Source organism: Mirounga leonina, unplaced genomic scaffold (genome assembly GCF_011800145.1).
Source record: "Mirounga leonina isolate KUSES-001 unplaced genomic scaffold, KU_Mleo_1.0 Mir_53, whole genome shotgun sequence".
NCBI lineage: Eukaryota > Metazoa > Chordata > Mammalia > Carnivora > Phocidae > Mirounga > Mirounga leonina.
The window spans coordinates 25,198,452-25,270,540 of record NW_023270807.1 but is presented as its reverse complement, the minus strand read 5'-3'; the positions used below and the strand labels follow the sequence as shown (position 1 = coordinate 25,270,540).

General features: G+C 38.0%; 1 protein-coding gene across 1 annotated transcript; it reads left to right on the top strand.

Moving 5' to 3' along the window:
• Positions 1–32,675: 32,675 nt before the first annotated feature.
• Positions 32,676–62,335, top strand: LGSN (lengsin, lens protein with glutamine synthetase domain). Its single transcript, XM_034991884.1, has 5 exons — positions 32,676–32,719; positions 47,899–48,028; positions 48,743–48,940; positions 54,982–55,148; positions 60,775–62,335. Exons 1-5 carry the CDS (start codon positions 32,690–32,692, stop codon positions 61,972–61,974), a joined length of 1,725 nt encoding a protein of 574 aa, XP_034847775.1. The 5' UTR covers positions 32,676–32,689; the 3' UTR covers positions 61,975–62,335.
• The last annotated feature ends 9,754 nt before the right edge of the window (positions 62,336–72,089 follow it).

The window sequence follows — 72,089 nt, the reverse complement described above, 5'->3', positions numbered from 1 at the left end:
AGGGAGCCCGATGCGGGACTCGATCCCGGGACTCCAGGATCATGACCTGAGCTGAAGGCAGTCGCTTAACCGACTGAGCCACCCAGGCGCCCACTTTTTTCACTTTTTGATAGAGCCTCTGCTATGCTCCTACTCTTTCTGCCCCTTCTCCATTCCTAGAACCCTGAAGAAGTTAACTGCTTATAAGCAAATGTTCTTGTCTCTCTGTTAACAGTGCACTTGCCCAGTAGACTTGACGCCCAGGACTCCTACTCCTGCCAAACAGATTTTCTCACTTTTCAGGCTTGAAGCTGAGGCCCTCCTTAGTAAAATCAACCCAAATATTTTTGTCATTATTGATTTGTTTCAAGGATTTGATTTGATTAAACCTTTATTTAACATCTTCTCTATGCCAGGCTCTCTGCAAGATGCTGGGAGTTAGAAGAAGTTAACAAGACAAGGATAATTTTTAGAATGAATATGAAATCTATATCAAAATTACGTAGAAATATATTAACAGAATTACGTCTACGTTGAGAGCAAGAAAATCCTGAAAATAAGTAAGTAATCACAACTTTTATGTTAGAGAATGAAACCAGCATTGTTGTTTTTATACATTTTTAAACATTAATATCATTGATTCCTTAAAAGAAGGCATACACTGGAGAGAGACCATGCTGCCCTGTGTGCCTACAATGTCTAAGGTCCTTTTCTGAGAAGTTTCTATGTTCACAGCCTCATTTCGTGAAGAAAACAAAACAAAACAAAACAACCAGCCAGCTCATCAGACCATCATGCTTTTGTGTCACTTGACTCCTGCTACAATGGGTCAGGTAACTTCGTTGAAAGGATTAACCTGTGAAGCAATATGGAGAGCGAAACCCCTGGCCATTAGCCAACGGAATGGCCTGTTACCAAACTGCCCGAGAAGGGTGGTCAGTATTAGGTGGTGACTAGCTCTCTTTCGACAAAAACTTAAGAGAGCAGAAGCCAAGAGACTCACTTGAGGCATCAGGAGTCATAGGACTGTAAAAGCCTTAAGACAGGTACCCTGAGGCAAGAAAGGCCAAGTGGAGAAACTATGGGTAGACAGAAATAGTAGAAGCAGAGATTAAGATCAACCCAATCACAAGTTGGGATAAAGTCCTTGTCACAGGAAGCAACAAAAATTTACTACTGAACAGAAATCTGCAGGTTTTCCTGTTGGTTGTAAGGGCTGCTGTTAGTCCTCCAAGGATATTGTATGTCCCGAATGAACTATGGTTCCGGCTGCCTGGTTGAGTAGTTGCTGAGGTCCAACTTTTCTGTCCTTCCTCCCCTTGTGTATCTTTAAGCCAACACCAGTTAAGATAACTTGAAAATGTCATGGTTTTTGAAACCCAAATAAGATTGACCACTAAGAGCATCTATATGTTGCAAATAAATCATATAAAACAAATATGTCTGACGGTATTTAGCCATGCTATTTGTCTGTTGAACTGAAGCTATCCATTTATTTCAGATTACCTCTAATCCAAAGGAAAATAAAAGTAGTGCATATTCTCCAACTCACATTGTTAGAATTCAAATAACTGAAAGTGAATTAAGAAAGTGAAATGATGGGGCGCCTGGGTAGCTCAGTCGTTAAGTGTCTGCCTTCGGCTCAGGTCATGGTCCCAGGGTCCTGGGATCGAGCCCCACGTTGGGGGGGGTGTCCCTGCTCAGCAGGGGGCCTGCTTCTCCCTCTCCCATTCCCCCTGCTTGTGTTCCCTCTCTCGCTGTCTCTCTCTGTCAAATAAATAAATAAAATCTTAAAAAGAAAAAGAAAGTGAAAGGTAGTATCTGAACTCATTCAATTCTGATTTTCAATAAAACACATTCAATTTTTCTGTATTATGGTCCCTACTTAATAAAAAAGTATAAGTGACATCGAATGGCAAATTTGGCAATAAATCAGGTAGCTTACGGAGGTAACAGTTAAACCAAATTTATGGAATCTTCTTCGTCCTTTTTTCAACTATTCTAAATCTAGTATTTTTTAAACTTTAGATTTTTCTGCTTCTCTTTTAAAAGAACCCACCTACAGCAAACACACTTGGGAGCTCAATAAATAATATGTAGCAAAGTCTAAAGAGGGTTATTCACAAAGAGGGGGACCAACCCCCCCGCTTTAGAATTATTCTTTATCTTTATGCAGTTTCTGAGACCCTTAGGGTCTTTCCCCTTCCTTTTCCCACAGTCTCCCTACTTAGCATTCACAGAAGTTACCTCTCCTTCAGGCTAGATTAATTTCAACATAAAAAAAATTTCTCTCACTTTTTTTTTGGCAGGGTGGGGGAGATAGGAAAAAGAGTTAAACTTGGAAGCGTGTCCTTATCACTAATGTACTTTATTTCCAGGGAGCACTGGCCAAATTATTTTTTTGTTGCCAAAAATAATTTTAAAATAATTGCATTTTATGATCTTGACAATTTATTTCTGCATGCGCCATCTTTGAGGATTCTTGTATTGAAATAATAGTACTGACATGATCTTTTCCATTAATAAAGGCAGATTCACAAAATATTGGTGTTTATTCACTGGTTTACATACTTACCATTGCAGTGCACCGTGTAGCAGTTTCAGAGTACATGGTAGCAACCAAGAGTGCTGTACACAAATAAGACTGGAGGGAACCACAAAGAATCATTGTTCCAAACATAAGCCATGCTTTCATGAAGGTTAAACCACACAGTTCATTCAAATTTTCCTATTCCTTTCTCTCCCCCTATTATATCAGATTGTGTTTATTTTGCAATGGGGTCAAGGGGACAAGCAGAAGAAGACAATGGGTTGTTTTGCCGGAATAAGCCTGGCAGGCTCTAAATTGAGTGTGTGTTACATTTGCTTATTTGAAAATGAGTACAGAGAAATACAAGAAGATAAGAAATGAATCAGCCAATATCCTTCCCTCTCTATCTGAAAATGTAAAGCAGGATAAGGTTCTTTTCTATTTTGCTACTAACAAAATGTGAGAGTAGTACTAGCAAATAGAGACTTTTTAATTTTCTTTTTTATTTTTTGTGATTTTTTTTTTTTCTTATGGATCTATTATTTATTCTAGCTCTTCCACTTACTGTGCGACTCTAGGCAATTTACTTAATCTCTGTGATTCAGTTTCCCCCTTTGCAAAGTGGGGACAATAATATTAAATTTAGTTACTCATAGGGTGGTTCTGGAAATGGGGTTAACACTGGTGAGGGTTAGCTCTTTCCCGTCCTTGACTCCTCCTTCTCTTCTTTTTCTTCATTCTATTTGTATTTCATCCTTACAGAGTAAGCAAGAGTTACCACTTCCTGTGCATTTTGCTTTAATATGTGCTTCCCAAGATGACTTTTGAGGGAATGTACATGGTGCATTAATGCACCAAGGATAAGAACATCTACTCTGCTTTCAACTCATTGCCTTGAGCTGCTCAATGACCTGATGGCTTTTTTGTCTGTTAGAACCACGTTAGACTGACCATATATTCTCTCTTGTTTTTTTCTGAACCTGTTATTCCCTGACCATTATTTATACTATTTATGTCTAGCTCTAGACCTGTATTACTTTGTAGGGGCTGCCATAACAAAATACCAGACTGGGCGGCTGGCACTGGAAATGTATTTTCTCAGAGTTTGGGAGGCTAGAAGTCTGAGATCCAGGTGTCAGGAGGGTTGGTTTCTTCAGAAGCCCCTGTCCTTGGCTTGTAGATGGCTGTCTGCTCCCTGTGTGTTCACATGGTCTTCCTCTTGGACATGTCTGTGCCCTAATTTCCACATCTTATAAGGACACTAGTCACCCTAAATGACCTCATTTTAAGTTAATTACCACTTTAAAGATTCCACCTCCAAATATAGTCACATTCTGAGGTACCGGGCTAGGGTTTCACCATATGAATTTTGGGGGGATATAATTGAGCTCACAATAGGACATTACCTTGCTTACTAAGAAGCTCATATTGTAATTTTCTGACCAACTTCCTAACTTGTGAAATTTCTTAAATTTTCCCTTGGGGCACCTGGGTGGCTCAGTTGTTAAGCATTTGACTCTTGGTTATGGCTCAGGTCATGATCTCATGGGTGGTGGGATTGAGCCCCTTGAGGAGCTGCATGCTCAGTGGGGGGTCTACTTGAATATTCTTTCCCTCTGCCCCGCCCCCTGCTCACACGTGCACATGTGCACATGTGCTCTCTCTCAAAATAAATAATAAATCTTAAAAAAAACTTTTATAACTCAACACCCAGAATAGTCATTTTCAAATTATACTCTGTACTCCTATTTCTAAAATTATTGATTAAAATTAATCACAGTGCTGATCTTTATGGCATCTCCTCCATTAGTTTTATTTCTCTATTGTTATGTTCTAATTTTTGGCACTAAGGCATTTCTTTATCCGTGATAAAATATTTCCTGTGATTAGGCTCCAATAGTGATTTACCTTTAAGATCATCTTGGATTGAAAGGTCTCAATGTTCCTATTGATCTATTAATTTACCCTTTTAATGAATCTTCATAGACAAGTATGATAGCTTTTACAGAAACCACATTACCCTTCTTTCAATAGATTATAGTTGACCCTTGAAGAACACGGGCTTGAACTGTGCAGGTCCACTTATACATGAATGTTTTACAGTAAATCCAGTACAATACTGTAAATGTATTTTCTCTTCCTTATGATTTTCTTAATAACATTTTCTTTTTTCTAGCTTACTTTATTGTAAGGATATAGTATATAATACATATAAAATATGTGTTAATTGACTAGGTTATTGATAAGGCTTCCTATCAATAGTAGGCTATTAGTTAAGTTTTGGGGGAATTAAAAGCTCTATGTGCATTTTTTGTTGTGTGGGGTGTTGGCACCCCTAATCCTCATGTTGTTCAAGGGTCAAATATACTCTCCTTCAATACTTATTGAGTCAGGGAAAAGAATTTGGATTCTTTTGTTGAACTTCAGGGTTGTGTTTATCATAAGGGATCATAGAGCACCAAACCCCTTGAAATTGAATTATTAAGTATAGAGAATTTTTAAGAATGACATGTAGGCTAACTGGGTATGGTTAGAAACAGAGAAATCAATATCTCATAAAAAGTGGATGTGAATATCAGGAAATGAGTTTGAAAATATGTAAGGATGTTGCCAAAATAAGGTCAAGAAATAAGATGAGGAGAGTCAGTCAAAACAAATAAATAAAAGCAAAATACAAAACCCTCAGGAAGTCGCTGATATTCATTCTCAATGGCTAAATTGAAGTCAATATGTTTGCAACCTAAGCTACAAAAAGGAAAGGTTACCTATGATATGTCTTCTCCCACTTAATTTTGGCTTATAGATTAAGCTTCATGCATCTAGTCTTCCATATTTACAAAGAATCTGTCAGAGTCTTTTTAAAAGTTTCCATCAAATTTCCAACTAAGGAGATAGGAGTCTATAATTCCAAGGTGTCTTTTAATAAGTTATAAGTCCTTAAACATCTGGCTATTTGTAAAATTGATTAGAAATTTTTTGTATTTCTGTAATTTCACCTTTTAATTCTTTCAAAACTGTTGAATGAATACTATCTGGTCCCAACATAGAAACACCTTATTCATTCATTCATTCATTCATTCATTCATTCATTCATTCATTCATTCATAGTATAATGGAGATAATAAAGTATTTAGTAGTTAGGAGAGAAGCTGGTATATGGAAGGGGATTGTAATGGATAACCAGAGAAAATTGCGATAAAGAGTTCAAAAGGGTGGCTCAAGAAATAGTTACGCAGATCCTGACTTTCAGGACAGGTGGTATATTGTGCCCTAAGTGGGTTATTTACCCTTTCAGAACTTTATTTGTAAAGTGGGAATGGTAAAAACAATTATTTCATAGATTTGGAGGATTAAATAAGACAATTTAGGTGAAAAAAGTTATGAAACTATTAAGTACTATACAGATATTAGGAGTTATTTTAATGTATAATTGCAATATTTATTCTAGTTCTTTTGACTTGTCTGTGTCAAACTTAGTTCAGTAAAGGTTAGCAGAATTAATATAATCTGTCATGTGTCTCATTTTTTTCACAAGGGCATAATTTGCACTATAATCATCAAATAGTGGGGGTTATCTGAATAAAAAAAAAAGACCTGTTTAAAATGTCTATCTCTAAGTTTTAGTCTAGTCTGTTCTGGTATGTACTTATCCCTGGTGAATATGCAGTTGTCACTCTGGGCACATGCATGCATGTACGTGTGTGTGTGTTAAGCAAGGTATATATTCCTTTTTGTCTGGGTGTGAACTTAGGAGTTGATTTATTCCTCTTCTGCCTTGGGAAAGATGGGAAATCCATCTTTGTTTAATTAAAAATTTTTTTAATTCAAGTACAGTTGACACACAGTGTTATATTAGTTTCAGGCATACAACAGTGATTCAACTTCTCTCTACGTTTTTTATGCTCACTGCAAGTGTAGCTACCGCCTGTCACTATACAACGCTATTTCCCTATGATGTGCCTTTATTTCCATGACTTATTCATTCCATAACTGGAGGCCTGCATCTCCCTCTCCCCTTCACCCATTTTGCCCATTCCTTACCTCTACCCCTCTGGCAACCATCAGTTTGTTCTCTGTATTTATAGGTTTAATTCTGCTAAGAAATCCATCTTTTTAAAGGTACTTAAAATTTTCATTCTAAAGCAAACATAAGCAGGCAAAGTTAAGCTTTCTTTCAGACTTGAAATACATATGCCTGTAACTAGTTCATTAATTAGAATGTGGGTCTTATACCAACTCATGAAGATCATTGGCTCAAATAATCTCTTCTGTTTGTTCAAGACTAATGATGGTGATGATGTTGATTTTTACCCACCCCAGCACTGTAGAAACCTAACAGTATGTGACTATTGTAATTCCTATATATAGCCATATACTATAGAGTTTTATCTTAGTTTGGGTTTCCCAGGAAGCAGAGCTTGAGACAAAGACTTGTTTTCAAACACTTTATTGAGGAATATGAGCCTAAGGAGCAAAGATGAGTGACAGGTGAGATAGAGCAGGAAATGAGAGGGATGCAAAAATGAGAATGTATTGTCCACTAGATATCTCTACAGACAACTACAGACCCAATTCATGTTTTCCTTTTCTTCTTGAAAATTAAGAGAAACAGTAATGATTGAAAAAGAGTGGTATTTAGGGAATTGCCTTAATTTTTAAGTTACCAGACAGTTTAACATATGTGCTGGTAGGCCCACCATGAGAGGGAAAACATGATATAATATTTCAAAGCTGTCATGTAGAGAGAAAAAGAACATCTTTGGCATTAAAGAAGCAATATTATCCTTTACTGACTTTTTATTAACATTCAATTTAATGGCAGAGAGAGAGATTTCTGTTTTCCTTAGATGACCCGATGCTTTCGGATATAATGTCATATTCTGGGGCCAATGTCTGGGCTCCTTTGCTTGTTTGTCTAGGTTTGGACAAGATGGACTGGTAATATCAACTAGTCACCTGCATTTTAATATGATTTCTTACTGTACTTATAGTTATCATGGCCATATATTGACGCAACTTAAAATTTTTCCAGATGACCATGTTGCTTTGCAAACCTATGGCGACTAGGTAAGTTTTAGTAACCTTTGTTTTTTAGGAATAACAATTTCAAATAGCATCAAAAGTTGTATTGAAAAGGCTTTCTCCTGGGTGAATTTTACTGAGAAAATCCTAATTTGTTTGATATTACTTATCTGAAGAAGTTATTTCCCAGAAGAGTGGGGTCTAGAGAAGAGGGCAAAGTTTGTCTTGGTATCAACGTCTTCTTTCAGTACCAAAGTCAAATATCTAATGATGTGATTTACGGGTAGTGGTTACATTTTAAACAGAAGAAAGTATTTTCCTAGCCAGAAGAATATAGTGTATTGTGACCACCTACTTATTACCATAATCTCTGACTCAAACTACTTCCCTATGACACTGGCACACAGGTTTCCAGTGAGTTTAAACTAATTTACATCCACCTGTTTATTTTCCACTATAAACTTTTTTCTTAACTTGTAAGATGTTTTACCCTCTCATATAACTGTATGACATATTTCCATCTTCCACAGCTACTAAAGGACACACATTTAAAGAAGGCTAACTTACTTGCTTTATTATAATTATTACATGCATTTTAAATGATAAAAGTGATCTTACAGAAAATTTAGGAATAGAAAAAAGACTTAAAAATCATCTATAAGCCTGCAACACTGATAAAATCACTGTTACTCTTGTGGCTATTTCCTTCCAGTTATTTTCCCTATATATATATATGTGTATATACACACATATATATATAGGGATATATATATATAGGGAAATCAGATATATATATGGAAAATATAGTTTACATTGAATAATTAAAAGCATATTGTTCACATAAGTGTTAAGCCTTCTCTTTTCCTGATAAGGAAATTTATACCTGCTCTGCTAGTGTGAGTAAAACATATTACTTTTTAAAGGGAATGTTGATAACAGAAGTGACATAAGACTTGACATACTCATACTCTTTGGTTTAGCACTACCATGCCTAGAAAAATTTTGAGGGACATAAGAGATATTATTATCTTCATGAATATTAAGAATATTTGCCAGTGCTTTATAATACTGAAAGTTGAGCATGAACATAGTGGTCCAAAAAATACGAGATTGGTTAAATAAATTGTAGTATAACAACACAATGGAATAACTTTTAGCTATTAAAATTGTGTTGTAGAAGTGAGTATATTAATTAGGGAAAATGTTTATGGTCTATAGCTAAGGGAAGATTTAGAATAAAAAACCAGTGTATTCTATACCATTCCATAAAAAACCTATATGTATCCATATGTATATAGATATAACTATAAAGGGAGACGATGAAAGTAATAGTGGTTGCCTTTGGTTTATGAGATTATCATTAAAACAATTTGGGTTCAGTTGCAAGTAACAAAAGATATTCTAGAAAGGAAATGAATGTGAGAATTATGTGCTTACAAAATCATTGGAAGAGCTAGAGAAGCAGGCTCTTGACTGAGCTTCCAGAAATGACTCCTAGATTTGCTAAGTTGGCTGCTTTCTCTGCCATGATCTTGAAACGGCTGCCATGATCTGGAAACGGCTGCCATGATCATCAGCTCTAGGACTAGATAAACTCCGCTGAGATCCATGCCAACAAAATGGTGTAGCCACCAAGGCAGGGAACGGACACTGTTACCTCTGTTAGCAATCTGGCAGAAAAACTAAGCCGGCAGGACTGTGCCTGACAGCAAAAAGTAGAAGTGTAGACACAACCTCTTTCCATCTTCCAAGTCTGTGTGGGTGTGTCTGCTTGGTGGAAGCTAGGACATACATGGACACCGAGCTCCATGTGTCTTTCAGTCTTCAGCTCTCCGTCCTCCAAAAATGCCATGGGGCATTGGAATAGAGTTGTGAACCAATATGCTGTAGGGGACCTAAAAACTAATTTCAATGTCATCCTTTTTAATGTGATATTTTCTAAGGTTATCAGCATTGAGCATATATTTATGATTGGAAAGAAAGAATAAGATTTTATCTTAGGAAGTCTCACTATTATTACACAGGCTTAATACCCATCACTTTTAATAGCTACTTGCTTGGTTCTCAACTGAAAAAAAAAAAAAATTTTCCCGTGCTTTCCCTCTGCAAAGTGAGGTCCAATTCTAAACAGTATCTGTGTTGATGTAAAGTTACTGAAAGTATTTAAACCTGCATGAGATGTAAAACAAAAACCACATATGGAAAAGGCAAAAACTCGTGACCTGTAGAATGAGGATCAAGAGCACATGTATTTAGGAAAAAGGAAGAAAACAACAATTTTTCATCTTGATGCAACAGTGACACACGATATTACCTTGTTGGCCAACTTACAACATGACAAATAAAAATGCTTCCCTATAACTTTCCTATGAAGATTGAAAAAATCTATTTAGAAAGTGAATCTTCTTGAGTCAATCATGTAAGATTCTACCTGTCAAACACAGCAGATTTAGGTTGGTGATGCTTATGATGTCTCTACCAAAAGAGAGCAGCTTGAACGTAAAAATAGTTTTGTGCTCTAGGGAGGAATGCTATTTCTTTGCTTGTGATATGCATCTGCAGACTCATCTCTATCCAGAATACCAAGTCGGTTTGATTTTATTGCTTTTTAATCTCTATTTTTGAGGTGTCAGCTGGGTGCCTACAAATGTGCAATGTGGCACAGAAATTCAACAGTAGGAATAGGGTGTCTGGTTCTTGGAAAGCTTTTTTTTAGAGCAATGAGTTGAGATACCCACACTTAAAAAGTGAGAAAAACTGCAGATTACAAAAATTCATAGTAGATCTTCAGATAGAAAATAATTTCATGGTGATGGCTCTTTCATTTTCATTTCATCTTCCAAGCCTGGCAAATTAAAAAAGAAAATACAGCTTCCTGGGTCTTGTTCTGAGAATTTGATGCAGTAAAATGAGTGTGTGACTGAGGACTCTGTATTTTTAGAAAGCTTTTGAGGAGCTTTGGATGATCATCTAGATATTGACCACTGGACAAGAGGAGGCAAAGAGGAACTGCTGTAATCTGCTTTGACACAAACACATCACACAAATAATCTCTTAATATCAGCCATTGAGAAAACCTAAAAAGGCAATTTTATTGGCAATATAGAGAAAGAAATGTCATCAACCGCCCATCCATGTTTCCTCTGATTTTCCACCCATATGCAAACATTCACACCCAAGGGGGCTGTGACTGACTCTGGGTGCTATGCAGAGGCCCTTCTTTCTCTGTGATCTGATGGTACTGGATGTCCACTGAGGCTTGTGTCTGGAGGAAAGGAATGGATGTGTCAATAACACTAGTTTCTCCTCATGCTCAGAGCTCAGGACCATGGTGCTTCCTTTACTTAGTTCTGTTGACCAGAGCATGTCTGTGTGTGATCGATCCATCTTCCTCAGGGCTGCTACATCGTTAAGTAGGAGCTCAGTTTTTATTGGGGCATTTATTCTATGAGGCACTCAAAGAAGCACATATTTTTTTTAGTTGAGCAGTGGGGGGCAATCAATCTTTCTCCTGTTAATCGTAACCATTTCTCATTCTCTAACAGCATCACTTCCACGGCCTTTACTTGGAACAACCCCGATCCAATTAGAGGTGAGAAGGCCAATGGGGCAAAAACCCCAGCAGAGCTACAAAAAGAGATAAAATCGGATCCTTTAATTATCTTAAAATTCTTCCCTGGCTCCTCAGTGCCCTTAGAGTAAAGCACAAACTACTTAAACGTGGCTTACAAAGGCTATCGAGACCATGTCTGCACCAAAGACAGCAGGACACATTAAACATTCCATCTGCTCCCCTACATTTCTCGTTCGGTGCAGTTGGGGCAGGGGACATGTAAGTCGTGCTAGCCAGAGAGCTGTGATTATATGTGATCGGTGTCTCTTTCAGGCTGAAATATATAAAAGACTCGCAGGTATCTCTTTCCCTGTTGGGGTGATGAAGAAAGCCTGCTGTTCCCAGTATTGCAGCTACAAGACGACAGGTGGCCATCATCCTAGACCCCAAAGTGACGGTGCGCTGGACTGCACCACTTCCAGCTTGCCTCCAGCTTACGCTGGCTATAGATCTTGAATGAGACGTGACTGTTACTGTGTCAAATCCCAATTTGATATTTTGGTATTTACTTGTTACTTGAGTATAACCTAGATAATCCTGACGAACACATAGAACTTGCTTACCCTTCTCATTTCAGGTTTTGTCATCTTCCTTACGCTCGAAGATGCAGCCAGACTGAATGTCAAGTTCCTTGAACCTGCCTACCTCTGATCCTCTGATGCTATTCCCTTTCTCGATTGCTTTTCCGGTTCTTCTGCATTTGTCTAACTTTTCATCCTCCTTTCCTCTATCAGGACATCACTTTCTCTGGGAAACTTCTTTTGATCTGTCAAGTCTGCGTCAGATGCCCTTTCTATAGGGACTTGAATTTCCCCTCTGCTTATGACACCATGAAGTAATTCCCTGCTTAGCTATTCTTCTGTTCCATATCTAACCGTATATGTTTTGACCACTATTATATTCCCCACATGAAGAAGAATACCAGCCACAGGGTAAGCTCTCAGTAAATATCTGTTGAACGAATGACTGAATGAACAAACTCACCCGGCTGGGGCTGACTTTGGAGGGCTAGGGCAAAAGGCAGAGTGAGGGAGAAAACAATTGTAAGCCTGCTGTACATTTGCCTTCAGGGCACGCAGATGAGGGTTATCCATCTCCGCTCTCCTGCCTTCTTGGCTGCTGGGACCAGTGCACCCTTCCTGAGGTTGCTCTCTCCCCGTTGGCTTGCCATAATTTATCAAAGATATGTTAGTGTCGATTGCCAAAGATTAAAAAAATCCAGCTGGCTCCTGAGTACTAAGTGGCAAATGTTTACTATAAGCCAGATGAAGACAGGCTGTTCCCTTGCTATATTTTGCTCCTGTGCAAGAAGAAAATTAATCTAAAATTTGATTGCTATAATGTCAAGGAGGATCAGTGCATATCTGTCTGCTTCTTTTTGAAGTAACCTTTGCACTCCAAGTAATTTTCTCAAAATGGGAGCGGTATGTTCCAGATTAGAAAAGCTGAAAGAAGGCACCCCACATAGCATATTTTTCTTTTGTTTCTGTTTTCTTCTGGACTCGGCAATCCAGGAACACCACTTCTCTCTGCTGAGTGATGTTGGGATAAAAATAGTGGCCATTTGTGAACGTATTCCATTGTTAAAATGCACCCCGTATGTTTTAATGAAAGTTATTCACCCAGAGATCTTGTTCCGGCTAGCAAACTGATTCAATCACTGAAAGTAGATGACTTGAGGAAAAAAAATCAAATAAAATACCAATTTCCCATTTTCCTCTTCATTTTAAGCCTATTCGCGAGTGTTCTTTTCTCATATTTAAAATTCTACTGGGCTCAAGTAAGAGGCTGTCAGATAATTAGAAAAGAAATTAAAGAGAAATGCAATGGTTGAATGTTTTTTAGAAGCTCAGAAAAGCCTGAGTGTATCCATTGCCATTTGCTTGAGTCTATTAGGGAGTTAAAGTGCAGAATATTGAATCCAAGCATTGTGATTTTTCTAGACGTCAGCATTTGTAGCCAGAGGGCTTGCTCTTCATCAGGACAATCTTCACCCTTCATAAGCTTGGGCCTGAATAAATAGAAAGTATTGATTAAGAGAAGTGAGGATGGGGAATATTTTTGATGTTTCTTAGGTTTCAAATAGTACTCTTGGGTGTTTGTTATTTGCATTACTCTCTGCTGAGAGCCCCAAGGGAGTTTCTCCAGAAATGCTCTGTGGTAATAAGCCCTATGGGTAAGTAAAATGGAAAGAGAAAGCTTTTTCCCTGCCTTTGAGGAGTATACACATGGTTAGAGAGACAATACACAGAATACCAGATAATTTCTCCCATACGCACTTACTCATCATAATGGACCTCTACTGACATTTTAAGAAGCAGCACGTATGTGTGCAAGTCACATGACTTATTCCATCTACAGATCATGCTGAATGTTTGGTGAAATCACTGTAGGAACTCCCCGGGCCAATCTCTCCAAGTTTTATCTGGGTATGAGTTAGTTCATCATGAAATAGCATACTTGAGCTGAGCTTCCCTTCCTCAGTAAGATGTAAAGAGGCACCTTTGCCCTTTATAAAGACAAATATGAGCAACACCAATTTGAAGGAATGCCTCTGAATTTCCTACAACTGTAGTTGAAGATAGTGCTCAGTGTTACTTCAGATGTGGCCCACCTGGGACAGGCTGATAGCTGTCACTCGACTCTCCCTTAACACAAATAGAGGGGCTGCTAATCGTAAGTTCAAGTGACCGTTCCTTAAACAAGCATTCATTCTGCATTGCTCTGTGCAAGGCTTGCTTCTCATTCCAGAGGACATCGCAGTAAATTAAAACAGATACAAATTTTTGCCTTTGTGAAGTTTACATTCCAATAGGGGAGACAGACAATAAAATAAATGAGTTTAAAAAATCAGATAATGATACTAGTTTTGGAGAAAAATAATGAAAAGAAAGGGAATAAAGACTGTAAGATGGCAACATGGCGGCGGGGGGGGGGTGTTATTTTTAAATGGGGTAACCAAGAAAGGCTTACTGAGAAGGTGACATTTTAATAAATATTTGAAGGAGCTAAAGCAGCTAGCCAAGAATGTACCTGAAGAACAGCAAGTGAAGAGTCTGGTGTTTCCCAGGAAAAGGAACAATACTGTATTGTTGGAGCAGAGGGAGCAAGGGCGAGAGAAATTCTAGTAAATGGTGAAGTTGGAGAGATGGTGAACTTCTGTTGCTAAAGGTGTTGACACACAAGTTCATGCCGTTTTAAGGAGAGTCTTATCAAAGACTCCCTATCTGATGACTACTTGGACCAGATAACTTTTATGGGTCCTAATGAGATCCTATGATTCTTGGTTGCCACAAACATGCACTTTATTCTTACGGGGTAGGTTTCTTCAAATTCCAAACCAGTGGGGGAGAAAGGATAAAAAAAGTCAAACTTGGTTTCCCTTTTATTGAAATATAAACTCATTGAAGGCAAAGAGTGTTACAATTTTGTTCACTGCTTTGTGCCCAGGAGCTAAAAGTGTGCAAAATGAATATTTGCAGCAAAATAAATATTTGTTTAAGGAATAATCACATCAGCTTATAATCAGTCCGTATCCCCTCTATTCTTGCTAAAGATAAGTTAACTGAAAATCATCAACTTGTTCAGAGCTAAAAAGAATGATCTGTGGTTGTAATATGCATAGACTTTTCTTTTATAATCATGAAAATATTTTAAAGAATGAAGACAATCTGTCACATTACAATTTTGGCACTTAAAATCCTGCGCTTTCAGAAGCAGATATCTCTTCTTTCAGCTCTCTGCATGCTCCAATTTCTCACTTCTTCATTCAAATCTCACTTTATTCAAATGTCATTTTCCATGACCACCTTATCTAAACATGCCTCCCCTCCCTTTACTACTTTCTATTTCTTTTACTTTTTAATTTTCTTCATCATATAGGTTATGAGTTGAATTGTGTCCCCACCAAAATGTACATTGAAGCACTAACTCCTAGCACCTCAGATTGTGAGCTTATTTGTAAATAGGGTCTTTGTAGATGTAGCCAAACTAAAATGAGATTATTAGTGTGGGTCTTAGTCTGATATGACTGGTGTCCTTTTAAAAAGGGGCAATTTGGACATAGACATAGACATGTATAGAAAGAGGTGTATGTGAAGAAACAGGAGATCACCATGTGAAAAAAGAGGATGGAGGTGATGTATCTACAATCCAAGAAAAGCCGAGGATTACTGGAACACCACCAGAAGCTAGGAAAGGCAAGGAAGTGTCCCTACAGGTTTCAGAGAGAACATGGCCTTGCAGAGAACTTGATTTTGGATTTCTAGCCTCCAGAACTGTGAGACAATGAATGTCGGTTGTTTTAACTCACCTAGTTTGTGGCACTTTGTTGTAGCAGGTCTAGGAAATGAATATACCACTCGACATATACCATTTATTTGTTTAACCTCTGTCTGGCCCTGCCAGATTCCAAGTTCCATGAGGAAAGAGACATGATGTATTTTGTTTACTTTGTACCCCAAGTACTTAGGACAATCCCTGGCACTCAATAAATATTTGCCAAGTGTAAAGATAAAATATTTTATTTTTTTTCCTATTCTTTTCTTTGCTGCTATTTGTTCTTTCTTACCTAAAGATAAATCCAAGTCCAGGATTGGAGAGGTAGGAAAAAATTTCAGTAACTGTAAAAAAGTATAGAGGAAAATTTTACTTTATATTCTATTATGGTTCCATAAAAAAAAAAACCACTCTGTGGTAGAAACTAATTCTCTGGTAGGGAGAGTCTTAAATATTTCTGAACATGTCCAGGAAGGCCCTGTGGCCAGGATGGAGACATTGCCTGTCCAGGAGACTCTGTTGGGTACTTAGGATTAGGATATCCTGTGTGTTGTCAGCCTCTTGCCTGTTGATTGTGCAACTCAAAGAAAGTGACAATTTCTGGCAGGATTGCTCCATTTCCTTCCCCTTTGCTGTTACTGACCTCTGCTGTTATAAAGCAGCACCTCTGCTCACCTCTTAGGGCTGCTCTCTGATTTCCCACCAGGAAAACGTTCAGTAACAAATCTCATCGTTCTGGAAAATAAAAATACCCCCTAGGCCTCGAAGGCCACAGTGACTTCCACCATTTATCTCCCAAAATGGCTTCTTAGGTTTGGAAACTCGGTCTGTGAGAACCCCACACAGGGTCACATGTCTTCAGCCTTCAGCGTTACCGAGAGAGTCAGATGTGCTCAAAAGAGAAAAGGAAACTTGATACAGCTTCCGCCTTCCCTTGGCCACTAGATGGGCCTCCTGTAGTAACTTGCAGCGAGCTCTAGTTACTGAGCTCACACCGTGGCTTTTTTTTTTTAATGTAAAATAAAGTATCCGTGCTTCCATTAATCCCCACTCTTATCTAATTCAACCACCGCATCTGACCAACTCATGTGAAGGAAAAAAAAAAGCTATCCCTTCGTTTAGATGAACAATCTTACATGCCTCACGAATAACACATTAAGATTAATGATTTCAGGGGTGCCCGGGTGGCTCAGATGGTTAGGCATCTGCCTTCGGCTCAGGTCATGATCCCAGGGTCCTGGGATCGAGTCCTGCATCGGGCTCCCTGCTCCTTGGGAGCCTGCTTCTCTCTCTCTCTCTGTCTCTCATGAATAAATAAATAAATAAAATCTTAAAAAAATATATGAAAGATTAATGATTTCAGTGAAGTCCTTCTGATAAGGCAGCAGCATGATATTCTAAAATAGAAAGAATAAAAACAAAGAATATGTTCGTGCATAAATATCCCTTTTAATACACGAGTTTTGGAAAGTCCTGTATCTCATGAATCATTAGCCTATTTTATCTTGGTGATATACAATCATTTCAAAAACAAGACCGTGTAGATGTTGCCACCTACCGTTTGCCTGGAAACGTACTAGTATAATTCACTTTATATAACCATACTCTTCCTTCTAACTGCATTTCTTTTTCTCCAAAGGCCATTTTTATCTCTATTCCTTCTTCTTTTAAAATGCTTTATTTAATGACTTACTCTTAAGTACTCTATAAAATTATCACAAGAAATTCTCCCACTGACACATTGGGAAATCCTGAGGAAGTGACCTGATTTTCCTTAAATCTTCCCCAGTATATTGAAATAATTTTTAGGTTTGAAAAGATATACAGTATGTGCAATCGAAACCCCATATTAAAAATACATTAGTCTTGGGGCGCCTGGGTGGCTCAGTCGTTAAGTGTCTGCCTTCGGCTCAGGTCGTGGTCCCAGGGTCCTGGGATCGAGTCCCACATCAGGCTCCCTGCTCAGTGGGGAGTCTGCTTCTCCCTCTCCCACTCCCCCTGCTTGTGTTCCCTCTCTCGCTGTGTCTCTCTCTGTCAAATAAATAAATAAAAAATCTTTAAAAAAATAAAAATACATTAGTCTTCAATCTAATTCAAAGAAGATTACTGGATTGCTCTTAGTTTTAAGATTCAAATTTAGGATATTTGTAAGGCAAACATCTACTTTTTTTCCCTGTAAATATATTTAGATGTCACTGATTGTCGAGTTCTTTTTATTAGGATAAAATACCAATTATTCTACTAACCAATGTTTACTTCGTAGTTCCATGAGGTGAGTGTAGCACTATTTTAAGTACGGTGTTGATTCAAACTAGAAATAAAGTAAAAATTTTTAAATCTTTACCACACTATTTGGGCTAATTTGGATGCACTGAGATCATCTATGGCTTGCAGACAAATAACTGTTCTAGACCCAATAATAATCATAATTAAAATCTGTGAACTGTTTTACAGTATATACATTTTTGGTATGTTTTAGTAAATTTGGTTCTAGTAACAATACTGTGAAGTAATTAGTACAGTAATTGTTTCCATATTACAGATAAAGAAAGTAAGACCGAAAGAAATCAAGGTACTTGTTGAATACTACATGGCCAAAATAACTCTAAATCAAATTCTCTTAACTCCTAAGCTTATTCATTTGTTATTGCTTATGAATTAGTTTAGTTAATTTACATGGTAGGTACTCAAAGTCTTTGTCAACTTCTGCCTGTTGAGTGATTAATTTTAAAGTGTTTTCAAAAATCATGCCATTCACCTCCAAATCTTTGGACAGGTCTCTAATAACTGAAATTTACTGAAATGTATTCTTATCCTATGAAGCTGACCTGGACAAGTGGGTCCCAAAATGCTGCTTTCCCTAAGTATGTGCTTAATACTTGGTTTAGTAAAGAGCAGATCCTTTAAAATGGTATAAAATACAACATTTCATTGCTTGTACTATTTCTTTTTTTTTAGGATTTCATTTATTTATTTGAGAGAGAGAGAGAGAGCATAGTGGGGGTGGGGGGGAGGATCCCAGGACTCTGGGACCATGACCTGAGGTGAAGGCAGATGCTTAACTGACTGAGTCACCCAGGCGCCCCTACTTATACTATTTCTATTACTGTTAACAACTTACAAAAAACTTAGAGGCTTAAAATAACACAAATGTATGATATCACCTCTTCTGTAGGTCAGACATCTTGCCAAGATGTGAGTGAATTTTGGGCTCGAGGTATCAATCAAGACATTAGCCAGACTGAGTTTTTGTGTGGAGACTCTAGGGAACAATCCACTTCCAAATTTATTCAGCCTGTGGACAGAATTCAGTCCCTTTTCATTGTTAAAACTGAAGTCCCCATTTCTTTTCTGGCTGTTGACTGGGCTGGGGGTGGGGGGGCAATCTTAGCTCCCAGAGGGCACTGACCTTCCTTGCCATAGAGTCCCCTCCATCTTCAAAGCCAGTAATGAAAAAACTTTGCCTTGTTGAACCCCTCTCATGCTTTGACTTTCTCTAACTTCCCTGTCTCTGATTTCTGGACACAGATAGATTGAAAGGATTCATGTGATTCGGCGAGGCATTCCTGGATGACTTTACCTGAAGGTCAGCTGATTTGGGAACTTAATTACATCCCCAAGTCCCTTCACAGCAACACGTCGATTAATGTTTGACTGAATAACTGGGAGAAGGTGTTGGCACACCACGGGCTGGGAATTTGGGGGGCCTTTTCAGAATTTTGCTGACCATGCTTGTCATCTGTTCAGCTACCAGCATTTTCTAATTTGGCCTCTAATCTCTACTCTCTGCCTTAATACTCCCATAAATTCACATTACAAGGTAGGACCCTCAATGAATCTTTCTAAAGCACAGTTCTGATTAAATTTAATATCTTGCTTAAATTGGTAATAAAACAACCAACACTTTGAAGGTCTTTCATGGCATGTAAGTAAGGTCATTGAAAATCAAGATCTGTGCCACCATTCAGTCTACCTTCCTTCACGCACCATTAACTCGAGAATTCACCCGTTTGTCCTGTGTATGGCAAGCTCAGTGCTCTGGCTTCTCCCTCTTTTCCTTACCCTCATCTTTACAAATCTCAGATGTTGTTTCAAGGCTGCATTCCAATACCTACTGTTCCAAAAAGCTTTGCCTTAACCTCTTCTCCTTTGCATGCTTTTGTTTTATTATTATATTTTATTTTCTACATAGTTAGTGGTCCACTTTGGGTTAAGGTAAGTAATAAATGCCTTGTTGCGTCCACTGAATGGCGAATTCTTCTAGGCCAGATCCGGATTTGGTTCATCTTTGTCTCTCCACAACACCGGATAGTACCTTGTAGAGGTTTTATGTTGCAATATGTTTGTTGAGCCATTAACTAAAAATCAAAATAGAAACCAGAATGGGTCAAGAATTCATAGATCTTCATCGTAAAAGCTTAATTATATTTCCACATCTTTGGCAGTTTGGGCTGATGGCCTGTTCTTTCTTTTGTGGTTACTATATTTCAATGTCATTGACTCCAGAGCTGTGGTCTTTAAGTTAAACTATATCCTTCAAATGCTTACCTAATATTGAATGATCAACTCATTTATGTTTCCTTCTATTATAAATAAATGTTTTTGATTTACTAGAGAAAAATGTTTTTCCGCTTAAACTTAAGAAAACTTCCAAGAGATAGAGACAGATCTTATTTTCTCATTCACACAGAGTTAACCGTTATCTAATATTAGTAATATTTCTCTAAAAGTCATTCCTTGACTAGTGGGCTCTGTTGTATGAGTCATGTGTGACTCAGCGATTATTCTGGATTTTTAAATGACTTACCACTTATTTAAGTGCGTTTCAGAAACGTTCTTAGTCATTCTGAGATGCAGCTTGCACATTTCCAGTTATGATTAATTAAAAATAAGAACAGAACAGATATTTACTTGGTAACTTTCTGAATTTTCAAAGGACTTTGGCGTAATTATCTAATTTTATTTCATAAAGCATGTATCTCATCAGCTGTGAAAAATGGTACCTTATTTTAGAGATCCCTTGTAGAACATACTGGAATAAGTCATTTTGGAAAAAAAGAATTAGTTTATGAATGAAAAAAGTGAATGAACTTATGGAAAATGATTTATAAGATAAACTGAAGCAGAAAAAATAGACTCTAAAATTGCATATTTGAACAATAATCAAAACTTTACAGCTTAACTAAAAAAAACCCCACCTTATTAAAACATGTTAAAGAGGAGAGAAAGAGCAAAGAGAGATGAGCCTAGGTTTCATCTCTCAACTGCTGATGTAATAATTCTTTAAAGGGATGTCTTTATTTTTGTGGGATAATGGTATCTGTTCCAAAAGTTCGTTTGCAAGTTTCTTGATTAGGATCTGGAATATAGTTTCTCATAGAAGCAAAGTTACGAATGACAGTTGGGTTCCCTATAAGCCAGCGCTTCAGAGGACAATAGTGGGTTTTGATGAACACACAGGACTTCGAATCAGAATACTGATAGTAGTGCGTACTTCCAGTCCTCTATCTTTCTAATATAATCACATTGTTAAGTTTACAGTATTATGTGTTTTTGTATTATCATGGATATAAGTGTTATTGATTGCTTAGTCAAATATTATGCTATGATTATTTCTCTTTTACTACAACTCTTTCTTTTCATTGGGGTGAATTACAGTTTATTTTTGTTCATTTGTGTATCTCTCTATGAACTAATTATTAACTTAACCCTACACTCAATCAATAGTCTGAATCTCTTCTTAATACATTCAGACCCACCAGATATTCTTACAAGGCTCATCCTTTTGAAGAATGTCTCCCGGATCTTCAGATGTGCTTCCATCTGGAACGGTTTCCCTTTGGGTCTTGGGTACAACTCTGTTCCCCTGCCCATGGTTGGGATCCTCTGTTTCTGAACTACATAGTTTCTTACTTTTTGGTTTACTTTCGTTGTGGTGGAGCACATTCTCTTCTGGTCTCTTGAGAAAGAAGGATGATAATGAAAAATGCCATGTTTTTGAATGTCTTAGTATCTCAGCACACGTTCTCCCTAGTTTGGGTAGGTGATTTTTAGATTGCTTTCCCTCAGAATTTCAAAAGCACCATTCCATTTTCTTCTACATTAGTCCTTTTTTGTAACTCTATTTGTTTTCTACTGCTGTACTCTAAATTACCACAGATTTAGAGACTAAAACAATGTTATAATTATCTCATGGTTCTGTAAGTCAGAGGTCAAAATGGGTTTGGCTGGACTCTCTGCTTTTAGGGAGACACAGGCCAACACCAATATGTCAGCCAGGCTGGGCCCTCAAAAGAAGGCTTTGGAGAAGAATCTATTTCCAAGCTCTTTTAGACTTTTTTGGCCAAATTTGGCTTTCATTTGTAGGATTCAAGCTCCCATTTTCTTGCTAGAGCTCAGCTGGGGGCTGCTCGCATTGCTTGTCAAGTGGCCTCTTCTAACTTCAAGTGAGCGATGAATGGTGCCCTGAATTTTTCTGGTGCTTTCCATTCTGATTTCCCCTTCTGCTGCCAGCCAGAGAAAATGCCCTGCTTTTAAGGGTTGATGGGATTAGATTACCCACTTAGATAATCTCCATTATCTTAAAAATCTGTGATTTGGGATTTTAATTGCATTAACAAAATCCCTTCACAGCAGCCCCTAGATTAGTATTCAATTGAAAAACAAGATGATGGAAATCTTGGGGGCCCATCTTTAGAATTCTGCCTACCACAATAACTCTGTACTTTGGAGTGAACTAATTCTATAGTTACATAAATGAGTACGTATCAGTTGGGGAACTTAGTAACAGAAATCAACTCTGATAGATTGAAACAGAAAACGAACTTGTAAAGACATCAGACAGCTTTCAGAGTCATCAAGGGAGCTGATACTGGCCCCAGAAAATGGAGAGAAACAGACTATGGCTAAAAGAATGGCACCGAACTGACCCTGCAAACATACTTGCACCACTGAGCACTAGGTGACGTAGCTTGTCCCTGAATCACTCACGGGACACCAAACCCTTCCACTTCTGCCTCTGGAAACTGGATCTTTCAGCCACTGTTACCATGTCCAAAAACAAGTCTTCCCTGTCCCTTCTCCTTTGTCCAATAGCTTTGGACTGAGAATCCTAGTAGCTCTGCCTGATTGGCTGAGCGGAGGACAAATCCCTGTCCCTAGATGAGGTGCATGCAGGTTAACTGTAGGGTTAGAAATGTGAGAATCTGATAATTTCAGCCTCTGTAGTGAGAATTATTCTATTGCTTCCACCAAGACTCTCAACATAGGTCTTTTTTGCCCCCCAAACACAGGAAGTGTTTTAGATTTTGGGCAGTAAACAAAATGAAACAAAACAGCACCAATATCCATAAGGGGCTATGAGTGAACAATGCTCATTATGAATCTAATTGAATTGATCAAGCAAGTAAGAAATCGAATATTTGTACTTTTAGCATTCACTGATAATAACATTTAAAATGTCTCAGTTTTCATCATTTTTTTAAAAAATTAAATTCCTATATGGGGTCTCGCATCATGTTCTGAGATATCTGAGCTACTTCCTTTCTCTTTTGGGTTCTTAAAAAATGATTAGGAGACAGTGAGGGCCTGGATTGCTGACAGCCGCTCTGGAGGGATCTGAAGGGCATCACCACCCCTCCCCCCTCAGCTCACTCACAGTGAGATCACCGGGCCCTCAATGCCGTCTTGTTTATTTTTTTGAGATAATTTTAAACTTACAAAAAACTTCAAAAATAGTACAGAGTTCCAGTATGCTCTTCTCCAAGCTTCCTCTTAGGTTTGTATCTTACATAACCACAGAACATTTACCAAAACTAAGAAATTAATCTTGGCACAATACTATTAACTAGAGAATTTATTTGTATTTCACCAATTTTTCCAATAATGTCCTTTATTTGTTTCAGATCCCATCTTGCTTTTAGGAATGCCATCATTTTTATTTCGATTTTATTTTATTGTTCTACAATAAAATAACTCTACACAGAGAAACTTTACAATTCTTACCTGGGTTAGTCAGGCTAGGTGCTTAGTTGGAATTGATATATTAGGTCAGTTTTCTATTATAACAATTACAGCACGGAAGTGAAGGGGTTACATAAAACTTGGGATATACCACAGGGAGCATACACATAAGTGTAAGGGACCATGGGTGGGTCTCCTTTTCTTTAGTATATTACATAATCACAGAATATTAGAATTGGAAAGAATCTGAGAGGTCATCTTACCCCAATCCTCATTTTGCAAAGGGACCAAGATCAAGAAAATTAGGTGATGTGCCTTTAAGGAACAAGGCTTCATCCGGAACTCGGGTCTTTAATCTGCTGGCTTTTCCACTATAGCAGCAGTTCTCAGTGTGGTCCAGGGGCCCCCAGGAACACCCAGACCCTTTGAGGAGACTAGGAAGTCAAAATTATTTCCATTATCAGATGTTATTTGTCTTTTTCACTCTCATTCTCTCACGATGTACAGTGGAGTTGCCCAGAGGCTGCATGGAGTGCCGTACCGCAACAGAATGAATGCAACAGCAGAGATGAGATTCTAGTGATTTTTGACGTCTAGATATTAAAAAGATCTGCAAAAATGTAAAATGGTGTCAAGCTTCCATTACTTTTTTATGCTTTGGAGAATAAATTGTTTATGTTAATGTATACTAGGTTCATTACTATTCTATTTTGAAATATGGTAAATACTGATTGACATATTTACATAAATGAAAGGTTATGGAATTCCCAATCATTTTAAGCACTGTTCCAGCCCTTGGAAGGATGTCATTAGTAAGAGAAGAAAACATGGATAATACCAACTATCAAATTTATTAAATCAATGGTGTTATAAAAATGTATTCTGTGACACTCCCCTTCTTTTTCTAAATAGAACTCTGGCTGTTTTGGAGTAATTTTTAACTCATTATATGTGATTGCAAGCTCCGTATGGGCCTTGGAACTCAGATTTCATGCTCCTATATTCATGATTGACTCCATTTAACTTTATAGAGTTTGGCTAAATATATGAACAATAATGGAAAATGCTGTATTAAAATGATTTTGAACTACTTTTTTATTTTATCAGCTCTACATAATTGTCATGTACTTTTTTCAGGGCGTGGCATTGTTTTGTACTTATTGCTTAATTGAATTTATAGAAGGGTCAGGTGATAGGAGAAATTCCCCCAATTCACCAGAGCAAATGAAAAGGACAGCAACAACAAAAATTCTCCCATTCCCTGCCTATGTGTGTGTGTGTGTTTAAAGATTGATTTACTTATTTGAGAGGGAGAGAGAGAGATAGAGGAAGAAGGAGAGAGAGGGAGTGTGAACCAGGGAAGGGGCAGAGGGAGAGGGAGGGAGAAAATCCTCTAGCAGATTCCCTGCTGAGCGCAGAAGTGGATGCAACATGGGGCTCAATCCCAGGACTCTAAGATCGTGACCTGAGCCGAAATCAAGAGTTGGCTGCCTAACCGACTGAGCCACCCAGGCGCCCCCCTACAATGTGTGTTTCTGTTCATTCATGAAATCAGTGATCCTCTAGTCAGCTCTACACAAACTAATTTTTTAATTGAGATTTAAATCTCAATCCTGTAAACAGTGACTGTTTCCTTAGAAAATGAACAGAATTGGGGAGAGGAGGGGGCTGGGTATGTGGAAGGGATTACCAGAAGATGTTGTGATCAGGAGTTCCAGAACTATTGAGAGAGCCCAAATATTACTCTTCACAATGTTTGGCCACATTCTCTTCAACTAAGGGTGTCAATGGCAAGTTCTCTGCTTGTCTGTCACAACTGGGTACATAGGAAAGAGGAGCAAGCCCATGCACCTTCTAGAACCACCACAAATCTGGAGAAAGATAAAGTGGGAGTACCTTTCTGTCACTGTTGTTAAGGACTCCTGACCCTAAACTATGATTTTGTGATTGAGGGAGGTGGTTCGAAAGACTATTCTCTTCTCTGTACACATTTATTATTCTCACAAATCAGTTAGGCCCTTAGTCACACTGGGCATGTTTTATCCTATTTCTTTAGCAGTCAGTGCTGGGAAGGCAAGAACTTTGGGTCTCATACATTGTTTTGCAACATATAATACACATAAACATGAAATAAAACCAGAATTATTGTGGTTTCATTTTCTCCCACTGTTTCTTCTACAATGAAAGAATAGGCTTAATCTTGTACTTAATTTGCATCCTTTGCTCCTCCAGTCCTGTTAAATAATTCATCAGAAGGCAGTAACTTAGTGGTAAACAACCCACTGTTTCCTCTTGGTGGTGCTTAGTAAACTTTAGCCGCTGCAATCTGTTCTCATAAAATGAATCCCATCATTCCTTTAATCATTTAGCCACTCTTCTCTGGATCCACTCAATTAGATTACCTCTTTTGGGCAAGAGAAGTACTCGAGTTGAACAGTCTTCCCATATGTTGTCTCAGAAGAGGGGTCGGGGAAAGACTTGAATCGTACATTCATGGCTCAATGGCCATAGTCATTTGCCTGATATAGTCCCTGAATATAGTAGGTATTGAACAAGTGCTTGTGAATGAGAAATGTTGAATATGGACTTAGGTTGATTCATTGTTTCTTCCCATCTATCTCTTCAAACCCTTTACTAACATTTGGTTTCTTGAACACTGATTTTATAACAGTAAGACTTTTAATGTATCTCATGCTCATATCACAGATTTGGTTAGATACCATTTATCCAGGCACAACAAGTGATTATGGTAGCTGCCTACAGAGTTAACTGTGATGCAGCTATTCACCATGTAGGTGCTGGCCTGCATCAAATAAGGGGATGAATATGTGTACTAGTAAAATCCTGAGAATTTTCCAACATAACACGAAATATATACACACGAATATGTATAAGTGAAATAGGGGATACCAGCGGAGTCTCCTTTAACCTCTATGGCTCCTGACAGGCTTGCATAAATGCAAAGGGACAAGGGTTATTCAAGTTTCCTCACTTTATATATATGCATCTATTTATGCTTTCTTGGGTGCTGTGTTCTTTTAAGCTTGAATACCTTCCCATCTTGCCGGTGTGGTTGAGAGTGTGGATTTTTGCGGTCAGGCTATTAGAGTTCAGATCCTGCCCGTGGCACTTAAGCTATGGGGCTTCAGCAAGATACCTGAGATTTCTGTGCCTCAGTTACTCCATCTGTAGAATGGGGGTAATAAGAGTACCTCATTAATTTTGGGGAGATCAAATGAGTTAGTATCTGTAAAGCACTTAGATGTTCGCCTGTACACACAGAGAACTATATAAGTGTATCTTATTTTGTCTATTATAATATTGTAGCAGTGTTAAAAATTTGTAAAATTCCAGGGCGCCTGGGTGGCTCAGTCGTTAAGCGTCTGCCTTCGGCTCAGGTCATGATCTCAGGGTCCTGGGATCGAGCCCCACATCGGGCTCCCTGCTCGGCGGGAAGCCTGCTTCTCCCTCTCCCACTCCCCCTGCTTGTGTTCCCTCTCTCGCTGTGCCTCTCTGTCAAATAAATAAATAAAATCTTTAAAAAAAATAAAAATAAAAATTTGTAAAATTCCTAAAGGTTTTGTCATAATTACAAGCTTTTACAACTGGAGTAGAGGAAGGATGTGTACAACCCAGCTTCATCTGGGTCACAGTTCCAAAGTAAAAAGATTGATTCAACAGTCTTACACAATTCATAGCACTCACCATAGCACATACCCTCCCCAGTGTCGGAGGGGGAGATGAACCATGAGAGACGATGGACTCTGAGAAATAACTGAGGGTTCTAGAGGGGAGGGGGGTGGAGGGATGGGTTAGCCTGGTGAGGGTATTAAAGAGGGCACGTATTGAATGGAGCACTTGGTGTTATACGCAAACAATGAATCATGGAACACCACATCAAAAACTAATGATGGCATGTATGGGGACTAACATAACATAAAAAAAAAAGAGACTGAAACACACTATCTAGGCAAAAGGGCTTTCACTGAAGAAGCTCAATTAGTGGGCCAAAGAAAAAAGTATTTTTGGAAGTTTTTTTTTTTCCTTTGCTTCTTTTTCTAAAGTATGTTTGCTTAATTAAAGACATATTACTTTAAAGTTTATGATGCCATCGGAAATTTGTTTGTGATAGAACATAAAATATAGCCATGGACATGAGATATATACCATTTAGATTATCCCTGCCATCCTTTGTAACAGCCAGCACACAACAGAAATCAAATTTTTCAAATGAGTGTGGGCCCTGTTAGAGTCTAATATCTTTATTGTTTAAAATATTTTGTATATAGATTATAATTCTATTTTATAGAAAAAATTATTCGTAAGTCATCTAGATTCAAAGAGAAGGTACAACTTATCCTTAACTCTGTCTACTATTGAGGAGGCAATCTGGTGGGAATGTTGTGTTCAGTAGGTGAATTGTTCTTCATCGAGCGCCCCTAAAATGAGTCTCAACAAACCTGAAATAATATACATTATTTTCTAAAGTAGCAACCTGGTCAGAGAACACTCAAGTGTTTGGCATATAAATTGTATGAAGGGCTTTGACTTTACCTAAAACATAACCATAATCATGACAAATTGTCACTTCTGGGTGAAGATGTCTGACAATAGATGTTTTCAGTCCTTTTATCTAATAGAAAGAAAGCACTCATGATAACTTCAGTGGCTCCAGTGAATGCCTGGAGCATAGAGGTTATCACTTGAGACTAAGTCATCATAAAAATTTGATTTAGAACGGCATAAGAGACAATTTGGGTTTTTTTTGACAATATATATTTAATTCTCATAATAGAAGTGTGATATTTTTTCCCTAAATAATAAATTCAGTGTTTCTCATCCTCATCATTTATTCAACAAAAATGTATTGATCTCTTATTATGAAATAGGCAGTGTTTCAGGTACTTGCGTTACAAATCTAACTTTAGGATCGAAACCTCTAGGAATTCACAGCTTAGGTGGGAGATATAAAGACAGGTAAAATACTCCATGATATGGAAAACACTATATAAAGTTATGTGAAAAGATAAAGTGACTAACTGTATATAAAGAAATTACATAGGACCTCTTAACCAAAAAAAAAAAAAAAAAAAAAAAGAAGAAGAGAAAGAAAAATCAAGTAAACGCAATTGAAAGAACTGCTTTTTGAAGAGAAAATACTAGCAATTCATCCCCCCACAAACACACTAATTTTCAGTTTATTAAGGATATGTATGCCCATGGTTTAAAGAGTCAAGCAGTTCCTCATCCCACTTCTGTTCCCTTCCCAAGACATCTAGTCTCAATTTCTTTAGCTGGATCTTTCTGTTTTAACTCAGTATCTCTAAAAATTTTGCTTATATTACTATTTACTCATCTTTAAGTTTTTGGCATTAACTATGGACTGCTCACATTGGATAAACAAGGATTTAGCTCTCTTTCCCTGCGCCTCCCTAAATACACATGCACACTTTCAATTCCCACAGTTGTCCTAATAAAAATCGTAATGTTACTAGGATCAATATTTGGTATTTACAGGGGCTCCTGGGTGGCTCAGTCAGTTAAGCGGCTGCCTTCAGCTCAGGTCATGATCCCGGGGTCCTGGGATCGAGCCCTGCCTTGGGCTTCCTGCTCAACAGGGAGCCTGCTTCTCCCTCTCCCTCTGCCTGCCACTCCCTTGCTTAAGCTCTCTCTCTCTCTGTTGAATAAATAAATAAAATCTTTAAAAAAAAATTTAGTATTTACATTACCATGATTATGTAAAGCCATCCACAGTTGAGCCATGTGGTATTATTACATGATTATTTTTCCTGGCCCGTATCATTTTTCTTTTCTGTGAGGTTAATAATTGTCTTTTTTTTTTTCCAGTTCCTTATGTGTAAGTATTTTATGTATACATTAGAAATTCAGTTTCAATTTTTCCCCAAACATTCAGACACAGAGGTATTTTATTAATTTATTATTTTTGAAAATTATTTTTTGAGCCTTCACTGTAAAAATATCTGACAGGAATTTACTCTTGATATTCAGATGTCGTTCTGAGATTTTACCTTACCAATTTCCCGGGGATTCCCTATACTCTCCCCCATGTTGGATCTGCTGTTACTTGGATCTCTGGTTTTCTTCTGTATTGGTTTCCTATTTTGGAAAATCATATCCATCATTAGTTTTCCAAGAAAGGGTATATGAGTGGTATGTGAAATATGTCTTTATTTTGTTCATTTGCTCTATAGTTTTGACTCAGTATAGAATTATGAGTTAGGTATTTTTCCACAGAATTTTGAAATCTTTTCTCCATTGTTTTCCAGCTTCCAGTGTTGTTATTAAGAAGTCTGGGTTCTTTTGGATTCCTCATACATAGTATGTGTTAGAGTTCTGAAATTTTATGATAATGAGTCTTGATGTGTATGAATTTTAATCCATTTAGCTAATTATTCAGTGTACCCTTTCATTCTGGAAACTCATGTCCTTTAATTCTGGGAAATGACTATTTTTGAAGATACCTTCCCCTCTATTTTTCTCTCTTTTCTTTTTCTGAAACTCTTATTATTCATATGTCAAACCTTCTAGATTGGTCGTCTTTTTCTTTTTTAGTCCCTTTGATCTTATTCTTTCATTTCTTTGCTTTTTTCTCTTATTTCTGGGACATTCTACAATGACACTGCATTGTTTCTTGACTTTTCTCACTGATTATTTTGGATTAGCTTTCGGTGGTTTGTTAAAGGTTTGCTACAATTTGTCCATGTGCTTTCTACTACTCAAATCTTTTTTCTGTTGTCCCCATTTCCTTTCTTTTTCACTTATGCCCTTTAGTTAGATTTTTTTTTTCTTTTTTCTTTTTTGAACAAGCAAAAGTAAATTCACGTATTATATCTGACATCTGTCTCCAAAAGGCCTCATCCACTTTTAAAGAAAAGTTTATAAAGACAAAAGAGATCTTTTATCTTAAACAATTAAGTAAAAAATTGGTTGGTTAGTCATGAAAGTCAGCTGAAATAAAGTACTCTAAAAAGAAGTACTCATTTAAAGATATTCTTTTAGTAAGTCATGTAATTATACACTTATCAGCCAATCTATTGATTTTGGATCAATACTTTGTTTTGAGTACACATTCATTGATTGAATCTCATATTGTCTCTCTTGCATAAACCGTTATCATCATGCATCAAATAAGAATAATGTAAGATTATTTATTTATTTATTTTGTGATGTAAGACCTTAAGACAAACCAAAAGACAATTCTATACTTTAATAAATTATCTTAATTTAGACTGGTGGAAGAAGTCATGGAGGGGACTTGTTAAAGTAGCTAATCTTGAGGTTTAGAGTAAGGAGAGTCTAAAGACAATTTGGGGGGTTGGAGATGATGTACAAGTCTAGTGAGTACAACAGAATTGGAAAGATGCTCAATGAATAAGTTGTCACTGGAAATTAGAATATCTGAATTGAGATCTCTCTGACTTATGGTGTGCAGTTCAGGCCACTATTGTACAGATAAAACTACTCTGCATGTGACATGAAAACTCTGGTAAAAGAATAATAAAGGAGTTCTAACAACTTAGTAAGACTTAACTATTGATCTGACTTATTTTTCAGAAATATACTGACTCCCTGTTTTATGATATGACAAGATTTTCATTTTATCTTACTTATTAGAATTAGAAGTAATTATGAATTCGGAAGGTTAAAGCAAGTGGGTGTGGTTATGTATATAAACAGTATGCAGGTTGTTGTATTTTATATAAATAACATTGATTATCTGAAAACTTCAGCTATAATTTTTTTACTTTGTCTTGATTTATTAAAGTTTACAAAGAAAATCAAGCATTTGGATTTGGATGAAATTATGAAAAATTAACCAAAAGTAATGAGGTAAACAGGTCCAATTTGATTTTTTAAGGTTTTTTTTTTAAAGATTTTTTATTTATTTATTTGACAGAGACACAGCGAGAGAGGGAACACAGCAGGGGGAGTGGGAGAGGGAGAAGCAGGCTTCGTGTGGAGCAGGGAGCCCGAAGTGGGGCTTGATCCCAGGACCCTGGGATCATGACCTGAGCCGAAGGCAGACGCTTAACGACTGAGCCACCCAGGCACTCCTGATTTTTTAAGTTTTAAGAGAGAAACCAAAAGCTTTTTAGATACTAAGTTTTGTAATTAAGAACAGAGAACAAAATTTGTCAGCAATATAGCAACTATTATAAACAGTGTGTTTGAGTTCTATATTATGGTTTGATTAGTAGACACAGAGGCTAAACTGAGAAGATACTGAAATGTATAAGGTAGAAAAGAGACACAAAGATGGAGACAGGTGGAAAGATGAGCAAAGAAACAAAGGGAATAGTAGAGTTGATTACAACAAACATAAAATAATAACTATGCAATTGTGGAAATAGAACAAGATGGGTTCTTTCTGGCTGATGGGCTGGGGTGCTGACCTGGGCTTCCTCAGGCCAAAGTCCAGGATGGAAGTGATCAGCTATGGAGATTGTACACTCATACATGGAAAATACTTAGAGAGGATTTGATTTGATTTGATTTAGAAAAATCCTCTACCCTCCCCCACCAACTTGAAGTGACAGCTGAAGGCAGCAGAAGCATAATTTCAAACTCTTTTTGAGAAAGCATTCCCTGTTTCCTCCAACTGAGTTGGAGTTGTTCCTGGGACCACATGGGGCAACATGTAGACGGTTCTATGTTCCTTGTGGCCAGCTGGGAAGGGCTGGGGTTTGTTGGAGACCGACGTTTGTAGAATTAGAAAGGTTAAAGAGAGATGGTTGTGGTTATATAATGAAGGGAATTAATTTAGAAGGGACCCTAGAAAAGAAGGAAAAAAGAAAAATGGGAATTACAAATGAATGGGTTTTTGCCATTGGTACAAATCTGGGTCATGTACAGCTGTCCTTTTCCATTTGTGTTTTGCTGTGGACCGTGATTGCTTAGTTGTCTAATCCATGTGTCATCATCTGAGTCTAACAATAGATTTTATTCTAGAATACAATTGTTATATAACAAAATTCAGTATGTTGGATAAAAAGTCAATCAACACAGTTTTAAGCATTGTAGTGTCCTTTGTTTGTAGAGATTCAGGCATAAATGAGCATTTGTCATTTGACTCTTCTGGTGCATTTCCAGCATCCTGTGCTTTGGGCATGACACATCAGAGTCTGATGTTTATCTTTTATTACCTGCCAGGTCCCTCTGGAAAGAGCCTCCATGGAATTCATCATCTGCAGTGTTTGTTTCAGGTATACATATAAATACATGTTGAATGCATTTGTTGGGGGATACTGTGGTTTCCAAAGTCGACTTAAATAAAAAAGTGTGAGATGAATGATGAAGGGGACCTTCTGCAGGAGGTATGAAGTTAATAGTTAAAATGTTATTTACCAAAATACTGACAGCAAAGCTTTTTATTATTCTCTGTCAACTATTTGTGTGCCAGTATGAATAAGGGCAACATGATTATACTTGCTTTATGTCTGCTTTGGAGAAGTTTGTGAAGAAACTGTCTCCTCTACTAAGCATTGAGTTTATAAATATAATAAAAGTGAAATTCAGAATTTGCATTAGAACAGCTCACTTAGTTTGAAAGATCATTGAAAATAACTTCATTAGGCACTGGGTTTCAGAAGCATAAGGATGCTATAAAATTCTTTAATGCCTATTTTGGTTGTTATTAAGAGCACAATCTTTGTTTTTCTTGAAGCTTTTGTCTCATTGTAATAAAAATGGTTTGAGGTTAAGTGGCTAAAAGTGAGAACCCATTTTCAAATTATAATTGAAATGCCTGGCATTTTAAATAGTGATAGCCTCTCAACTGCTCTTGAATATATTAAAATACTCAGTTGGCAACACGTAGCATTTCTTCCTAGTTTTTAATGTGTATGTACCCAGCTTCTACTCTTGTATTTCTGACAGACCATTCTGCAAGACTGAAATGTAGACTGGGAGGCATGCTGTGGTCGAGTCTGGGAGGATGTGGGTTTTCTTTAGATGAAATTAAGAAAATAAAATACAAGAAGCAAAACTACTATGTGCAAAGCACAGTGGCAGACAACGCCCTTTGTTTGAAATAGTGGCAGAGAGAGAAGAGACCTGATCCCCACTCCTCCATCTAGTGGAGAAGACATCTAGACGATTAAGGAAGAATGGGGTCACTGCTACGTATAATTAGCATGGGCAGTGCACTTTGGGATGGAGACAACAAATGTACTTTCCACAAGAAACTGGGTAACAGTATGTGAAGAAGGGACTCACTGGGGAGTAGCTGTGGCTCGTCCAGCAGTGTCTTGTCGTTGTCAAAGGCATCAAATGACGGACTTGTTTGTTTAATCGAATGAATTTATCTGCAAGTAAATTTGTAGCTGCAAATGATGGCTTAGAGAAAGTAATTAGTATGCACATTATTGCCATTTTGAGATATTGGTGTCTAATTATTCAACTTCTTCTTGGTCTAGGTTTTACTACTCGTGAGCCAATGGCAAAACTGTGTTTCCTATCCCCACCTCCTGTAGTTTTAGCCAAGGATTCCAGGTGACCCAGCTTTTGTGAAAATCCTTAAGAGTCACAGTCTCCCAAGACCAGTCTAGACCGATGTTGATTGGAGAGTAGAAAAACTAGCAGTGTGATTTTAAAGTACACAATTTTCACAGCAAGAGACAAACCCTGTCTGTCTCTTGGGGAAAAATTCCTTGATAACTGGGATAGAACATTATATTTAATAGATATAATAAAAGTGAGCCTTGGTGTCCACTTGACCCAACTCTCCATTGAATAGCCCCTGTGCTGCCCTGTGTAGGGTCATATTCTCAGGAAGAGAAAGAATATAGGAGGAGGGAGGAAGATGGTGTGTGACATTCCATTTCCAGTTAACTAATATCTGGAACAGGACAATGATTTTGTTCCATACCAGATGCTCTGGTGCCGTGAGCAGCATGAGGTTAACTGCAAAAAACACAGCAGCTGAACAAAGGCTCGATGAATCAAAAGGGCAGATTGTATGTGTGAAGAAAATCTCCCAGGATGATTACTTCCCCAACATGAACAAATTCCTCGGTAGAATCTTCAGCGAAAATGAACAGTTACTAATCTTAGATTTGGTATTTCCCTAAAGAATATTTTACTGAGATTCTCTATTGAAAACAATGTCATAAAGTCCTGTATTCAGCCAAATTCTTAGCAGTAGTGAACAGAAAATAGATCAAAAACACATTCTTATTCCCAAAAGTAGACCGTATGTGTGTATGAAGTTGCAAATTGAGGGAAATGGCAGCATCATAATAATTAAAATCTATTTATCAAAAGCCTTGTGTGTGGTCCTGAGCTGGGTGATACTGCCAAGCGAGTTGGGGAAGATCTGTTCTCTGCCCTGTAGATGATGCTTATGCCTCAATATCGGTGAGGTAGACACAAAGAAAAATACCTACACAGGTAGACACAAAGGGGTGATGCTTCCATATTGCAGGAAGAATGCATCCCATGTGGGTGAGACCAGAGGTTCATTCTGCTCTGTAGCCTGTATCATCTGTGTGTGTGTGTGTGTGTGTTCGTGTGTGTTTGTGTGTGTGTTGAGTCATTAAGTGCAGCTCTGGGGGAGGTTATGACTGACTTTCTAGAAGTAGGACTCAAGGCTAGAGATTTCCCTACTGCAACTTACCCAAATTTCCCCTGCTTTATGCTTGTCTGTGCAACTCTATAAAGACTTCCTGATTCTATTTTTATATTTTATACATGTTTGGTCTCTTAAAATTCAGTTTTGTTTTCAGATTTCAAGGTTTTTAGTTCATTTTATATTTGTTTTTATTTACCTCGAATCTATATCCCTTGAAGTGCCTCTCTAAATGTTAAAAATTAGGACTGTGTTTCACATGCAGTGGTTAAGAGTATACTCCTCGAAACCGGAATGCCCGTGTTTTAATCTTGGCTCGACTACTTACTGAGTGAGATGTGACAAATTATTGGATTTCTTTGTGCTTCATTTGGACGTTAATAGTACCGACTGCAAGAGATTTTGTGGAGAGATTAAATGAATTAATATGTGGTCAGTGCTTAGAATAGGGCTCAGAACGTAGTGAATAACAGGAGTTATTCATCATATATACTTTATTATGTTGTAGATGACCAGTAATCTCTCCCCTAAGTTTTCATTTTTATAGCCTTGTAGAGTTCTGCACTTCTTCTTTCACACAGTAGAATTTTATTTGCCTTTCTGTGTGATAATAATAACAATTCTATGTGGTATACATTTATATAAATAAACACATATTGATTCACTTCTAGCCCATTAATGTTTTCCTATGGACAGTGACTAGAACTATATTTAGTATTCTAGCCATAAGCACATCATATTTTTTTTAAAGATGGAACACCTTCTGCTGTCACATTTAAAATATTCTTTTTGATGAGCCCCAATATTTTTATCTGCAGCAGCCTATTAGCTGATATCTTCACTGACAGTTTTATAATGTTCTTGGATCTTATTTCACACTGTATTATAGAAATCGTTGCCATAAATATATATTATATACTATATGTATATTTAAATTTTTCCATAATTCTTCTCTCACCTTTGAAACATATCTGTTGCATTTCTGCCCATCACAAAACCTTCAAAAATTACTTGGATCCTATTTACACTGATATTTTTGAGACAAAATCTTCATTTTTTGGGAAAATATGGAGATTTCTTTTTTAGTAAAAAAGAAAGCCGGTGCTAGCACCAAGTTCAGGTAATTGGCCAAATTCTTTTTTTTTTTTTTAAAGATTTTATTTATTTATTTGAGAGAGAGAGAGAGCATGAGAGGGGGAGGGTCAGAGGGAGAAGCAGACTCCCTGCCGAGCAGGAAGCCCGATGCGGGACTCGATCCCGGGACTCCAGGATCATGATCTGAGCCGAAGGCGGTCACTTAACCAACTGAGCCACCCAGGCGCCTTAATTGGCCAAATTCTTAATCCTTTATTATTTTAGCTTCGTTTGTTATTTAGCTTCATATTGTGAAAATAACATGGTGTTAGACGTTTATAAAGCATTTTTTCCCTCTCTGAAACTATTGGCTATGCACACTTTTCTCATATACAATGTCCTGTTGCAGATTTTGCATTGCCTTACCCCCAGAGGCGAGATTTGTTTCAGGCTTGTTGCTGCTGTTGCCTATTTTGCCATCTTGTTGGGAATGGAAGTGAGATCCAGAGCTCTTTGCATTATTTACATTGTGACATTTCTTTCACATAGAAGCTCTTTATAATGATGGCTCCTCTATAATTCTTGGGTAGAGGTGGGTAAATAGGTGGAACAAGGTTCCATCTAACCTACTAACTTGGATCTAGGTTATTTTATTGCAAAAGTGGTGAGCATATGTGGTGGAAGAAATGGAAACTCTCTAGGTCATTCCTGACATTTGACTATCTAATCCTTCTACCCCTTCCACAGATGTGCTCGAGGATGAGAAGCTTGACCCATATACAAATAGCCCATCCCATTTTTAGCCATGATATTAAGTAAAACTCTGCTTCTCTGTAACTTCCAAGAAATTTATCTGTGTTTACCTTCTGTGCTTAGTTTTACCTCAAAAGATAGGGATGCTACTGAACTCTATGTTGAATTGTGAAGTTAAAAAAAAACACTTGAATTTCCTGCTGCCTTTTATATAAAACTGCTCAATATTTAGTTTTTAAGCAACATTTTTAGTTTTCAATGTTTTATTGCCTGTACATTTTGTAAATAGGATGAAAAAATGAAAGAAGAGTTTGCAACTACACATTTGGATTCTGCTACTTGCTAGGTGTGAAGTCAGAGGAGTTACTGCAACTTTCAGAGACTTAGCTGTTTCCTCAGGAAGATGGTTCCATAGTACTTTCCTCATTCATATGATATACCCATACCACTTTTTATCATGGACTATATTTATGTTCAATGGAAAAACAAGTAGCTCATCTTTATCTCTCACAGAGCATCCAGACCTATATGCCTGGCCTCTTTTAGATATTCACTAAGTACTTGTTGAGTAAATGAATGAATTTCATACAGAGGATGGCCCCAGTAGGTCACCTGTCAACAAGGGGTATGAATGTACTGTATCTATTCTCTTCAATTTCTCTTTTTGGTATATTTCAAAGTATGTCTAGTCCCAATCAATATTGACATGTTAAATCATTACTAGGAACAATTATTAAAGAACTTATATTAGAAAAAGAACCATTATAAGAGTTACTTGGAGTAGTAGAAACAACTCTTTCTGAAAATATTTGCTTGTCAAAAATCTAAAGGTTAGAGGGAAACAGAGGACTCTTACTATTTTTTAAGTTTTCGATTTTACTTTATGAGCTTCTGACCTTCGAATTTTTGCAATGAAGAGTATTACATTTGTAATAAAGAGTAAATTATAACAAAAATCTCTGGAAATTCCATGTATTCAGATGGAATCTCCTAAAATGCAATACAGTTTAAGGATTAAAATTCTTTATAAATATGCAGATGAAGGTCTAGTATTAGGGATAAGTAGATCTGTGGTTAATGTCTCCCTAAGAGTGTCTTATTTTCTTTAAGTTGGGAAATGGTGGTCATTTGGGTCCATGTCCTTAATGATCTCAGGGACTCTAATTTAGTGTAAGACTAAGGTGACTTTGCAGAAACAGCTTGGTTGAAGGAGTGAATCACTTACTAGGCCATAAAGAAGTGTTCTAAGTTTTCAAATAAGCTTCCAAGTGATTCTTATTTATCTGGCTGGTGAACTAGAGAACTAAAAAGGAGAATACTTTGGACTGGTCTTGAGTAAGACAGGGAACAGGTCAGAATAGAAGAAAACATATTTAATTACTAAGACAATAGAAAGGAAATATTTTGTAGTTTTGGTTCTTTTTAATTTTAGTTTATATTGTTCCTTAAAGTTTAGAAAATTCATTTGAAATATCACATGTTTTAGTTATGCTATGAGGAAGATAGGAAATAAGATTTTGTTTATGTCTTAAAGGGAGTAATTATAACCTTGAAGATAAGGTGTGGCTTTGAGGATAAATACAGTGAAAAAATCTTGAAAGAAAGGTGGAATTAGTGGGGTAAAGGGACAGAGTCACTGTGGAGCAACTTGTCACCAGCAGTGCTTCTTTTTCTCTTACCTCTTCTTCAGAAAACGGAGGGAGTCCATGTAATATTTTATCTAGGAAAAGTGTTTTAATTACATCAACCTACTGAGTTATCATCAAATCCTATTGGACATTCAATGATATTTCATTTTGAATCATTCATGAAGGAGAGATCTGAGTCAAAATTTCCTTCTGGCCTTATATTTCAACATGGTAGGCTTTGGTTGTCATTCATTTATTAGAAAATATTTACTCAATTCCTATTTTATTCTAGTCAATATGTTCAGCTCAATGATACATCTAATATGCTACCTTCTAGGGGTCTCCAATCCCTTAACTAGGTTCCCCTTGTCAGTCTTTCCTATTCCATCTGTCTTGGATTCCATATCTCATTATTTTAGTCTTTCTTGCAAATATCCTCAACTTATTTTTGTTGTTGTCTTCCTAAGTTTGTATCCTCACCAAACCTCAATCCTGTGCTTTTCACTTCTCTGAAAGAGCTTTGCTGCTTGAAAAATAGTTTACCTGTGCAGATTGATGCCACTGTAACTTAAAAATCTCCAGTTTCTGTGAGGCACTGAACACTTTTGTTCCTTGAGTTGTTTTTTTTCACCTTCTCTGCTAGGATGACGGCAAACCATTTCCATTCTCCTTAAAGCTTTAGTCTTCCAGATGTATACTGTCTGAGCATCTCCCACCTAGCAGAGAAAATTGGAAGCTCCGTAACCGGCTGCCTTTCTTATCCAGAAGAGATAAGAAAGATCAAGGATTTAAAATTAGTTTCATTTTCAGATTCTGCCACCTACTGGGTCAACTTAATTGTCCTGAGGCTCAGTTCTGTCATCTGAAATTCCTCTGTCCTTTCCTCCCCCGAATTTTCCTTTCCTCCTTACTTTTTCTCTTCTTTCCTCCTTCTAACATTCTAGCTTCTTCTCTTCCTCTTATGAAGGAGGATATATTAAAGTTAATCCCTTCATTTCAACTCTAGTTTCCGTCTTTTCTACCCTTTCAGGGACCTTGCTTTGTCCCTTTTCTTCTCTCTTCAACACCTCTATTAACTCCTTTCACAAAGCATTTAAATATGTGTAAGTCTGTTCTTCCTAAAAGCAACATAAACTTTTCTTAGTCAGACCCCTATGCACTTTCCCAGTGGTCATTGCGTTTATGTCCTTCTTCTTCTTACTTTTGAATTGTATCTCCTGACTGTCTCCCTTTGATGGTAGAGAACATTTCTGGCATGCTTACTGTATGTAGACCCTGGACGAAGCACCTCTCATTCCTCCTCAACTCACAGCAATCTGGCTGCTGCTGACATCCTCCCACCGAACCTGCTTTACCGATGCCTGGAGGGACCTGGGTCGCAAATACAATGGTCTGGTCTTAATAGCAACCTTGTTTATAGTTTCAGTAGTAGGCCTATTGGTGCTCCCTTCTTTTAATACAGCTTTTATTTCTCGTTATCAATGAAGCCACTCTGTCCAACTTTTTCTTTCACCTTCTGGTCATTTTTACTCTGACTGCTTTTTTGGGGATTCCATTCCTATGTCTACTTAGTCAATACTGTTGTTTCTCAGTTCTATCTCAGTCCTCTTATTTTCTCAGTCTCTGCTCTTTCTCTTAATGATTCCCACCACTTTCAGGGCTGTGCTTTTTTCCTTCCATTTTATCTTTTGGATTCTGACCTATAGGGCCAATGCTTGCTGGATGCCTTCAGATGATACAGTTATCGTAGATTCCATGTATTCAGAACAGAACCCAGCAACGCCACTCTCAGGTCTCCTCCTCATTCTGGGTTCCCTAGTCAGAAACCTGCCTGGCACCTTTGACCCTCTGTCTCTTGCACCTCCTATATCAAGTCCGTCACCGAACTGCCAAATCTACCTCCCAAATATATCTGTAGTATACTCATTTTCTCCCCCACAGCGGTTACTGTAGTCAGATCAACATCATCTCTACCCCAGATTGCCCAAGTGGATATTGGGGCTATAAGTAGTTCCTTGTTTTATAGCTGCAATGATCCTGAATTCTAGAAGGACACCCAAATATAGTCTTGGCACCTAAGGAACCACAATACTTAGGTTAAACTAATCATTGCCTTTTGGTGTGGAGAAAAAAGTATACAAATGAAGAGTTAATGATACCGAGAATTATTTTACAAAGCACTAAGTAAGATCTCTAAGAGGAGGCTAAACATTTACCAGTTGTGATGAAGAAGACAATAATTATGAGTTATTTTAAACAGATTTAAAATTTAGTAAGAGATCTACTTTCACTGGGAATTTGAGAAAATTAGCCATCTTTGAATGAAGTGGCTAGAGCAAATTGTCCAGGGGGTTAATTTTGAGCTGTGACCAGAACAGCAGATAACTGTTTCCCTGGGACAAACTAGATAATCGGTAAGAGCCTAGCAAAGAAGAAAACAGTGTGGGTCAGAGGAATGATAAAACTAGTTTTGCATGGATGGAGATAAAGTTTGTGCACAAAAGTGGCTAGCTGTGGAGTCTGCAGGGATTGGTGAGACCGGCCTTGGCAGGGTCTCAGAGAATACTAATTTGAATTTTTCCTGAAGGTGATGCAAAATTGTGGAAGTATCCCAAGCAGAGAAATTATAAGACCAAAATTGTGATTTAAAGAAGCACCGTGGGCAGTAGTCTGGAGGATGGGGAGAAGTAGAGAACGGAGGGAAGAGAGTTTCATGTAACCATTCTGGTAATCCGGGTGACTCAGATAGGAAATGGCAGCCCTCGTTTTTAAGTGGTGAATTCATTGAACAGAATTACCACAACGTATTTAACTCTTCCCACTTCAATGTGTGTTGCTTTCAAGTTTTTGTTATAACAAAGGTGGCACTGGACACGCATACAGCTTCATATATTTTGTATGATAGTCTTAGAACAAATTGCCAGAAGTAGAACTAGTAGCTAACAGGTATGGATATTTTTAGATTAGTCGATGTAAGTTTGTGCTGTGTTCTTTGACGTATCTCTTCTGTAAATACTTTGAATACATTTTCCTCCCTTTTTTCTTTGAAGAGCACACATTAAGGAAACTGAAGGCATATTCATATTCTTTTACATTTGGTAATCATTGATCTTTTTTACCATTATTTCTAACAGAGGTTAAAACTTGATGAGATTTTTTTTGGCTTGCTTTCTTTGTCATGCACCCCTATCATTAATGAAATCAGAGTGTTTGGGAAATGCATTAATGATTATACCTCACACTACAGCCAGTATACAGAGGTCAGAACAAAGGTTTTTAAAGTATCGATAGTAAAAAGGTAGCTGTTAGTGAAAATTAAAATCAAATGAATAAAATCAGTGATATTTAGAATCTAAATAACACCAGTTAATGCATTGAAGGGAAACTTATTAGGTCAAATTAGGGTCTAAATTTAATGGTTGGCAGGATCCCTTTAGGTGAAACCTCTTTTAGTTAATTTGATCAAGGCACTGAGTTGAAATGCAAAATGACAAACATATTAAACCATAAAACAACTTTCAAAAGAAACAATGTGATGAGAAAAACATGATAATGAAAATTCTTGTGATATGAAACATTCTTTAAGGCCAGTCCCATGTATGAGCAAATGAGTCATCTAATGGAATGATAGCAGAAACATTTCTGAAGCAGGAAAAGCTTCTCTGTTGGAAATGTCAAATCAAGTCAGGATCAACCTGTTGTAGTAGAATTTGGGATTGTCTAAATTAAGCATGAATTAGATTTGCATATTTATGCCATGCGATCAAAATGAAATTGCATATCTGTACTTATGCTTGTGGTTCTTCCAACCTGGTTTACTTCACCTCTATCTTCAGCTTAAGTGTCCCTTCTTCTTTTTAAGCTTGGTCTAGTTTCCCTGGCTGTCTAAAGACAGTTTATAAAATACTCTGCCTGTTTAATAATAGCAGTACCACAGAGTCTGAGCATGAGTATATCGGTCACAGTACCTTCTCTGAGAACCCTCAGACTGCTTGATATACCCTAACCTCTCTGAGAGGTTCTCCTAGTTTATTGTTCAGAATCTAGAGCTGTTCAGATAAGGGATTAGTGCCTGACTTAGTAAGAGCCATCTCCGTTGAGTTAGGGAGGGGCCCATGTGGTAACCTAGAATGAGGTATCTTCCCAACAGAGATCCCCAGTAATGCATGGTGCATAGGTAATAATAATCAGGATTAACATCTGTTTAGTACTTACTATATGTCAGGCACTGCTTGTCCAACATAATGGTGCAACCAGGAGATTTGTAAATTGGAAATATATTATTGAATGCGTGATAAATGGTGAAAAGTTTCTAAACTAGTTGGTAAGCAGGTGCTGACAAGAGTCCCTTAAGGCTCCTCTCAACCCTCTTTTTTTTTTTTTTAAAGATTTTTATTTATTTATTTATTTGACAGAGAGAGAGACAGCGAGAGAGGGAACACAAGCAGTGGGAGTGGGAGAGGGAGAAGCAGGCCTCCTGCTGAGCAGGGAGCCCGATGCTGGGCTTGATCCCAGGACCCTAGAATCATGACCTGAGCTGATGGCAGACAATTAACGACTGAGTCACCCACGCGTCCCAACCCTCTTAACTTCCATAGTTATCCTACTAATCCTCTTGGGCATTTGGGCCTTTCCATGATCCATCAACTAAAGAGTTAACATCTGGCCCTGTAGGGGTTCTCTAGAACCCTGCCCTGGCTTCCCAGCACCCCAACAATGACACAGGGGTATTCTGATGGTATTCATTCAAGATGCATTAAGTACTTGAACTCTTGAGCCAATGGCCTGGGTTCAAATCTTAGCTCCACCAATGATGAGAAATGTGATTTTTGAGCTAATTAGTCTTTTTTGACTCAGTTGTCCTCATATTTCAGATGAAGAGATAATATATTTATCTCAAGGGGTTGTTTTTGAGACTAAATGAATTCATACATGCAAAGTATTTAGAAGAGAGGTGACATATAGTAGATAAAACAAAAGCATTTTTTAATTTTTATCAGCTATCATAAGAGTTCAATGTTTTGAGCATCATCTCTCAGTACCACATTAGATACCAGTGCTGGGAAAAGATTCGTAGCCACTGCTGCTGTTCTTGTGCTGGGGCCTGTAGAAAGGCTGCATATTCTTTTTTTTTTTTTTAAAGATTTTTTATTTATTTATTTGACAGAGACACAGCGAGAGAGGGAACACAAGCAGGGGGAGTTCGGAGAGTGAGAAGCAGGCTTCCCGCTGAGCAGGGAGCCCGACGACTTGGGGCTCGATCCCAGGAGCCCGGGATCATGACCTGAGCCCAAGGCAGACACTTAATGACTGAGCCACCCAGGCGCCCCAAGAGGCTGCATATTCTGAACTGCATTCAAGTCTTTTTGAGACCTGGCTGTGTGGAAGTTGAGAAACTTTCTTTTCTTCTTTATTCCCTGCCTTATACCTTAAATTAATTGCCAACATTAAAAAAATCATTAAATTTCACACAAAAATCCAGACTTCTGGCATTCGTTGGAAATTTGGAAAACTGGCAATACCGGGTCCATGTTTTGTCATGGCAGTGATAGGCTGGAGCCGGGGAGGGCTTCTTCCCAGAAAGAGGTTTCAGCTCTGGTGGTTACTCTCCAGCCCTCTGCGTCTCTTTGTTATCTGTCTGGTATTTGAGTTTGCTATCTCTGAACTAGGGTGACCCTAAACTATGTCCCTTTCTTTACAACACGGAAGCCTTAAACTTCTATAACAACATTTGATTGCCTGTACTAAATTATAAGACTGTTTATGAAAGATACCATGTTTTATTTGGTTTATTTCTTTGACTTTGCCTTACCATAGGAGGTTGCCCATAGTCCTCACTGTCTGGATGGATGAAGTTTAAGCTGGTAGTGACTTAAGATGGTTTTAAGCCTTATACAGAGAAGAGTTATAAAAAATATGCAAATGAAAAAGAATATACAATTGAGGAAGTTGAGTCAACACAATTTTACGAGTCATACAGATAATATCATATAACAGAAGTGAAATTTACTCCAGTTCAACTGTCTGGCTATAATGATGTGGGAAGCTCCTCAAATAATTCCCATTCTTCCTTGGCAGTCATATGACCTTGAACAAATCACTTAACCCCTGTGGACCTATATCTGCTTTGGCAAAATGTAGGTAATAATAAATGTTCCCTTGATGTTGTTGTATTAAATGAAATATAAAATATTGCCTGGTTATGAAAATACTTGTAAAATGTGAATATACTTGCTGGGTATATTTGTATTTATAGCAGAGTTTACAGATGAAAATAACAAGTCTTCAGAACTTGCTACTTAGTGGAAAAGTCAAAATTAGAACCCAAACTTCATGAATCTTGGCTAGTTGGCTTTTTTACTGAAACATTATCATATAGTAACCAAATACAATTGAAAGATTTAGGAGAATAAAAACATTCTACTGGGGGCAGGGTAAGCCAGGGATCCAATAAATTAGGTTCAGCTGTTAGAGCTATGTCTATACTTTGATCATCCTTGTATATAAAAAAAAAAAATTCAAAGGACTGAGCTAAATGTATTCTTCATTTGAAAAAAAATTCTTTGGAGCACCTATTATGGAGTCAGAGGCATATATTATGACTTAGTTCTTGGACCTTTATTGATGAAAATCTCAGGTTAGTAACTAGGTGAATTGTCTTGATTTTTTCTTAAACTTTCCCTTTTGATCTGGTCTATATGAAAGCAGGTGAATGTTATTAAAATGAACTGTCTCTAAACTCAAATCTCTGGCATTTAAAAAGTAGAATGGCATTTTGGAAATTGGAAGACCTGTTTGTAACCTGCATCTTTCATTCACTATTGTGGTCTTGGGCAAGTTATTCTGGGTCTCGCTTTTTTCATTTGTAAAATGGAGATTCTATTACCTTGAGGTTTATGCTGAGAAATGTGCCTGACAAAATGCTCACTTTTAGCACATTGTTATTCAATTGCAGGTTAGAGTTTAAAGCTGAAAGAAATCTTAAAGTCTATCTCATTTGATTCCTTTAATCTGTATGTGAGGGGATCCCCAATGGGTAAAACGAACACAAATGTTAGTCTGTTCAATTTCCTTTTGTATTTATATACCTGACCAAGTATTTCATTTCTAAACAAGACTTCTCCTTTTTTTTTTGTTTTTTTATTATTATATTATGTTAATCACCATACATTACATCATTAGTTTTTGATGTAGTGTTCCACGATTGATTGTTTGCATATAACACCCAGTGCTCCATGCAGTACGGGCCCTCTTTAATACCCATCACCAGGCTAACCCATCCCCCCAGCCCCCTCCCCTCTAGAACCCTCAGTTTGTTTTTCAGAGTCCATAGTCCCTCATGGTTAGTCTCCCCCTCCGATTCCCCCCTTCATTCTTCCCCTCCTGCTATCTTCTTCTTTTTTTTAACATATCCTTTTTTTTTTTTTTTAAGATTTATTTATTTATCTGAGAGAGAGAGAGAGTGCACGAGTGCGTGCAAGCAGGGGGAGGGGCGGAGGGAGAGAATCTTCAAGCAGACTCCCCGCTGAGCCCAATGCTGAGCTCGGTCTCAGGACCCATGAGACCCAAGCCGAAACCAAGACTCAGAATCTTAACTGACTGCGCCAGCCAGGTACCCCTAAACAAGACTTCTTAATAAAGCTAGGGTCATGTATTTATAAAAACACTTATCAAAAATGCAATTACAGGGGCGCCTGGGTGGCTCAGTGGGTTAAGCGACTGCCTTCGGCTCAGGTCATGATCCTGGAGTCCCGGGATCGAGTCCCGCATCGGGCTCCCTGCTCGGCGGGGAGTCTGCTTCTCCCTCTGACCCTCCCCCCTCTCATGTGCTTGCTCTCTCTCATTCTCTCTCTCTCAAATAAATAAATAAAATCTTAAAAAAAAATGCAATTACATAATGTGTATTTCTGGCAATGTAATTTTAGAAATGGTGAATATGGGGGCACCTGGGTGGCTCAGTTGGTTAAGCGTCTGCCTTCGGCTCAGGTCATGATCCCAGGGTCCTGGGATCGAGCCCCGCATCGGGCTCCCTGCTCAGTGGGAAGCCTGCTTCTCCCTCTTCTGCTCCCCCTGCTTGTGTTCCCTCTCTCGCTGTCTCTCTCTGTCAAATAAATTTGAAAAAAAAAAAAAAAAGAAATGGTGAATATGTACAATAAGGCTAGTAAATCACTGTCAGAATTCTATCGGAAGTGTATTGGAAAAATATTTAAATAAAATAATAAACTGCTAGAAAAAAATAAACTACTGTATCTCACAATAAGTATCACATCATCCAAATACAAAATTATCTGGAGTAAAAGGGAACAAAATTTTCTAAGATGTGAAATTTTAAAATAAAAAAAAGATTTTATCTTACAAAATATATCTTTTTAAACATAGTAACAATAATAACAATGTGTCATAATTACATATAAATACAAGTTAAATTATTTTTTCTTCTTTTAGCTTTTGGAGGCCGAATTGATATTGACAAATGGGTACAGCTGTTCCCAGCAACCACTCTGGACACATATTTAGAATTGCTCCAAGATATGGAGCCTTTCAGAATCTGCTCTTCAAAAAGACAATAGCTCAAAATGTTAGACTATAGTTTTTCACCCTGCCCCTGCCCCTTTCTTCTCCCTTCAAACTATAATGAGGGTTTGTAAAAAACCTAAAAATATCGATGTCAGCTTTTTTTATATTTATTTTTCTTCAGTGTTAGCTTTTGTGTCCTGGGATGGCAGGGGTGATTCCACCCACTCTTGGTACAGAGATGCCTGAGCTCTTCACCCCTCGGCCCCTGCTTCACTGCCCACCTCCTTGCTGGGAATAGTCCTCGGCAGGTCTATCAAGAAATTCTGTCAAGGATTAGAACTAGATTGTACAAGTTAGGTTATTTTGTTTGAAAATATTTTTTAGATTTTCCCAAGCTATAAAACTGTTTGAGTATAACACTTGTTTTACACATACAAAAAAACAGTATTTTGTGAATGCAACTGATTTTTGAAGTAAAGTAAATATTGATGCAATAAGGATGAGGGTGAGAAAAAAGAATAAAATCGAATTCTTCAGCTACTTGTAGATTTGGTCAGAAGGTTAGAGATTCTAAAAAAGATGGAAATCATAAAAAGAGGACGTTGAAGCCAAATTGGGTTTGGTAAAATGTTTTTAGGAATGGATAATATAAAATATCCCAGAGTAAAAAACAAAGATAGAAATCTTCACTAGTTGGACAAGATCTTAATTTATTTAATGACACTCCCATACTACATATAAAAGGAGCACAGAATATCCTGACTGTAAGCAGAATATTGGGCTTCTTAATTTTGAATTATTCAAGAGCATGTGGAAGTGACAAAATTTACCTCATTATCAAAGTCTCTTATATTCCCTTGAAAACTTAGCTCTCCAATTGTCATACTTTCTTGACATCCAAATTTAGTTGCATGCAAGATCTGTTATTTGGCTTTTTGTCTATGAATTATTACAGGATACGAGAGATGAAGGTAATGAGACTGAAGCCAGCAGGATGAGTAAATTAAGAAGAGCAAGAAAGAAAGTCACAAAACAGCATGTTTTCTCAACTGAAGTAGGAGAAACGGATATGTCCAACTCAAAAGGTATCTTAGCTACTTTGATCCCTCAGGAATATGATGTCAGTGACAATCTCTATTTGGTTCTCCTTTTTATAAAATTTTTCTTTTCATCTAAGGGAGAAGCAAAAACAAAGAACTAAAATTTATTTCTACATAGGCAACACAAAAGATAGCAAATGTAAGGGTTTAACGTAAATATATAAAATTAACCATTCAAAATATTCAGAATTGAAAAGGAGCAGAACTAGGATGGTAGTGAGGGAAAAAAGAAAGAACACAACAGAAGGAACATATATGTAAGAAGGGAATCCTATTTCTTCTCTGAGATCAAGTGTAAAGATCATTACTAAGGATTTGGGAGACAACAGTAAAGATGTGGAACAAGTTTTCATATCACTTGCTGGAATTCCAACTAGACTCAGTAGATCTGAAACAGTGCTGGAACTAGGAGTTAATCAAACAAGAGACTCAGTCCAGGAACAGTGGTGTTCCAAGGCAGGGGCAGTAGGAAAGGCCAGTGCATGGTAACAGTAAAAAGCAATCAGAGTTTAAGTTTTCTACGGACAACATACCCCTTTATGGCCCACAACCAGGGCAGGCCATTCTCATTGCCCTTCATTTGGTATGTCATTGCCTGGGAATAAATTATTTTCTCAAAGATTCCTCTCCATATCATGTTAAAAGACAGTTGAAAACAAAGGCAGTGTGTTTTAACATTTTTTTCTTTATTTATTAAAGAAAGGATCAGAAACCAAATGGTGTGCCACAAGTTGGGGGATGTGAGCAAACCAGTTGTGGGACCTGGCTCGGCAGACTCTCATGTGCAACAAGATGACAAGGACTCCGAGAATCAGACAACAGTGATAAAACCATCACCCCTCCAAACATCAGCCAGTGCTCCTTGTCGTGAAGTTAACACAAACTCCAACCATACTGGTAAGGACTCTGAAACAAACTGACATATGATTCTAGCCACCAATCCCAAATTTGTATTTGAATTAAAGATAATGTGCCATTGACTGAGGAATGTTAGTCTGGGAGTCAGAAGAATTTATACACCTATCATTTATAAAAGACTTTATAGTTTTCTTTAACCACTAGGCTGCCTGTCTAGAAAATGGAGGGGTTGCAATATATGATCTTCTTGGTCTTTTCTAAAAGTGAATTTTCTTATTCTAAGTTTCTGGCTTATCAATAGTGATATAACTATTTTGGCCTATCAGAGTATTGGTTAAAAATCTTTGGGATCCAAGTTAAGTGCAAACTAGTTAAAATGAGGTATTTATTCCATAAGGGAATCTGTGAAGACAGGGTTGAACAAACAAGGTTTGGAAAGGTAGAAATAGAGCAGGGTGTGAAGTTAGAAGGCCACTGTCCACCAGGCTACCCTCACTACTGACACCAATTGCAAGTTAGGGAATTCCCCAAGACTAACCCTAGTTTTGATAATTTGCTATAAGGATTCACAGAACTCACTGAGAGCTATTATATTCAAGGTTATGGTTTATTACTGTGAAAGAATACAGATGAAAAGCAGCCAAGGGAAGAGACCCAGTGGGGAGAGTGCAGGAAAGTTCTAAGCATGGAGCTTCCATTTGTCTTCTCCCAGCGGAGTCATGGACAGCACCACTCTTTTGGCAATGATATGTGAAAATATGCATGGAATTTTGACAACCATGGGAAGCTCACCTGAGACTTGGTGCCCAGAATTTTTGGGGGTGCTCCAAAGTGGGGCTTCATGTGGCTGACCTCAGTCTCCAACTTCTCTGGGAGTCAAGCTGATACCACATGACTCAAAGCTCCCAGGATAAGTGACATTATTAGATTTTCTAATGTGGCCCAGAAGCCCCAGAAGCCACAAAGACACTCTTGTCATGCAGGACATTCCAGATTATCCTCCAGGAGCAAAGGGTAAAGAGGTCTCCTTTGGCAAGGTTAAATTCTTTATGACACACAGGGCTTAAGGAAAAACTAGAGCCTGGAAGTGAATGCTGTCAGGATTCCATACATATTCATTTTCTATTGCCAGCATAATGAATTACTACAAACTTAGTAACTTAAAAGAACACAGTCCGTTATCTTTTAGTTCTGTATGCCAGAAGTCTGGGCTGTGTCCTCCGGTTTCTCTGATTCAGATTTTGCAAGGTTGAAGTCAAGGTCTTGGCCATCTGGATTCTTACCCAGAGAGTCTAGGGAGTGCGTTCAGATTGTTGGGAAAATCCAGTTCCTTCGGGTTATAGGATTGAGGTGTCTGTTTCCTTGCTGACTGTCCACTGGGGTGGCCCATAGCTCCTGGAAGCCTCTCTCTGGTCTGGTGTCTCAAGACCAAGACAATCCCTCAAATACTTATGCTTGGAACCTCTCGAAATTCTCCTTCTTCCACACCTCTTTTCTGCTTACAGCTGGAGGAAGTTCACTGCTTTTAAGAACTCTGGATAAACCAAGACAATATCCTTATTTTAAGGTTTATAGCTTTACTTGCATTTGCAAAGTCCTTTTGGGCCTGCAGTTTAACATATTCTGCAGGTTTCAGGATTTAGGATGTGAACTTCTTTGTGGGCAGTTCTACATATCATGGCATCTCTCATCTCTGCATTTCTCTGTGCGTTGGCTTCGTGAATTTCTCCGTGAAATGAAGATGAGCACCGACAGCCTAGCGTCAGGCACTATCAGTCCAAATGCCACAGGGGCCAAGTAAATAATACAAATGACTGAGATGGGCTGGTGTAAAGAAACGGTCAGTGAGGCTGGCTTGTGAGAAACTAGCACAGAGGGGCGCCTCGGTGGCTCAGTTGGTTAAACGACTGCCTTCGGCTCAGGTCATGATCCTGGAGTCCCTGGATCAAGTCCCGCATTGGGCTCCCGGGGAGTTTGCTTCTCCCTCTGACCCTCCCCTCTCTCATGTGCTCGCTCTCTCTCAAATAAATAAATAAAATCTTAAAAAAAAAAGAGAGAGAAACTAGCACAGAGTTTGACAAACTGTGGCCCACAGGCCAAATTCAGCCTGGTAAATTCAGTTTTTGGTAAATAAAGTTTACATGTTGTCTATGACTGCTTTTGTGTTACAATGGCACAGTTGAGAAGTTGCAGCAGATACTATATGGCTTACAAAGCTGCAAATATTTACTATCTGGCCCTTTATAGAAAACATTTGCCAATCCTGGATTAGAGGATATATGCCCCATTTCAGGCCACCTCAGAGCTCTAGCCAGTGGTTGCTATGGAGAAATAACCACCCAGTGTTACCAAATTTAGTGTCTTCAAGAGAAGCTTGAACTCAAGATTTTTGTACAAAATTTTCAGATATGTAGGTGTTGACTATTTTAAAAGTTTCCAAACACTGGGACAACTAGTAAGAAGACATCTGCTGGCCACATTGTCTCTTCTGTAGTTTGTGGCCCTTGTTTTATATACTCTTGAATGTACTTTTCCCTTTTTGAGTTGGTATTTCTGAAAGCTCAATGTCTATTCAATCTGCCTTTATAAGTGACCATGGCTTGTCACACACAGACAACATTTCTCCAAGGCCTTCTAGTTGCTATAGAGCTTTGAGGTTTTATTTTAATTTTTCATTTTTTTTAGTGTTTTCTTGTTTTTTTCCCCTAAATACTCACAGCAGGAAAACTTCCTCTGTAAAAGCAGATTGATTTAATTTATTAGTCCTCTGAGGGGATGGGAAAGGAGAACACCTCCCAGGAACCATACTGTAAGAAAAACTAATGAGTCCCCGAACTAGCAATTATCTGCCTGCTATTCATCATGTGCATCTGGGAAAGTCTGACCAAAAGGTTTAATTGTAACTAACAAGTATGATTTATTTGAAGAAAAGAAATTCAGACAATGATTCAGTAAGATTAGTTGATTCTTTGAAAATTAAATTAGATGGGATAGAGTTCTCATATTTGATGAAAGAATTAAACTTTCAAATGAATAAAATGATGCTTCAGATACTGAAATATGTGATGCCAATTTCTACTTGTTAATTAGACAAGGTCAAATCACCCAAGGTGTATTAATTAATTAATTTACTCACACACCCCGTTATTAAGGGAATAGTCATTGAGCGTCTGTGATATGGTTCTATGGCTGCAGGTACTGGGGATATAGCTGCAAGTAGAGCTGAGCCCCTTTTCTCCTGGAACTGATATGCGAGTGGGGAAGGAAGAAAGTAAGCACATGATTCTACAATACAGTGGGTGGTGATGAGGACTCTGAAGAAAATGGAAATGGGATGATATGTTATTATGGGCTGAATTGTGTCTCCCCCAAATTCACAGGTTGCTGGAGCCCTATCCCCTCATCCCTCACATGGTGGCTGTATGTGGAGATAGGGTTTTAAAAGAAGTAATTAATGTTAAATGAGGTCTATAGGGTAGGCCCTAGTCCAACATGACTCGTGTTGTTGTATGAAGAAAAGATTAGAACACACAAACAGAGGGAAGATCATGTTATAAGCCAACGAGAGAGGCTCTCAGAAGAGACCAACACTGTTGACACTTTGACCTTAGACTTCTACCCTCTGGCACTGTAAGAAGATAAATTCCTGTGTAAGCCACCTGGTCTGTAGTATTTGTTATGGCAGCTCTAGCAAACTAATACTTACTGTCCAGCCATAGTGCAACTTGGCGATCTTCAAGTGAATCAGGGGTTAGACCTGTCTACGTTGTGATCAAGTCTCATAGAATTAATACTCCAGGTGATTATGTTTATTTATTTTCAGCACTTTTAACCATGGCAAAGTATTCTGCCTTTGCATTCGATGGCATATGTATTGTCTATAGTTCTCCCATTCAATAATAAAAGCTCTATGGGGGCAGGGCTTTTTCTGGCTTCTTCCTAGAGATATGTCCCATATAAATAGTACATGGTCATTAAACAACCTATCTTGAGTGGATGCATATTTTTTTTTTATTTTAAAAGAATGCATATTTATTGTAGAAATATTAGAAGATACAGATAAGGCAAAGAACTAATAAGATTGTCTGTGATCATATTACTGGTGAGCCCATGACCTTGCTCCTTTAGTAGGAGATGCCTACTGATTTTTTTTAATGTTTTTTATGTTTTTAAAATATTTATAGCTTGTATGTAATTCCATATTATTTTTAGAATACTGTTTGTCTGAAATTTTCCATATTTTAAAATGCTATTAATTTTATTTTCTGTAAGGAGAATTGTTCAACTTGGGCAGAACACCCAATTCTTCAGGATAGGTTGGGAAGACAGCAACTACTAATTTAGCATGAAACATTTTAATTGCTACAGCTTAATTGTTTGTGTTAAATGGAAGGTAGTTATAAAGCCTCAGGAGTCTCAGAGTAGCCAAATGTATCAGTGACAGGACATTATCTCTAATATGTCTGTATAGGTGGAACCAGTAATTTGTTTTCCTCATGCTTCATGTACTTAAAAACTACTTAATCTGTGTTTTTAAACTGTCAATCTTCATGCTTATTTTTAAAGCCAATTATATCTCAAAAAAGGATATTCAGATATCACTTTAAAATTATAGGTGCTCAACATCGGTGATGTGACAGATTGATGGGTATTCAGATTCAGACATGATCATGGTACCATTACCAGGGGTAGAGTAATTGTGTTCACTTTATGTGGTTAAGAAGCACTTATATGGTGCTTAATGTCTGCTAGGAACTGTTAAATAACTTGCTTAATCATCACAACAAGCCTATGAAGTGGATAATATTGTATCAATGAGAAAGCCCAGGCTCAGAGAAGTAAGAAAGTGTCTAAGGCACAGGCAGGATTCTAAGGGAGGCAGATGGTGTCAGTGTTTGTGTTGAATCTCTATGGTCTGCTATCTCTTCTGAAAGTTTGGACGGTAGCTAACATTTGTGATACGTACTACGTGCCTGACCTTTTTTTTTTTTTTTTTTAAAGATTTTATTTATTTTTTTTGACACAGAGAGACATAGCGAGAGTAGGAACACAAGCAGGGGGAGTGGGAGAGGGAGAAGCAGACCTCCTGTAGAGCAGGGAGCCCGACGCGGGACTCGATCCCAGCACCCTGGGATCATGACCTGAGCCGAAGGCAGACGCTTAACGACTGAGCCACCCAGGTGCCCCCTGACCTTTTTATATGCTTTGGATATATTCATTCATTTTATGGTAATGAGTCACCCACTGGGAGTTAAGAGGTCTGGTTTGTAGCTTCAGTTTTGGCAATGAACTGAGAGTGATTTGGACTACCTCATTGTACCTCTCTAGGACTCAAGCCAGCAAGTCGGTTGGATTAGGTGATTTATTGCCAAACTCTCTTCTAGCTCTGAAGTTGTAGAATTTGCAGTCTATCTTAAATATATATATATTTAGGTTTCTGGTTTTAAAAATTGAGTAATCAGTCTAGACTTTTCATCTCTTACACTCTCATCCTTGAAAAACAATTTTATTTGCTCATTTATACCCATATTAAGGTTTAAATTTGACAGAGATTCAGATGCCATTATAAAGCCCTTTTGGCAAACAAAACAAAAAACAAAAAGTGCAAATCCGCAGAAGATAAACAAAAACCAAATAATTTTGCCTTTATTCATACTGGAACTTTTAATTTAGGTATTACCAGTTAGTTCAAGAAGCTCAGGCTTTTTGATGATAGTCCTCTGGATACAGACTTGTATGGTGCCTAAGCTATCAAGTCATGCAAACGTATCTTAACTTCCACAAGCAAAGGCATTTTCCGTTAAGTACGTACATATGATATTGCTCTATGCTTATTCAAATAATGTTAACTTACCCTCAGCCCCAAGCGCTAAACAATCTCTTAGGCTGTTTAGAGACCACGTTCTTGGGAATATGGTAAAAGCAGAGTAAGAAAGGTAAGATCTCCAACTGTAGGTCAATGACATGAGTATATGATGATTTTGTTAACAATCATGATGCCTAAGTCACTACTCTGTAGCCTCCGTTTGTTTTTCAGTTCATCATGATCTAATGACTTAGGGCCATCTTCTATTCTACAGATAACACCAGGGACGGCACTCAAATTCCGACCACACCTTATCTCTCCTCTAGAATGAAGCACATTAAACAAGAGATGTCCAAGAATCACCTTCAGTTTGTGCGATTTGAAGCAACAGACCTCCATGGTGTGTCCAGATCTAAGAGTATCCCTGCGCAGTTTTTCCAAGTGAGTTTTACAGGTAGAGTTATGATTGAATGTAATTTCATGACCATGAGCAAGCAAATGGTCCTTACTACTCTTTCTTATTTTCTTGTAATCTATACAGTAATTAAAGCTGAAAACCAATAATTTATTTTGTTTTTTCCCTTGTCCCTCCCCAAACACATTATTGCTCTGTAAGGAGCTGAACATATACTTTCAGGGCCCAAATAGCAATTCCTTTACCCAACAGAAATACAAAACTAATTAAGACTGGTAATTTTAGACTTTCGGCCTTGAATAATTTCCCTCCATAGAATTATCTTTTCTTTCTTACTGCAGTTATGGAGATTATATTTTGTTTGACATGAGAAAATTGCAACAAAAGACCCAAGAGCAAATATAAAATGAAAAAGAAAAGATTAAATAGAAAGAATTTGCTAGATAAAAAGCATATCCATTTCAGGTTCTAATTCTGATAAGAAAATACTCTATTGTTGTTGGATGACTTAATAAATATCATTAAGTTCTTGAAAATAGTGATATCAAGAAATGTTGTATTTTTGGATATGTTTTGAGACTTTCTGAGATTTTTTTCAGTTTATGTCATGTATTTGTTTTAATGAAGGATTTATTGTGTCATTGAAACATTTCTTAGAAGGAAGGGACATCTATTAGTATTATATATGAAAGTACCAAAGTTAAGCAACCTCTAAGTTTATTTTTAAGGTATATCTTCCTTTTATCACTTTAGTATCCAATTGTAATTTTCTCATTTGCTTTATGTTGGGAAGAACTGGGCATCTTCAAAAATACTTTTTAAAAGAATTCCAACAGGTTCAAATTTGTTTCTTAAAAATGCTCAACTTCACTCATCATCAGGGAAATGCAAATCAAAATGACAATGAGATCTCACCTCACACCAGTCAGAATGGCTGGTATCAAAAAGACAAGAAATAACAAGTGTTGGCAAGAATGTGGAGAAAAGGGAACCCTTGTGTACTGTTGATGGGAATGTAAATTGGTGTAAGCACTGTGGAAAATCACAGTATGGAGGTTCCTCAAAAAATTAAAAGTAGAAATACCATACCATCCAGTAATTCTATTACTGGGTATTTACCCTTCAGAAATGAAAACATCAATTTGGAAAGATATATGCACCCCTATGTTTATGGCAGCATTAAGCTAAGATATGGAAGCAGCCCAAGTGTCCATTGATAAATGAATAGCTAAAGAAGATGTGGTATACATATGCAATGGAATATGTCTCAACCATAAAAAGGATGAGATCTTGCCATTTGTGACAACATGGATGGAGCTAGAGGGTATTAGGTTAAGTGAAATAAGTCAGACAGAGAAAGACAAATACTATATGATTTCACTTACATGTGTAATCTAACAAAACAAATGAACAAACAAACTGAAACAGACTCATGAATGCAGAGAACAAACTGATAGTTTCCAGAGGGTAAGGGGTAGGGATGGGTGAAATAGGTGAAGGCAATTAAGAGGTACAAAACTTCCAGTTATAATTAAGTCATGCGGACGAAGAGTACAGCAAAGGGAATACAGTCAATAATATTGCAATAACATTGTATGGTGATAGATGGTGACTACACTTATCTTGGTGAGCACAGCATAGTGTGTACAATTGTTGAATCACTATGTTGTACACCTGAAACTGATATAACATTGTATGTCAACTATACTTAATAATAATAATGAAAAAAAAAAAAAAAGAAACAACCGCCCCCCAAATTTGTCTCTTAAGAAATCCTTTAGACCTGCCTACAGACATTGTTTTTTCTTCATCCAGGCAAGAATATATGTTGGTTAATTTTGATAAGAAAATGTGAAATTTACTTTGGACAGGCCGAGAATCTAATTTATCTGAATTTCTTTCAATCAGTAAGAAAACACAACTGGCACTTCAGGCACTTGCCGGAGACCTCAATATAAAACTGTTTGCTATTCAGTTTTTGTCAAACCCTCATCATTTATTCCACTAATGGCATCTCAAAAGCTACATATTTAGAATATTATTTTAGTTCCTTAAGGAAATTCTTTTATGAAAATATAATTTAATATGCTCCCTACACTTGCTGGGGATTGATATAATTGACATAAAAAGAAAATGTCTGCATTGGTTTTTTTTTTAATACTATTGAAAATACTTTCCATTATCTCATCCAATGTCCAATATATTAGAATCAATTTTTTTTCTTCTGGAGTTTACACAGGGAAAAAGTTTGTCTATTATAAGAATTTTAATATAACTTATCATACTTCCTCTCAATTGCTGTATTTATTTTTAGCCTTAGTTTGCTAATACAAATTCACTTTCTCATTTCATTACCTAGTCATTGTTTTATTCTTATTTAATGATCACATAGTATCTATTTATTTTTTAACAAAACACTTTAAATTCATTTTGGAACTTGTGAAGGTATAAGTAATAGTGAATATTTACATCATGAGTATTTGTAATTTAAAATTAATTCATTTTGGAAAATTTATTGCAAATGGACATAAAAAATAAGTTCAGCTGTGCAAAACAATATAAACAACATGTGTCTGATATAAATACAATTCTGTGTGGGGAACTCATTAAACAAAGAATGGAATCCATGATTTAAATTTGCCTATAACTTAGTGAAAAGTAATTTCAATTCTTCTAAAGTAATTTTTAAACCTTTTGCTATTTGTGGAAAATAAAATGTCAATTTAAAAATTATAGTTAGACCATGAAGGGGGATATAGGAGGTAGTATAATCCATATGATTCATTTATAGATGAGTGAAATGAGGCCCGGAAAAGTTAAGGAAAGCTTTCTTAAAATTATACAGGCAATTAGAGGCAGATCTGGGATGTCCAGCTGTGATTCTTCACTTCCAGTTCCAGTCTCCTCCTTCCCCGCTCCTCCTCCTTCTTTTCCCTTTTTTACTGCACCTACAGCCTCCAGCTCAGCTTTTTTTTTCTTTTTTTTAAGATTTTATTTTTAAGTAATCTCTACAGCCAACGTGTGGCTCAAATCCACAACTCCAAGATCAAGAGTTGCATGGTCCACCGACTGAGCCATCTAGGCTCACCCAGTTCAGCTTTTATATTTCTTTTTATTCTTTATTTGAGGTAAGCATTCTTCCTTACTAAAGAAACAATATTGATTTTTTAAAAATAAGCCACCTACTAAGAATAGAGGAAAAGACTGTTATGCAATTGGAAAAGGCCAAATGGGGAAACTCTGATGATGATGGTGGTATCTACTTTTTAAAGAAAACTTATCATATGCCTGGCACTGTGCTAAATGCTTTACAAACATTAGCTGATTAAACCTTACAACTAACTTACACTGTCTCTGTTCTAGTAAAAGACTAGTTTTTTACATTTAAATTATATGCAGATAATGTGGATTCTTTCTCTCTTTGATCTAATCAAAACATGATATATTGCAATAGAATTTATAACTAATTCTTTGGTGGTCTTTACTGTGGTCCAAATTTCCGTTATCATAGAGATTTGAGCTATTTTGCAAGAGTTTTTATTGAATCCCTGGTGATCTATATTAGAGTATGAAGTTGTCCTAGTGCTTTATATTTATAAACACACTTTAAGATCATTTGTTGTCATGAGCAAGACATGTTTATGTACATTTATGTATTTCCCACCACTAATAAAGAGTCATTTGAATTCAGAATGTCCAAAAAAGAAGAAAGAAAATGACAGTGTTAAAAAAGAGTGCTCAGAAAAATAGAGATTAAATAGTCTGAAGTGTGACTTTTCCCTATTCTTTAAATTTGTGAAGGCCTAGCGGAATGAAATGGTAACAAGTTGTTCCCTATTGTTCACAACCAGGTGAATACAAACACAAATTTCAATTGCAGGAACTCTTGGAAGTCTCATGAATAAAATACATTAACCTTCATTTTAGGAATATACAGAGCTAACATACAGATTTTCAAACTAAAAAATTGAAAAGTAGGGAAATAACATTATTTCTTATAGTAAAAATTCACATGAAAGGATTTCATACTAAAGTCCTCAAAAATTCCACAATGCTTCTGTGTGTGTGTGTGTGTGTGTGTGTATACAGGTCCTTGAGGGAATTGAAAAAAATTAAGCGGGTACTGAAGAGTGCTTGACTTTCTGAACTTTACTACCAGCAAAAGCAGATTTGGATCAGCCAAGTCAAATGGCATTTGAAAGTATATGGATAGATGGTGGCAAGTGAGGGAGGCAATGGCTTGCAGTCAAAGGAGAAGAGTGACCAGTGTGGTCTCTGTTAGCATCAGCCCCTCTTTGGGAGCTATGCTCTTTGGGATTGGAGGTAATAGAAGAAACAATTTGGCTTACAGAATGTTAGTATGTTTTATTAACCTCATGATACACACTGACATCATGGGAACCAAACCTTATAGCTAGCAATTCCCCTACTCTTAATGTAACCTTCAACCCACAAAGCCTTGTTATATTGCTATGACACAATTTCTAGAAACTGTTTTACGTATCTGCTCAACTTGATAACCTCATCATGTCCCTGTTGTCTGGCATATAGCAAAAGTTAAATAAATGACCAAGTCCACTGACACCAAGAGGTCTATGACTAGAAAGTGCCTTAGCAACCTTCTAGTCTAACACTTTTGTTTCACAAACTGGGAGGCCGATGCACTTAGTCCAGTGATTTGCCTAACTTTGCACAAGTGGCGAATGAAAGACTTAGGCCTAGAAGTCAGATTTGGTGACACCCAGTGGGTGGCTGACCTGAAGGCGATATCACGTTTTGGAACTATAGCTTTGGAGAGATAGGTCCACACTCACAGGCAACGTTTCTGGGACTGGGAGGCTATGATGTATTCATTCTGAGTGGGTTGTAAAAGTGGATGCAGAGAGGATTGCAGCTGTCAGCAGACCAGGCTCCTCGTTAGGATGACTGTCCTGTGTGTCCTAGGCCTGACCACCGTCAGGTCTCTGGGAAGGGCTGAGGATTCTCAGTTAACTATAGGGATTACAATAGAATAAGCTAAAATAAAACCTTATCTGAGATACTAGCAACTATGCCATAAAATAAAAAGTACTTTAAAAAGGACTAGGTTATGATCATTTCAAGTAATTTCACAAGGCTTTACTTTTGTCATTTGCTATAAAGACATTTTCTTTATCATTGTACCTTTTATTTATGACTGCTATTTTCAGACCCCAAAGCATATAAAGCCTTGAAGACTAAACATATTAAGAGTTGTTTATAACAGTAACTCAGGGGTTTATTTTAAAATATTTTAAATTTGGGGGCCCCTGGGTGGCTCAGTCCGGTAAGCCGCCAACTCTTGATTTTGGCTCAGGTCATGATCTCAGGGCTGTGGGATCAAGCCTGCATGAGGGCTCCATGCTCAGCAGGGAGTCTGCTCGAGGATTCTCTCTCTCCCTCTCCCTCTGCCCTGCCCTCCAGAGTCTCTCTGCCTCTCTCTCTCTCTCAAATAAATAAATATATCTTAAAAAATAAAATATTTAAAATTTATTTGATATTAAGCTAGTGTTAATCAACATATGTTAAAGACTTCTTTTTCCCTCATTAGCAATGTGTCCCCCCCCTCCACTCCACCCTTTCGTTTGCTTTCAAGTGTCAAAACCTGATTGCTCTGTCCTTCAATTTCTTTAGGAAAAAGTGATCCATGGCGTTTGCATGCCCCGAGGTTATCTTGAACTGATACCGAATCCTAAGGATGAGGAAGTGGATCACATAAGGGCAACATGTTTTAATAGTGACATCGTCCTGATGCCTGAGCTCTCAACCTTCCGGGTCTTGCCGTGGGCTGAAAGAACTGCCAGAGTGATATGCGACACATTCACTGTGACTGGGGAGCCTCTTTTGACTTCCCCACGGTACATCGCCAAGAGCCAGCTGAGCCAGCTACAGGACTCTGGCTTTTCCCTGCTCTCTGCCTTCATCTATGATTTTTGCATTTTTGCTGTGCCCGAAATTATCAATTCAAAGACCATCTCTTTTCCTGCTTCAACATTGCTAAATAATCATGACCAGCCTTTCATACAGGAACTCGTTGATGGCTTGTATCACACTGGAGCCAATGTCGAGAGTTTTTCCTCCTCCACCAGGCCCGGTCAGATGGAAATCTGTTTTTTGCCCGAATTTGGCATCAATGCGGCTGATAATGCATTCACCCTCAGAACAGGTGTCAAAGAAGTTGCGAAGAAATATAATTACATCGCCAGCTTTTTCATCGAGACTGGATTCTGCAATTCAGGAATTTTGTCTCACAGTCTCTGGGATGTCGGGGAGAAGAAAAATATGTTCTGCATCAATGCCGGAGTTGAGGAGCTCACGATCACTGGGAAAAAATGGTTGGCAGGGCTCTTGAAACACTCTGCTGCCCTCAGCTGCCTGATGGCTCCCGCTGTTAGCTGCCGAAAGCGCTATTCCAAGGAGAGCAAAGACCTCAAGGATAGTGTGCCTACAACGTGGGGATACAATGATAACAGCTGTGCTTTTAATATCAAGTGTCATGGTGAGAAAGGCACCCGGATAGAAAATAAACTGGGCTCAGCGACTGCCAATCCATACCTGGTGCTGGCGGCGACCGTTGCTGCAGGCTTGGATGGACTTCAAAGCAGTGATGGTGTCCTGGCCGGTCCGGATGGCAGCACAGACTTCTATCAGGCCAAATCTTCCGAGATCCCTTTGAAACTGGAAGACGCTCTTGTGGCCCTGGAGGAAGATCAGTGTCTGAGACAGGCCCTGGGGGAAACTTTTATTCGCTATTTTGTTGCCATGAAAAAATATGAGTTGGAAAATGAAGAAACAGATGCTGAGAGAAATAAATTCTTAGAATATTTTATTTAGACTAGAACCCTTAACTATTCTTTTGGAGATGTGGTTTTTTTTTAAGTAGCTGATCTCCCAGGAAGAAAAGATTGGATTTTTATAATTAACAACAAAAGGACTACATAGGCTTTCACTCTTCTTTGTCCCCATGGAATATTTGACAGATGAAGTGGGACTGCCGAGAGGATTCTGATAGTAGAAACAAACAATAAAGTTGTGGTGCAGCTGTAATATGCAAATTTCCCAGGTCTTGTCAGTCAGTCATCATTTCCTCTGTGTATGTTGACCTAGATAGAAATATTCAGTTATTTCAGGCAACAGATACATTCACACAATTTTAAAAAAGCCTTAAGAATTACAAAGCAAAGTGTAAATGACTAAAAAAAAAAAAAAAAGAATTCCAATTATGCACATATGTTGTGACTGCCAGGGAGACAAAAATGCTTACTAATACAATCTCACTAATCTAGACATATAGAGGACAGACACTCTGTTTCCTGCCCTTTCCCCATCCTTCTGCCATTACCCTTCCCATGGGCTAACCTGCCGGGAATGTGGCTAGGGGAACACTCTTGGGAATGGAGCTCACGCAAGATGGAGTAACAAGGTGGAAGCTCTGCTTTGTGGAGCAAATTTTGCCAGCATCATTGTGATCTTTCTAAATAAGTTAAATAAGTTTTCAAAAATATGTCATGATGACAAGTTAGCAGAAGCTTTCACATTATATCCCTTCTTTGTACCCTTCTTTACTAGCTCCTGAAACTCCTAGGAATTTCAAGGACATTATGTCCACAAGAAACAAATCCATAAGAAATAAAATTTGGCTGGGAACAATGAGGTCAAATATTTGAAAGTCATGAAAATTTTTCTTTAAACAATATCTCATATATCATATCTCAGATATAAAACACAGGTGGAATGGGTGTGTGCTTGGGGATGGGAGGGCTCTTCATGCTCTGTTCTGTTCTTCAAAGCTACGATTTCAAAGACACCTGTAGTACTTTGTGAAGTGTGAGAACAACTGTCTACATAACCAGGGGTATGTTTGCACCTTAAATTTGTATTTAAATGACTGGTTCTGCTGCCCACAGAGGTCGATATGTCCTGGAAAATATTAAATGTTCCAGACCTTCATTTGAATGAGATAATGTTGTAACTATCACTAGAGTTTAGCTTCTTTGGGGAAGAAATCCAAAATCCACTGACGAGCAAACGAAAACCGTATTCTCCTCTTTAGGATCAAACAGGAGATTTTATGTTCAATTAAAACTGACAGTGGTCTCAATTTAGATAGCAAACACAAAGGCAGGGGATTAGATTTGGCTCAGATCCTCCTATTCAAATTCGTAGTACCCAGTAGCTTAAATAGTAAAAGTCGTCTGGCCTTCACTAATTGATCCCCTCTTTGCTCCTCTGAGCAGGAGAAGTGTGTCTGGATACATAAGAATAATGTTCTTGGTGGATTAAAAGGTAGAGGAAAAGAGAGTGCAGGGTGGGGGGAGAAGGAAAGGAATTTGCCCTGAACCATGTGAGGATGAAATCCCACTCATTCTGTCATGAGAAGGATAGTTGGGAAGATCCAAACCCATGGCGGCTTGCTAGTTATTTGCCAATATCCATTCTCCCTCTGTTCTCAGGAATAACACCTAAATGTGTCAGTTGGGAACAGACTATGGAAAATAAAAATCACATTTCTGAGTTCCCACTGTGGCTGAGTGTGGCTGTGTTATTAGATTCAGGCCAAAGGGCTGTAAGTAGAAGTGTTGTATGGAGCTCTGGGAAACTTCTTTAAAGGACAGATACTCTGTTTCCTGCCCTTTCTCTATCCTTCTGCCTTTGCCCTTCCAGTTGGCTAACCTGCAGGTGTTGTGGCTAGAGTAATGCCCTTGGGAACGGAGCCCAGGCAAGACGGAGTAACAAGGAGGAAGCTCTGCTTCACAAAGCAGATTTGCCTACATTCAGATTTTTACCAGGGAACAAAATAAACTATCTCCTTTAAGGCACAGTAATTTTTGTCTTTGTTACTGTGACAAAACTTACCTTCCTACTTGTGAGTGTGACTGTGTGTGTGTGTGTGTGTGTGTGTGAGAGTGCATGTGTCTGGTTGTATGTGTATGTATGTGTGTGGGGAAATATTTGAGGAGTTTGGGGATGAAAGAATAAAGATAGAATAAACAGTGAAAGACCACTTCCTCAATCTTTCCACTTTTTTTTCCTTTTTGAGAGAGATGGAGCAAATATGCACTCTTGAGCAGGAGGGAGGGGCAGAGGGAGCAGGAGAGAGAGAATCTTAAGCAGGCTCCCACTGAGTATGGAGCCCGATGATGTGGGGCTCGATCTTAGGACCTTGAGATCATGACCTGAGCAGAAATCAAGAGTCAGTCACTTAACTGACTGAGCCACCCAGGTGCCCCTCAGTCTTTCTGCTTTTTAAGAGGAGAATCTGAATTAGAGGGATCCACACATATAAAACAACTGTACTGTCTCCCACCCTAACAGAGCTGTAGAGACACCTTGGTCGTCCATGGGCCTTCATGAAACATGGCTAGTGCTTTGGCTTGACTTTTCCACAATAGATAAAAGATGTTATAAAAATTCTGCTAATCAAGTTGTTTGTAGCCTCCCCCCCTTACATCATATTAGCATAACTTAAAAAAACCTAATATTCAGGATGGCGGTGTGAGGGAATTATGTAACTAAGAATAATATCTTCAGTGTTAATTGTACCACAGTGAGTTGACAGAAAATATTCAGCCATGTGTTACCAATCACTAAGTTGGTGTGGCCATCTTCATAGAGATTTCCCTTAGGTGTATGCTGATGTATATTCTTGCTTTATAAGGTAAACCCAAAGTAAACATGGGCCAAGAGTAAAGTTTAGGGCTAAAGAAAAATGGGGTAGGTGTAAAAAACTCAATTATCTGTTTCTTTTCTATTTCTTTTATCTGTCCCAAGTTTTCTATTTCAGAGGGGGCTTTTTTTTCTTTTAAAGATTTTTTATTTATTCATTTGAGAGAGAGAGAACAAGAGAGCAAGAGTGGCTAGTGGCCGGGGGAAGGGGGGGAGAGGGGGTGAGGGAGATGCAAACTCCCTGCTGAGCAGGAAGCATGACACAGGGCTTGATCCCAGGACCCCAGGATCATGACCTGAGCCAAAGGCAGACACTTAACCAACTGAGCCACCCAGGCACCCCTCTAAGGAGACTTTCTGCTGATGCTTCTACCTTTTTAGTCTTAGCAAGAGGGCCAGATACTCACTCAACAGCATTTATTGGGCACATTTTGTGTGCTAAGCCTTCGTACCAGGCTAGACCCAGAAAAGGAAGATGAGCAGACAGTGAAAGCATTTTGGATCTGTTTATCTTCAGCAGAACAGAATCTTTTTTTTTTTTGGTAGACCTAATGCTGAAAAAAACTATTTGGAAGGCTGCTTTATGGCTTGAAAAGGATGCTTTATGAATATCTTTACAGAAATTACTTTCTTATTTTCATTTACTATAATTGTTCTAATCAAAGCTTAGGGGAAAATGTGATTACTGAATTTAAAGTTGGTTATTAAATGAGTATACATAAGAAATGTAAATTAAAAACTATAATGTTTTAAGACTAGAAACTAAAACATTAGTATCATAGTAAGAAGTTTCTATTTTCAAGGACACTTTATGATTTAAAATTTCATTTTACAGAGTCTGAATAATAACAAAGCTTGAAATGATGATTTGAAGGCAATGAAAGATCTGAAAACTTTAATATGAATAAAAATTGAAAGTGCACAGTAAGGTCTGAACTTATCGGCAATGTACAACAGTTTATTGACGTATCTCCAGTCTCCTGTTTAACAAAATAGATTTGCCAATATGTTTGTATTATAGGTATTATTGGACAGTACCTTTAATCTTAGGTTTCCTACTCCAAGTGTCTCCACTTGTTATATACGTGCACAATGCCCTACATCTTCTGTTAAAGTGTTTCTCAGGTTGCCTATAGTTGGCAGTTTATAGGATGGATTTCCAAGTAGGATGTGAGTTCCAAGAATGAAGGGCACAGATCTTATTATTATTTGTGTTTATATTTCTTATTTCTTGCAGATGTTTTGGAATTTAATATATGTTAAATCAATCAATCAGCCAATCAATCAATCAATTTGTATATAGTGTAGGCATAATACAGTTCTATGCTTGTATAGTATAATACTGTCACACATATTCTCATGCCCAGAGAGAGTGAAAAGGAGAAATGGGGACAGCTGAGAGAATCAATGATTTGTGTTTGTTATTAACCCTGAAATTTCTGCCATTAGATGAACTTCTTCAGCTTCTCTATTTCTAGGAACTCTTGAGTAAACAATTTGATCAGCTTGATGGGGATCATAAAAAACAGAGAGCAGAGCGGAGTGATCATGCTTTTTGGCCACATTGAATCCTTCAGTAACTTTCTTATGTTTGTAGAATTCCTCACCTTTTGTCTCCTGTCGTCGTCCAAGGTAGAAGTTAGAACCTCAACTTTCCAGGTCATCTTGCAGCCATGGTGCAGACTCTGCCAATCATGATTCAGTCATTCAACCCTCATGGACTCTGGGTAAATCTGAGGAGGCAGCTGTGACAAGAGTCCCTGTGGTAGCATCCTGGGGTGGCATTGGTGGGACAGTTGCTCGGTGACAGTGGCTTGGGGTCTCTGTGCAAAAGTCAGCGTAGCTTATAAACCTGATTTTCTGACCCTCCTAGATTCTGTGACTTACCTAATATCTCTTAATAAATTCATTTTCTGCTTAAAATAGCTAGAATTTGCAAAAAGACAAAAAACAAAACAAAACAAAACAGTACATGAGGGGAAAACTTTGATAAGGGGAAAAGGGATAAAAAGCAGACACTGCTCCTTAATTCGAAGAGTAGGAACAATTTAATGTTTATATTAGATTTAGATTAAATAAAGTTTTATTAGGCTCCTTGTACCGAGCATGCATAATGCTGGTGCTCTCTCATTCACTGCCTCATTTGACGGGTTCTACAATTTCATGAGCATGGTATGGTCATTATTTTAAGTGTAGGAAGTAGAGAATCATATCATGACTTTTTAATTATTGTAATAAAGGCAAATAAATACTGTACTAAACGCAAATGGATATTTGTCCTTAGTTTACTAGTTAAGTGTAAGAGAGGTAAGACTCAGAAGTTAAGTGTTGACAGGAGCGAGAATCTGATCCAGGTTTCCGTCCTTGGAGCATCATGGTCTCTATGCTATACCCAAATGTCATTCTCTACACAGTTCCAGCCAAGAACAACACCGAAAATTAAGCTGCACATCATTTCAATTTTAAGGCTTTTGGGCACCAAAATGCAGGTAGATACTTAAATAAACATACCTTCCCTTTTTGTTAATATGTGGTTCGATTTAATGTCATTGCACTGAGGTTTAGTCAATATGTTCAACGACAAATAAATCCCAGCAAACCAATTGTGGAATTGTTCAGGTAATAAATAGCAGATACCTCTATCCAGATCAGAAGATCTCATCACAAAGGAGTATCAGGTCACAACAGCATCCGTTTCAGAACTTTTCTCAGACAAGAATAGTAATTCAAGCCTTAAATAGTTTTATAATTTTTTGAACATAAAAAACACACAGTTGAAGTTTCTGACAGTCTTTGGAATTTGAACTGAAATTATTTTGTTCCATCTTCAGAAATATCCTTTGACAAGTGTTCAGCATTCACCGAGAGCATAGAAGATTTGATACTTCTCTCTGGCTGTTTAAGGAATAAAAGATAAGAAAGCACATTGATTTTTAAAACAGTCACCTTACCTGAAGAGAAAAGGTGTAAATTAAGGTGAAAAGAGAATTGGCTGAGAATCTGGCACACAATGAGAAAGTTTTTTCTTTCTTAAGACTTTTTTTTCTTTTATAATTTGATCAGTTGATTAACTGATAATTTAATCTTACCTGGAAAGGAAAGAAATGTATAACTTTAATTAATAGCTGTACAAAGAGAACTTCCAACATATGATTCATTGAAAACGAATGGATTATCTGTCAATTGGACATATAAAAGGGATTTGCTGAATAAATTGTTACATTGTGGAGAACTTTGCAAAAGTAAGCTAGAGGGCGGCAGTGTACCACCAAACACTCAGGATCGCTGGCTCAGAATTCATCATGACACCTAATATTAAACATGAAAGTAACCAGATCTTAAATGAATGGAAATTGAGAAAAATGTATTAGAAATACTAACAGCAGAAATGCATTTCCAATCACATGACTTGCATTTGAATATCTTCAGGTTAACAGATATTAAGTACAGGCTCAATATTGGGGCCAGGGGAGAGAAGAAAAGAACATTGGAAGGATATAATATTACTGACACTGAAGGGTAGATTCAAGAGCCATTAGAAATATGAAACCATGGAAACATTAGCTTCATTATGTGATGCCTGAAATTAATCCAGGTTTTTAAAATTCTGGATGACTCTGTAATGGATTTGGAATAAATAGTTCTGAAAAGGACTAAAAAAGAAATGTTTAATATTTAATAAGCTATGAAAGGAATGATAAAAACCTAGCTATAATTTGTTACTCATTTGGAGGTTCATTTCAATGAATCAGCCTATAAAAGCCTCTAAAACATCTATAAATTAAATAAATTCCACAAAGTGCTAGTTTTCTTTCTGAGATCACTAGAAAACATATACGCCAACTCACCTTTTTACAATTAAACTTTAGTGTCAGAAGTGAGAAAAGATGGCTAGATTTTTAGATTGTTATTGACTTAGATCCTAAACAGCATTTCTACTTAACTTATTAAATAAGTTTTTGAGAGCTATTTGCACATGAATTAGTGAAGACGAAGGTGTAAAACTGGACAACATATGTTTCTCTTTCACAAAGAATTTTCAACTTCACTGAGAGAATAAGACATATTTATAAATGTCTATGGATTGAGGTAGATGTTGCAGAAGAGAACAAAACAGCATAGAGGAGAATGCCATTGATCAAGTAATACAAAAGGCTGTGTCTTGTCTGTATGTCCTTGACTCCAACCTTGTCCCCCCCCCCCCCCCCCCCCCCCCAGGATGGCAGGATTATCAGGCTCCATGTCTCCAGGCTGTTTGTATCTTGTCTGTATGTCCTTGACTCCAACCTCGTGCCCCCTGCCAACCCCATGTACCACCCCCAACCCCCAGGATGGCAGGGTTATCAAGCTCCATGCCTCCAGGACTTGAAGAAGGAAAACAGTGTGGTTAGGAAGGAGAGAAGAAACAGCAGCTGTGTTGGGTTCTTCCCCTTCCTTCATTCCCTGACAGGGAACCGGCCTTTCACCTCTGCTTTGCCACCTAATGCAAGAGGCATCTCTTAGATGTTCTCAGGATCCTGCTCTTCTGGCCTTCTCAGGCCCTCCTGCTACCAATTGCCCCTTCTCTGCTGTATCTCCTGTATGGCCCATTCTTGATGTTTCTTTCCCATCAGAATTTAAACACATTGACCCATTTCCCATGTGTATAATACATGCACACACATCCCAAAAGGGGGAAAAATTGTTATTAATCCCAAGTACCCTTCCTACTCTCCAATTTTAAATCAAATTTTTGATTAGGTTACACACCCTTGCTCTTTCTTTTTTTTAAATTTTTAAATTTTTTATTTTTTTAGATTTTTTTTTTAAAGATTTTATTTATTTATTTGAGAGAGAGAGAATGAGAGACAGAGAGCAGGAGAGGGAGGAGGCTCAGAGGGAGAAGCAGACTCCCTGCTGAGCAGGGAGCCCGATGTGGGACTCGATCCCGGGACTCCAGGATCATGACCTGAGCCTAAGGCAGTCGCTTAACCAACTGAGCCACCCAGGCGCCCTATTTTTTTAGATTTTGTTAATTTATTAGAGAGAGAGAGCGAGCATGCGCAGGTGGGGTGAAGGGCAGAAGGAGAAGCAGACTACCCGCTGAGCAGGGAGCCCTATGCTGGGCTTGATCCTGGGACTCTGGGATCATGACCCAAAGTGAAGGCAGATGCTTAAACCGACTGAGCCACCCAGGCGCCCCACCCTTGCTCTTTCTACCTCCTGTTGTCATTTACTCTTGACAGGTCCATACCAATCTGCTCCAACTGCTCTCACCAAGGTCAGCAGTGACCTCCCTCCCTCTTGTTAAAGCCACTGGCCATGTCTCCTTCTTTATGTTTCAAGACTGCTTGGCAGGTAGAATTTGACACAGCTGACCTCTGCCTTTTTGTTGAAATGGTTTTCTCTTGACTTGTAAGAGGCTCTATGTTTTCTTCTCTCTCTCCCCACTTCTCAATCTCCTGTGAACGTCTGTCTTCTGTCTGATATTTATTGTTGGTTATTATTCAGGATCCTTCTCCTCTCTCTTAAAAGTCCCCTCCTCTCTAAAATGTGTCCCTGTAAATCTTATTATTTTTGGTTTTACTTTTTATTGATTAATACTCTTGATTTGAAGTAATGGGAACCATATTGAACTTGATTAAATAAAAGAGAAGTTTTGGGTTTTTTTTCTGGTAGTGGTAGAAGTACGCCTTGCCTTATGGGCCATAAGAACTTGGATGCAGCAAGGTCCCAGAAATGGGTCTAATCAAGGACCAAAGCACTGCAGATAAACCAGGACGTCTCTGTGCTCATCCCTGTGTTTCTCTATATGCCAGCATTATGCTTTCTCTCTTGTCGTAGCCTGGGTCTCTCTGTTTCTTTCTCTGTACAATGGAGAATGGCTGCTGGGACCACAGACCAAATTCTTATCTCTTATGTTCAATAAGCACCTGCCTGAAGCTGGACTTTTCAGGTCCGATTCCAAATTGTCTGGTTCCATTCGGCCAGTGTACCCACTCATGCAGTTAATTGTGGCTTGCAAGGGAAAGTGACAGTGTACAGTCATAAAGGCTTTCTCTATTACAATGTGGGGGTGGGGCACAGAGAAGGGGGAATCCTTGCGGGATGACATGAAAAGCCAGTGAGTGTCCATGGTAAGTTCCATCCCTTCACTTGCCATCTACAAGCAGATGACCGCCAAATTGATTTCCCAAAGTGCACTTCCATTTGTATGTCCCCTGCCCCCCGACATCTCAAACTCAGTATCCAGTGCTTAACTCATGACCTTTGGCGTAAAAATCTACACATCAGTCCTCTACTATTCTTTCAGTCTTCACTGGCCTCCTACTAGAAGAGTCCCTTGTCATGCCAGGTTACTGGTCATCTGTTGCCATCCATAGTTTAAGCCCAGGAGGCCTGGTGAGACGTGTGGCCTCTTCTCCTCACATAGTCAGGGCTCCCCCTCACCCCAATACCTCTCATCTGTCCATGTTAGTGTTGCTTCACCTTTTTCTGGCACTAAGGGTCCTCTGAGTTTGTCGTGTCCTCCATCCACTGAAAGGCCTACACAGTCCACTGGGCAGCGTTGGCTATGGCTTCACCCTATCCCACACATTGGTTTGCAGCTGGTCCGCCATTGCTCTCTGTTTTTGGCATGTGATTTTGGGCAAGTAACCTAATTTCTTTGAACCATGTTTCCTCCAGTGATAAAATAAGGATATCCTCCTTATCCATAGCAGCAGGTGTATTACAATAATTCCTCCTCCTGTCCCCCTTTTTAACTTAAAAAGACTATAGGAGTGCCTGGGTGGCTCAGTTGGTTAAGTGTCTCACACTTGGTTTCCGCTCAAGTCTGGATCTCAGGGTTGTGAGTTCAAGCCCATGTGCATTGGGCTCCACACTGGGTGTGGTGCCTACTTAAGAAAAAAAAAAAAAGACTATAAAGTCAGATCACATTGCTAAGAAGCTTCATAAATATATTGTGCTAAGCTTCTTTGCCTATTCCTTTAAAAATGTGACACTGAATGATTGTATGACTTAATCATCCAACAGTTACTGAAAACTTTGCTATAAGTTAGATGAACAGAAACTGAAAGCTGAGTAGAGAATAAAGAAATGTCTTGACTGAAATCTGCAGAGAGCATCTGAATTGGACCCCACATGCAGTCTACTTCAAATCGTCTTGGCTTCTCTTTCTAGTATGAAACAACACCCTAAGGATTCAATTGGCAAGGTTGCTTGCCACAGTTGGAGCTCATGGAGACGGTGGGATAGAATGATTCTCTCACTTCAGGGATACTCGTTTTTCATACTCATGTGCC

Bases quoted from the DNA above. Each gene is read 5' to 3' on its own strand.
- LGSN (XM_034991884.1), top strand. From the start codon at position 32,690: ATGAATGATGAAGGGGACCTTCTGCAGGAG. The intron at 48,941-54,981 runs GTAAGGACTCTG...TCTATTCTACAG, and splicing joins CACAAACTCCAACCATACTG to ATAACACCAGGGACGGCACT. The intron at 55,149-60,774 runs GTGAGTTTTACA...CAATTTCTTTAG, and splicing joins TCCCTGCGCAGTTTTTCCAA to GAAAAAGTGATCCATGGCGT.